The sequence below is a fragment of the Pseudonaja textilis genome, chromosome 1, assembly GCF_049901715.1.
Source record: "Pseudonaja textilis isolate UNSWEBS1 chromosome 1, rPseTex1.2, whole genome shotgun sequence".
Classification (NCBI taxonomy): Eukaryota; Metazoa; Chordata; class Lepidosauria; order Squamata; family Elapidae; genus Pseudonaja; species Pseudonaja textilis.
The window spans coordinates 139,021,330-139,093,418 of NC_141990.1; the positions used below are offsets into that span (position 1 = coordinate 139,021,330).

The 72,089-nt window shown below is 39.2% G+C and overlaps 1 protein-coding gene and 1 long non-coding RNA gene across 3 annotated transcripts; one reads left to right on the plus strand and one right to left on the minus strand.

Annotated features, from left to right (window-relative positions):
* Positions 1–12,239: 12,239 nt before the first annotated feature.
* LOC148127841 (uncharacterized) lies at positions 12,240–34,914 on the minus strand. The gene is made up of 3 exons (XR_015740356.1): positions 34,661–34,914; positions 15,758–15,810; positions 12,240–14,501 (listed from the first exon to the last, which is right to left on the minus strand). It is a non-coding gene; the product is annotated as an uncharacterized LOC148127841 (long non-coding RNA).
* Positions 21,009–55,317, plus strand: LOC113455301 (b(0,+)-type amino acid transporter 1-like). 2 transcript variants are annotated; one of them, XM_026726571.2, is made up of 6 exons: positions 21,009–21,787; positions 42,854–42,987; positions 47,776–47,905; positions 49,663–49,787; positions 51,768–51,855; positions 54,379–55,317. In XM_026726571.2, the coding sequence occupies exons 1-6, from the start codon at positions 21,032–21,034 to the stop codon at positions 54,610–54,612; spliced, it is 1,467 nt and encodes a 488-aa protein (XP_026582356.1). In that variant the 5' UTR covers positions 21,009–21,031; the 3' UTR covers positions 54,613–55,317. The 2 variants fall into 2 exon arrangements, 1 of the variants encoding a protein (XP_026582356.1); XR_015740354.1 differs by lacking the exons at positions 21,009–21,787; positions 42,854–42,987; positions 47,776–47,905; positions 49,663–49,787; positions 51,768–51,855 and adding an exon at positions 51,871–52,521 and having other exon boundaries at positions 54,379–54,516.
* Positions 55,318–72,089: the final 16,772 nt, after the last annotated feature.

Genomic DNA, 72,089 nt, shown 5'->3' on the forward strand with positions numbered 1-72,089 from the left:
TCAGCTATAGAGGAATTACTTTCAATTTAAGCAGAACCAAAGTTGTCAGGGCATTGCATGCCAGTATGAGTCCAGTGTTATGTTTAGTCTGTGCATTGTTATGCAATTTTACACTCTAAATATAACAGCTAATTTTTTCCAGTCTAAACAGGAATAATTATGTAGCAGAAGTGGCAAGATACTCAATACAAATAATATATTTTCCAGACCAACAGTCTTCCAATCTCATTAAGAAAAAGAATCGTTGCATCTTAAAACCTATTCTCTGTCAAGCTGGTTTTTGCAACTGTTATTTTGAGCATGTAATAAATATGTGTCTCTTTATATGTCTGTGCTGTAAGAGCTACTTTGAACAAGTTAAAGAAATGTCCATAATAAGCCTTTTTTTAAAAAAAAACATGCAATAACTACTTTAGCATCTTTTGGATGAGATTATTTTATTAACTACTGGTATCATAATTGGCTTTATTTCCCCATTATAGGTGTAAGACTCAGACCCCTACTTTATATGTCATTATTGGTGCAAAAGCATTCAGATTTTTCTTTAATTACAAATTATGCTCTTTACAGAAATTTCATTTCCTTAAATGTTACCATTTACTAGTTTGAACAATTGCAATTAGTAGCTATGGACTTGCTGACTGCAACAGGGATTTAACAAGTTATGTTATGAGAATAGCAATAGCACTTAGACTTATCTACCACTTCCCAGTGCTTTACAGCCCTCTCTAAGTGGTTTACAGAGTCAGCCCATTGCCCCCAGCAAACTGGCTCCTCATTTTACCCACTTTGGAAGGATGGAAGGCTGAGTCAATCTTGAGCCTAGTGAGATTTGAACTGCCGGCAGTCGGCAGAATTGACCTGCAATACTGCATTCTAGCCATCACACCACCAGGGGTCCAAATAGGATGAGTCAACCTTGAGCCCGGTGTGGTTTCAATTGCCAGATTGCAGGCAGCCGGCAGGCAGCGGAAATAGCCTGCAGTACTGCATTCTAACCACTAATAGTATGTCCTATTCCTGGCACCAAAAGGGCAGTGACAAATTGGAGCAAGTACAGAGGACTGCAACTGAGGAGGAACCTGGAAACCAAGCCTAACAAGGAACATACAAGATACGTTTGGTCTACTGAAAAGACAATTAAGTAGAAATATAATAGCAATATTTAAATATCTGGAAGAATATCATATAAGAGTAGTAGACATAGTCTCTATTGCCCTACATGGTTCGCCCAGATCAGTTAAAACTACAGAAGGAAGTTCAAGCTGCTTCCTGACTATGGAAGCTATCAGCGAAAGAGACTTCCATATAACAAAATGAGTTCTGTTGTACTAAAATTTTCAATCAGAGGCTGGATTCTTACAGTATCTGAAGTGACACTCTCATGAATCCTGCACCCCAGCCCAAAGAGTCAGGGCTGTCAAACTCCCAGCCAGTAGGCCCTATGTGTCATGTGCTGGCCATGGCCACGCCCAGTTTAGCAGAGTGGGGGAAAGTCCCAATACATCATGTGACGCTGCTGTGATGACGTGAGTTTGGCACCCCTGGACTAAATGATTTCCATGGGTGGTTCCAGCTCTCGGATTCTACTAGCCTGCTTTTATTTTTGTCTTGGATCTGTTGAAAGATTTACAACTGAGCAGTTGAAGCCCATGAAATCAACTGCTTTGCTTTTTCTTGCCCTAATTCTAAGGCTTATAGAGCACATTAATACTGTAAAAGAACTCTACTTTAGGAAATACGTGATTGTTGTAGCTGAAAGATCTTATTTATAAATATTTGTAATCACCATATGTGCACCAAGGAACATCTGCTTTTAATAAAATACTACCTAGGCAATCCAAGTTGCAAATTTCACAACTTTATTAATAATAATCCCATAAATAACTGACTCCTGGAGAAGCTTTATAGCAAAGTCAAAAGATGGATTCTGTGGTTCAGGCTGTAGTCATGAATTTTTCATCACTGATACCACATACTAGCTTGTCCCTTGCATCTCTGTCAGAGTTATGTTCTAATTATAGTTCCAAGAGGTCTGGCTCATACTTCTCTATGTCTTCCAAGGCCTTATTATTTGTAAATTCAGTTTGATATACTTCTGCTGTTTCTTTCTGGCATTAATACAGTGGGTTCCCCATTAAACTTTACCATATGTACAAACCTCTGTAATCCTAGAAATGCTTTAATGTAGAACTCTGCCCCACAAAACCTTTGGCAGTATAACCGTGACTAACCATTTCATAGGCTCCCTCCCAACAGGCTGGTATCAAGGGAACTGTGGAAGAATTCCACGTAGGGCTACCATTATTTAGGAGTGGCATTATTGAGCTTGATTACGCAAATGTAAGCTTTCCTTTCTTCCTGGTTTGCAAAGATTATGTGTAAGCAGAGAAGGAAAAAGTAAAAACTTTCAGAATAGAGATTTCTCTCACTGCTGTTTATACATGTCACTATGCTTTCTCTAAGTAGAAAAGTTATTGCAGATGTAGAAAAGCCTTCCTAACCTGACACCTCCAGGTTGTATGGTCCATAACCCCAACAACAACAACTGGTATGGGCATGCTGCACCGGTTGGTAAGGATAAATGCTCTAGTCTAGTGCATAATTTATAGAGAAAATCAATCTGTGGAGAATGGTAATTCAGATAAAGACAGAAAGTAAACATAAAATAAATGTTTAGGTATTAGGCATATGTATCAGCAAGTTTCATTTATGTGAAGTCTCCTGGAAAAATCATCTCTTAGTTTGGGATCAGATATTATCAGTATTTTGAGGGTACCCTCACATACCTCTCCAACACATGCCGAGCAGTGATGCAGGAGAAGCCTTGACCTGCTACTTGAAGGATTATCCTATGGAGAAACAAGATGAAGTTCAGTTAATAGATAATCAGTGTTGGAAGGGACCTTGTAGGTCATCTAGTCCAACCCCTTGCCCAAGCAGGATAGCCTACACCATTTCTAACAGATGGGAGTCCAATCTCTTCTTGAAAGTCTCAAGTGATGGCACTCCCACAACTTCCGAGGACCAGCTGTTCCATTGGTTTAGTTTAGTTTATTGTCATTGCACCTCGTACAACGAAATCAAACACCATTTTCAGTGCACATCATAACCATGAAAATAAACACAAACGCAATCCTTCACACTCCACACATTGAATTGAAAACCTCGACACCACACCAACACTGCACTATACAGTAGAATTCAACAGAGCTACTGCCCTGGGATAGAAGCTGTTTTTCAGCCTGTTTGTCCTTGTTTTTATTATTCTGTACCATCTGCCAGATGGTAATAGTTAAAAAAAAGGGGTGCCCAGGATGAGATAGATCTTTAAGAATGTTTTGAACTTTCTCTTCTGTTATCTCGAGCGCCTCCGCCAAGATTCCTACCATTATCGCAACCAAATCTTGTCCTTTTTCTTCTTCTATATTTTGGAATCTAAGATAAAATTCTGATCTATCCAACTCCCACTTCAACATCTCACTTTTTTCTTGTTCAATCGCTGTTAATCTATTGTCGATATTTCCAATTTTCTCCTCTCTTTGTTTGCCTCCCTCTTCAACATTTTGGAGTCTCTCTTCATATTTTTCCATCATCTGTTCCATCCTACCTGTTCTTTGTTCAATAGTATCCATTTTTACCTTAAGATCTTGAATTCCTTGCATAATCATCTGGAAGGATACTCTTTCTTGTTCTTTTTTCTTTCTCTTTATCTTGCTTTAACAATGTCTGAATTGAACGCTGTCCAGATGGTGGGGAGGCAGAAGCAGACATAGAGGCACCGAAGATATAAATTTCTTACTCATTTTAAGTGGTTCCAACTCTTCAAGTTTTTTCAAATTTTAATCCACAAAAAAAGAAAAAAATATGAAATTTTAATCCAAGGTAAAAAGGCCAACAATAAAAAAGCCAAAAGTGAGAGAAAAAAAGAAAAAAAAAAAAATTCTTCAAATTCTTCCTGACCTTAGTCCAATAAAAAAGAAAAAAACCATAAAAAAAGTAACAGTAAAAATAAAAACCCAATAATAATAATAAACAAGACAAAGCCAAAAAGGAAGAAGGGAAGAAGAAAAAGAGAAAAAACAAAAACAAGACAAAAACCAAGAAAAATAAGTTTCTTCAGATTCCACACCTTAGTCCAGCCAAAAAAAAAAAAAAAAAAAAAGAAAAACCTCAATTAAAAAAAGGAAAAAGAAATAGTCCGCTAATGTACATTAAAAAAAAAAAAAAAAAGGAAAAAGAGAAAACAGGATCCAAATAGGCAAAAAAAAAAATAAAATCAGTTAAATCAAAATAAAATATAAGTAGAGAAAAGAAATTCAGAGGCTTCCTTTGCAAATAAATCAAGCTTAAAAGTCAGGACCTTGATGTTAGTGAAGGGGTTGGCAGAACTCAAAAAAAACAACAACACTGCACTCTATTTAATTATCCAAGGCTCTAATTATAACTCCCTTCTCTTTCCCACAAGCTTCAAAGCTGAGCCATGTATATCCAGAAAGACACCTGTAATAATATTCCACAAAGTGCTTTCCTCTATCTTATCAGGGATGTCCTTGAGAAGAAGAGTCTATTTTTCTTTTTTAAAATATTTCCGAGCCTCTAGGTGGCAGTGTTACAAAGTATCATAGTTCTCACTTTCCCCCTCCTCTCTTAAGGAAAGCCGGCTTGCAATACACAAAACAAAAACCGAAAAATCAAACAAAATCAAGAGAAGCCTCTAGCCCAGAAAAATAAAAATAAAAAGTCCAGAAGAAGAATAAAACATATGAATATATAGAAAAAGAAAACAGTCCAGTTATCCAATAAGTAACAATAGAGTCCGGAAGCAAAGAAAAGAAAAAAAATGGATTCTCTCTTTGACGTTTCCCTAAAAACGCCGCTAAATCAATTTTGTCAAAAAACAAAACAAAAATCACACAGGTTTCTTCAGATAATTAGAGTAAACTTTCCAAATTCAAAAAATTAAATAAAAAAGAAGTTCTCACCCAACCGACAAACTCTTTCTCAAACTCTTTCCGTCCTGGAGTCGCCCGGCCTCAGCAGCATGGGGCTGCCTCTCCGCCGCTGGCAAGAAGAGCTTCACCCGGGCTCTCCAGGGATTTTGCGGTATCCCGGAATCCTCAGGATATGCTCTTCACGATGGCTGTCCCTACGGGACAGCGTAGGTCCGTTGGACCGGCCAGTGGCGGAGATATCGGCTGCAATCGAGGAGCTCGATTGCAGACCGTATCGCCACGGCGCAAGCTCCTCCCATCTCCCCTGATGGAATTGATGAGATATATCGAGTTTTTACAAGATATGCGATGAGAAATAACCTACCCAGAGAAGTTCATATTAGATTTATTAAAAAATCTTTGAAGACACAAATATTGCAAGTAGCAAGAGAGAAGCCACTGAAATACAAAAGTAAAGAAATTTTGGTTTTAAAACAAATACCTAGAAGAGTGAGAGAGATGAGAAGAGAATACCGATTCCTGACTAAAAGGTTATTGGAAAAAGAGGTGTCTTACAGGTGGTTGATTCCAGAAGGATTGATGTTTACGTGGCAGGAACAGAGACATAGAATTGATTCAATTGAGAAAGCAGAACTGTTTTGCGCAGAGGTTTTTGGAGGCAGAGAAGGAGGAGCAGGAAAGGAGGTCCCATCAATTGAATCTCAAGAGGAACAAATGGAGGTTGGAAAAGAAGAAGGTGCAGTAGGTGGACAAGTGGATATTAAAGATCAACGTGAGGCAAGACCCACGAGAGTGGTTAAATCTAAATATAAAACATAATTATGGAAGAAAAAAATTGATTACAATGAATATAAATGGACTGAACTCAGCTGCTAAGAGAAGGAAGATTTTCCATAAATTAATGAAATTAAGGTTCGACATAATTTGTTTACAAGAAGTTCATATTAAAAAGCAACATGAACAATTGTTATTACAACCAAAATTAGGAAATTGTTTACCTCTTTGACACAATCCAAGAAAAGAGAGGGTGGTTTTATATATTAAAGAGGCCATTCCAGCAAAAATGATTTATACAGATGATGATGGGAGAATATTAATGGTAGAAATAATGGACAATAATAGAAAGATACTTTTGATTGCAATTTATGCACCGAATGATAAACAGGAAGAATTCTATAGAAAATTACATACTAAGACTGCCGAACTTGACTATGCTAATGTAATTATGATGGGAGACTTTAATGGAATTGTGGATAATAGACTTGACTATATTGCAACAACAGTAAAGCATAACAGGAAAACTCTTCCTAAATCCTTTTTTTAAAATGATAGATGAATTAACTTTAAAAGACATATGGAGAGAAAGAAATGATAAATCTAAGCAATTTACGTTCTATTCAAATAGACATCTATCATGGTCCAGACTGGATATGATTTGGATCTCAACAGATTTAATGTCTAGTATTCAAGAAGTAAATATTGAAACAAGTACTTGGGCTGACCATAACCCATTGACAATTGAATGGAAGGGACAAAGGAAAAGATCGAGATGGACATTAAATAATTCTATTTTAAAGGATAAGGAATTTATACAATGGATGGAGAAAGAATTGGCCTTCTTCTTTAAAGAGAACAGAAAAGAAGACACCTCAATACAGAATGTTTGGGACACAATGAAGGCCTATGTTAGAGGCTTGATAATAGACTATACAAGAAAAAGAACAACAGGAAAAGGCGAACTCTTAAAGCCTTGGATGATGAATATAAGGGACTTGAAAAAGAATTACAGAAAATGCCACACAGAAAAGATGTTAAAATGAAACTGGATATAACTAAACATAAAATGGATTTAATAGAGAAAGAAGAACTGGCACAGAAAATTAGGAATGCTAAACAGAATTATTTTGAGGATGCAAATAAGCCAGGTAGATGGCTAGCATACAAATTGAGAAAGGAGAAAGAGTCGAGGAAAATACCGCAGTTAATAGACGACCAAGGTAAAATTTGTTATGGCAGCAAAGAAAAAAAAAGAGATTATTTATGATTTTTATAAGCATTTGTATAAGAAAGAAGACATTGATGAGGAGAAAGTTAAACAATACCTACAGAATGCAAATCTACCTAAGATACCTAAAGAGATTGAAGAAATGCTAGAAAGTAATATAACAATGATGGAGTTAAGTCAAGCACTTAAGAAACAAAATAATGGAAAGGCACCAGGTCCAGACGGGTTTCCTGTAGAATTTTATAAAATCTTTCAAGAATCACTGTGTATTCCACTGTTAGAAGTTATGAATGAAGTTATGTTAAAAAGATGATACCTAAAACATGGTCAGAGGCTTACATTACACTTATTCCAAAAGAGGAGGCGGACCTACTGCAAATCAAGAATTATAGACCGATTTCTTTACTAAATGCAGATTATAAAATTTTTGCTTCAATATTAGCAGAAAGACTTAAAAAGTACTTGAATAACTTTATCCACCCAGACCAAAATGGGTTTTTGCCAAAGCGACAAATCAGAGACAATATGAGAGTAATTCTGGACACCTGGAATACTATGAGGCACATCCTGAAAAGCAAATGGCTTTGATATTTTTAGATGCTCAAAAGGCATTTGATAACGTGAATTGGAGATTTATGTTACTTTTAATGGAACAGATGGGCTTTGCTAGAAGATTTATTCAGGCAATAGAAGCAATTTATAATGAACAAACAGCTAAGGTAATGATGGAGGGAGAATTTACAGATCCTATTAATATAAGAAAAGGCACAAGACAAGGTTGTCCTCTTTCTCCCTTGATATTTGTATTGACTTTGGAAGTGTTGAATAGAAATATCAGAGAAGATAAATCTATAAAAGGAATGAAAATTAAAAAGGAAGAATTTAAACTACAAGCCTTTGCAGATGACCTAGTCTTTATCTTGGAAGACCCTATAGAAACAGCCTCGAAACTGTTGGAAAAGATAGAGGTCTATGGGGAGGTGGCTGGTTTGAAAATAAATAGAGATAAAACAAAGATTTTGTCAAAGAATATGTTGTTGAAACAAAGGGAAGAGTTGGCAGAACTGTTAAAAATTCAAGTTACAAACAAGGTTAAGTATCTGGGGATATATTTGACATCAAGATGTAGTACATTGAAGGAGAATAATTATATTAAACTTAAACAACAGATAGCTCAAGACTTGAAAAAATGGGAGAACTTACAATTGTCATTAATAGGAAGGATTTCAACAATTAAGATGAACATTTTACCCAGAGTCTTATTTTTGTTTCAAACAATACCAATTAGGCTTGGAAAAGAATATTTTGAGGATTTAAATAAAATTGTTTTGAAGTATATATGGCAAGGTAAGAAAGCAAGAATAAAGTTAAAGCTTTTACAGGATGCTAGATTTAGAGGAGGGTTTGGACTGCCTAATTGGGAGTTGTACTACCAAGCTGCAAACTTGACGTGGGTTAAAGAATGGATAACATTAAGGAAAACCAGATTGTTGACATTAGAAGGTCATGATTTGTTGTTGGGCTGGCATGCTTTTTTATGGTACAAGGGAACTAAAACACAGGGGTATTTTAGAAGGCATTATATACGGGAGTCTCTGTGGTTGAATTGGGAGAAGATAAAAAAACAGTGTTATTTGAAAATTCCAGTTTGGTTATCGACGATAGAAGCGTTTTCTTATCCTATAATCTATAAAAAGGAACAAACAGTTAACTATGGGGAATTATTAGATGAAAAGGGTGAACTTAAATCGATGCAAAAATTGGAAGAACAAGGTATACGGATGAATTGGTTTTCATATTTGCAAATATATTCAAAGTATTATGAGGATTCCAAAGCAGAGGATTTTATGATAAGCAAACTGACTTGGATAAGATTTTGATGGGTACTGATGAAAAGGTGATTAAAAAATTGTATGGTTATTTATTGCAAATTAAGCTTGAGGAAGAACAAGTTAAAGAAACTATGATTGCGTGGGGGAGGAATTTTGGATATGGGATTGATTTAGAGAAATGGCAGAAATTATGGTCGCAAAATTATAAAATGACAATGTCTACAGCCTATAAAGAAAACTTGTATAAGATGTTTTACAGGTGGCATTTTCCCCGACAAGGATAGCAAGAATGTTTAAGAACAAATCCGAAAAATGCTGGAAATGTCATCAGAAACCTGGTTCATACTATCACATGTGGTGGACTTGTGAGGATGCTAGAAAATATTGGACTAAAATCCACATGTGGCTGGAAAAATGACAAAGAAGCATATAGACTTGAAACCGGAGTTTTTTCTATTGGGAATACTACCAGATACTTATAGTAAAGAGTTGAAATATTTGATTGTAAATGTATTGACTGCTGCTAGGATTGTATTTGCAAAAAATTGGAAAAATGAGAAAATTCCATTGCAAGAAGAAGTTGTAAAGAAAATTTTGGAATGTGCTGAGATGAGTAGATTGACTTTTGAAATTAGAGAGCAAGAAGATAAACAATTTTATTTAGTTTGGGATCTTTTCTATCAATGGTTGAATGATGAAATATTAAAATATAAAAGTTAGATAATAAGGAATAATAATGACTTTATTTTCCCTTTCCTTTTATTGGTTTTTGATACTATATTTATATAATAGTTTTCTTTGTTTCTTTTTTTTTTCATATTTGGGATAGAATTGGTATGATTATAAGATTTGTTTTAGAATAAAATATTTAAAATATAGTTATCTCATAAAGGCATGACCGAATAAAAGTTTAGTCAAATTTTTTTTTTTTTCTTTAATAGAGATACTAGGATTTATAAATTTGTATTGATAAGAGTATTATATAAAGTAACTGTAATTGTGACTATGAGGTGAATGCACAAAACCGATGGACCAACCGACTTACGGTGTGTACAAAAATATGGGGGAGCTGATACTTTTATGTTTTGTTGTTGTGTTTTTTATGTTAAAAAAATAATAAAAATTTATTTTTTAAAAAGAATGTTTTGAACTTTCTTAAGGCAGCAGGAGCTATAAAGCTCTTCCAAAGAGGGGAGAGGGCAACCAATGATCTTCTGAGCAATTACGTTAACCCTCTGGAGTGCTGTGCTATCTGCCATTGTGCAATTGGCAAACCATACAGAGGTGCAGTAAGTTAAGATACTCTGGTTGATTGTTCTCACTGTCAGAAAGTGTCTCCTTATTTCCAGGTTCAATCTCTCCTTGTTCAGTTTCCATTCATTATTCCTTGTCTGGCCTTTGGGTGCTTTAGAAAACAGTTTGACCCCTTCCTCTTTGTAGCAGCCTGAGTTTCTATTTTCCCAGAATCCAACCAGCTCTCTTTTGGCTCCAGTGATGACTTTGGATGGCCATACAAGAATGAAGTAAAAGTAAGTAAATTCATAAATGTAAATGAAATGAAATATAATAGGTCTTGTTGTGAACTAATGTGGAATGGCTAGAGCAGGGGCATCAAACTTGCATCATCACGGCAGCATCATGTGATGTATCATGACTTTTTCCCCCTTCGCTAAACTGGCCAGTATGTGACGCATCTGCCCATGGGCTGTGAGTTTGACAGCCCTGGGCTGGCATGAAAAGCAAAAGCTCATTAAAAGAGTTAAGGCTAAAATGGGGGGCTTGTCAAGTCTTCCTCACAATCTTGTGAAAATCAGAATAAAGAGCAATTATATAATGTGCTCTGTGATCTTTAGAGCAAGAGTGGAATTAAAGAACTATTTAAGATAAGCTTGAACCATATTTCTCTTTCATAGATACAAAATGGACCTGCAACAGCATGTTGTTGGAGTTCCCACTGGTCACCTCAGCCATTCAAAGTTATTTCGTTAAGTTTTCCATAATGACAGCATCTAACATCCCTGGATGATTTGAAAAATGTCAAACAGCATTTAATACTTGAATTAGAGACCACTGTGCTGAGCAGAGAAGAAGAAAAGACAAAACATCCTTGAAACAATCAAACCACTTCCAGAGGAATGCCAAGAAAACAACAGGGATGAGTCCATGGCATCACCAAGAATCAAGCTTGACTCAAGGAAGTTTCACTGCCCCTGTTTTTCCAGTGTTCCTCTCCTGAATCCATAACTGAAGTCTTCACTGAGCTGTTTTTTTTACTAGATCTTCCATCTTGGGTTGCTTAGTTTTGATTTGTTTCCTTAATTTTTTACTTCCGTAAAATGTGGGATTTCCACATGTCTTCTAACGATAGCTCTCATTGTGTAAAGATTTTATAATTTTGTGGGACAGTTCTTAATTGATACAATTCTCCTTTGAACAAGAAGCTTTCCATGACTGCCTTAATCAGCTATAAAAAAGTAGTTAACAATTTCTTGCCCTGCCCGATGATACAATACAATCCTTTGTGATTTATGCTCCTCTGTAAAGTACTAATCCTGAAGAACATATGGAAGCAGTCTCTGAATGCTATGTGCAACCTGCAGACATTTCATAAAATAAAGCACTTACTATTTAAAGACCAGTAGATGGCAATAGGGGTTCATTTCAAACAAGAAGTTAGATGTAGAAATCCAGTTCCAGAAACACTACAGAATGTACCCATCAGGTTTCCAGAATTAGCTGTACTAGAAGTGGGAGTTACTCTCCTGCCTGTGTTTCTGTTGTGCCTTTATTAAGAATCACTAAAGGTCAGATGCCACCCACTGTCTTCATTAAAAAGTTATGTCATGGGATATATCTATTCTCTTCTAAAGTACAGCTGCATAGCTCATCTTACTTCTACTCTATATAAAGATGATAGGCCCGCTCATAATTGTCCCTGAAAATGGCATTGATACGTGAAATCTCAATACCCCATTCAGATGTATAATAACATATTACAGTACAATCCATATCTTGTGTATTATACTCGGCTAAGCGTTACAGTCAGTGTTGGATGTATATTTTGTGTATATTCATAGATATTGTACTCTCAAATTGCAGATGGATACTCTATTTTCTTATCTTCATTTTTAAGTGCTTTGGTTTTATTGTATTGCAAACAGTTGCTGGGGTGCATCCACAGTTTTGTTGTACTTGTACAATGACAATAAAGTTCTTCTAATTCTAATTCTAATGTACCAGACTTTTCTAAAGCAAATTGTTCCTTGCTTAGATAATTTTATATTAAGGCTTCATGATCTTTTTGTTTGTTTACGTTATTTATTTTTCTTATTCCTAATTATTGGACTCTTGTGACTCTACAGAAAAAGGCTTTCATCCTAAGACTAAAGTGCCTTGTTTGGTTGATAAAACTTTAACCTTGCAATTTAGCTTATAATGCAAAGTCAACAATTGGGATTTATTGAATAAACTGTGGCTAAGCAAAACATGGCTTAGTATAATATGTGAACCCAGTTAATATATTGATTGATTGCCTTTTCTGTATCCAGTTGTTCCAGCTTTTAAGAAGGATAAAATTATACATTCATTTGTTCCAAATACAAAGCTATTTATTTCAGAATATACAGCAATCAGTGAAGAACAAAATAGAAAAGAGGGCAGGCACTGAATGCTATGACCTCTACCGTAACTTGGAGAATATTTCAAGTACCAATAAGAAACAAAAATAACACAGCGTGTTAATCCAACACTTTTCAGAAAATTCTTTTATCAAGAGTATGGTCTTGCTAGCTAATACATTATAGCTTGAAGTTGCCAATATAGTGATCTTGATAAAAACAACTTTCTGAAATAGGTAGGGTTTCTGTGCAGTAATGAACAAGAATGGCAAGTCTATATAAGCAGCTGGAGATTTGTTTCAATTTTATTTGTTTTAAAAAGGAATTCAACATATTCAGAAAGACAATTTGTATCCATGTAGATTAGCAATGACAAATGGGCACAGCTACAAAATGTTGCAAGTGCTTCTGAAAGGATTGATAAGTCAACAAATAAGAATATTTGTTGTTGAAATATGGGGTCTTTGATGCTCTCTGAGCTTGATTGTTTTCTTGCAGACATTTCATTACCCAAACTAGGTAACATCTTCAATGCTCACTTGTTGATAAACTTCAGCCAAACTGGCAAAAAAGTCTTGAAATCCAATTTGGGCTTAGAAATTAGACTAGGCAAAAAGAACACATATTTTCATAGCCAAATATAGAGAAATGCTTAAATGTGTAGAGTGCATGATGAAATAGCTGGGGCAAACCCAAAGCAGAGGAACATTATTTCAGCAGGGCTAATCCCTTCAAATTACACAAATCAGGACTTAGCCAGTCCTCAAACCATTTTTTTTTCTCAAGTAAAATGACAACTGAGGTTTTTCTGAGGTATAGTTCAGAATAAGAGGATCTGTATGAACTTTCCATATCCATAGTTTCTAATTAAGTTGGTTTTCTCTGATGAATCTTCCATTTTATTTTCAGGATTTCTGGAGCAGTAGAACAGCCCTGGGTATCAGGAGGATGCAGTTTTCATGGAAAAAGGAAATAAGCCCAGCAATCCCTTTTAGCTAACTGGCTAGCCTAGAGATATATTTTTTATCTTCCAGGCTTAGAAATGAGAACCATTGTTATATAGTTCAATGGCACTGCCCAGACTATTTACAGCCAAACAAGGTAAGAGCCATAAAGCAACACACATTTTGCATATCAGCTTAAAGGGAAAATATCAAAAACCCAGAACCTAAAAATCTGAAAGCCCAAGTAAGACTGCTTAGTTGCAGCAACCCTGGAAATCTAGCTGACTGCCAGGAGAAATGAAAACAAAATAGCCAAGAAAAAGAATATCTTAGAGGATGACATGGCTGATTGGCTGGAACACTGGATAACTTCACACCATATTGTAAACTTGCTTCGCTGGTCCCCGGAATGCAAAAAATGAGTTTAAATATTAATCCGCTTTATATTCCTGTAATATAGCCCGAGCAAATATGCTCACAATGTTGAAGAAATACTGGAAGAGAAACTTGGTCTTTCACAGAAGTTTCTCATTTGGCCATATTAAATATTTTATAATTCTTAGCCAATCATTGCAAAAGATAGCTCCGAAAGATAGCTTCATCTTGAAGTTCTGTATAGCAAGGCTATCTTTCTGTGGGACTCACTGTAATGTTATATTTCTACAAACTAATAAGATTAGGCTTGGTAAGGAAAATAAGATATAGATCAACCACCAATTTTGGATAGCTTGTTTGGAGTAGCTTTCCAGGATCTCTGATATAACTTCTTGTGGTACCTAATCCATTACCTGCAAATGCCAAAATAAAACTAGGTCTTTAGCTTTGCTGTGAAGCATTTCCTTTGACCCACATCATGGTGTCTTCCACCAACATGTGACAGGGTTACCTTTGTAAGCAAGGAAGCACAGCCAAAAAGTGGTTCATCTGATTTTGGCTTTATGTGGTATTTATATTTTCCTTGATCTTATTGTATAAGTCAAATGGCCCAATTAGCATTTAGTGGTTCTGGCAGGGATGTGTAAAAATAACCAGTTTGAATGCACTGGTTTGAAGGTTCCTGGATCCCTTGAACTCTTGCCGAAAGAAAATGCTGGCAAAATTTCATGACATCACCAATCTCTTTCTGCTAGCTAAGCAAGCAGCAGCAGCTATGAAAAGAGAAATAGAAGAGAGAGTATTAAGAAAAGCTCACCAAAAACAGTATTACAAGCACGGATTCAAAAGATGACTTAGAATCCTTATTCACTCACCTTGCCCCTTGGATGGCCCTCCCTTTCCAAGTTCATAATTCTTCTTATCCAACTTACCGTAAATCTCCATTAGCTGAACCAAAGGTATTCAATGGCATGTAAAGCCTTCCAAAATCTTCTCCCATTCTTAAAGTCATGCGCTCTTTGAGAAAAATTTAGCAAGTCATTTTTGTTTAGTTATCATTTCCCTTCCAAAAATGGGTTTGGGGGCTGCAAAACATAAAGAAATGTTAAGAAACAATTTTGCCTTATAATTGTTCCAAATTCTCAATATGGAATATCTAATAAAATGATTTTTAAAATCTACATCCACCGGAAAGATCTCAAATAGCGAGCAATTGATTTAGAGCTGCAAGTAGACTTTCCAGCCTACCCAGAAACACTTTCTTCAGCCACTCTGAACATCCTCTCCAACCAGTTGGACATCTCAATTGCATAACAACCCCAACATTCAGAAGGGCCTTCTCCTTAGTCAGATTCAATGCCCTCTCAACAGCTGTTACTGAAGGAAGATACCAAAAAATTCCCATTCAACAGAGACTGTGTCTATGTAGTGGAGGAATAATTGAATCACTTGAACATGCTATTCTCTATTGCCCTCTCCATGCAGATGTTTGCTAACAATTATTAATTCCACAATAATATTTGTTTCATTGTGGAAAGGGAATTTCACGAAGGCAGTAGTGTCACAAAAAATAGGAAAAGCCCAAGGGGAACATCAGGTCAGCCAGAAAACAAACTTACATAGGAAAAGGAATCAAATAAAAAGTATTAAAGAATTCCTATAGACAAAAGCCTAAGTAATTAAGAAAACTAGACAAATAGGAAAAGGAAACAAAAGATGATTTAGAAAACACAGAACATACCAAATAAGCAAAACAAACAGACAAAAGACACAAAATATAAATTACAAAAGGGACAGGCAGGAGATTGCCACAGAACAAATATGAAAAACTATCTAAAAGAGATTACAGAAAGCCGATAATACAATCTGGCCACCCCACGGAGTTTGCCTTCCGCACCCCGTGGAGTTTGCCCTCCGACAGAAATAAAGACAAACTCAAATAGGATTTGAAACATTAGGCACAAATACAAACACTCACACAAAATCAACTTACAAAGGGAGAAAAGGGTATAAAAAACCAGGGACTTACCATAAGAAGCTAGCTAGCCCAGGAACGCAGACTTCTCGCTGTTCTCCACCTTCCTGAAAAATAAAAAGATCCAGCTTTCAAGCAGTTGTCCATATCCTTGTGCCGGAGCTCTCCCAGCAGGAAAATCGAATCCTCGAAAGAAAGCCATTTTGACACCTTTCAAATATCCTGAGGAGTCCAATCTGTTTTATCTCAAGATGCTATTGTTGCATCAATCTGATTTTATTTCCTTGACTACAGACAAGTACTGTTCCATAATCTGCATAGCATTAACCCTAACCCTTTTTAGATATTTTAGAATAACTATTTTTCTTGTGTCTTAATTGGTTTTTGTATTTTATTTGCTGGTCTATGACTGAATAAAGATTTGATTGAGTCCTATTTTAAACCAACATCTTTGTATTCGAGTTATTTATCTTAAAACCTGCTGGCACAACAAAACATTTCAGTTTCTTCATCAAAGAATCAATCCCTTTCAGGGGATCCTATAAAATCAAAATCAAATCATCAGCAAAAGCTGCCAATTTAAAGGTCTTATTTTTTATTTTTACGCCCATTATCTTCTCATCTTGTCTAATAAATCTACTCAAAGCTTTACAAGCCAAAATGAACAACAAAGGGGACAGAGGACAACCTTGTCTTGTCCCTCTTCTGAATATCATATGGGTTAATCAATTTACCGTTAACTATCATTTGAGCCTTTGGGAATGCATATATTGTTGATTCCATGAAGAAATTCTCACTAAAGTCTGATGTGAATTTATGCGATAAGACCTTGTCCAACTGTCCCACCATCTGTTCCTCTTCCCAGTTCAATAACTCATCTAACACCTCAATAAATATTTTTCATATATTTTCAAAAGGGTTCTGTTTAGAATAACCTTAAACCTCAGAGTTTCTTCTCTCAGAGTTCCGCCAAAGCCAAATTTGCCCTGCCAAATTGTCCAGTCCTCTCTTCAGATCCTTAATTTCTGATTTTTTTTCCTCCAAAAGTTCCATCTTGTCATTAAATGGTTTAATTTCCACTGAAATCTTATCCAGTCTTTTTTAAAAAAGTTTTTCAAAGTCTTAAACTAAACTTCTAAAGATTGTGCTAATGTTGTACTGAAGAAGTCAAATAATCACCTAAGGGACAGTGGAAGCTGCTGCTCATTTTAAACCCTGATCTTCGTACCCCTATGTGGAGCCATATCTATATCAGGGGTGTCAAACTCGATTTCATTGAGGGCCGCATCAGGGTTGTGTTTGAATTTAGGGGGCCGGGGTGGGCGTGGCTAGCTTGATGTCACTTATGTCAGGGGCGCCTGTGTAGCCCAAGTGCTCTGCCAGTGAAAATAGGCTCCCAATCTCTGTTTTTGGCTGGGACGACCTCCTGCAACCCTCTGCCAGTGAAAAGGCCTACATGTGGCCCTCCCAAGCTCCATTTTCACTGGCAGAGGGTTGCAGAAGGCTGTCCCAGCCAAAAACAGAGATTGAGAGCCTGTTTTCACTGGCAAAGGCACCATGGGCCGATCCTTCACTCTTTCCAAGACAGCCCCAAGGGCCGGATCTAAGCACCCCACAGGCTGGATCTACCCCGCCCGAGCCTTGAGTTTGACACCCCTGGTCTATATCATACACTGCTGGCAAATGATTTATTAACAGCCTTTAATTCAAAGGAGGAAGTCCTTGTTTATGAATCCAACCCAATGATAGGAAGGTAGATAGAAAAAACAAGCAGAGCAATTTGATGCTCCAAGCTGAAGAATGTAGATTCATCAAAAAATAGCCTTCCAAAATAAAAATAAAAAATCAACTTAATTCTGTTTAGATGCTCCGAGTCTCTTTTGTTTCCAAGTTTTTGCAACTCAGGCAAATATTTTAAAAAAATTCTTAACACTTAACATTTATAACACTATAAATATAGCTCCGGAAATAAAGTCTCTAATAAAGTCTTCTAAACAGAAGTATTCATTTGCGCACGCATACACACACGCAAACACACACACACACACAGCCCCAACACTCATCTCAAAATTCTGTTTCTGCAATTTACTTGCAAGAACTGACAATCCAGGGATCACCCGAGTCAATTTCTGGTTTCCTCTTTAAATCCAAAGGAAGAAACGGGGCCTCCTTGCTGTGCAGAGAGCAAAAGAAGCTTTCCTATCATCGCCAAGAACATTGGAGGCATCTAAGCTGCCATTTTTCTCAACTGAAGTTGTTTGCTTAGGCTTTTTTTCCTGGACAACAGAACCAGCTAACACCCCATTCATTAACCAATGGGTGTGCCATAGGAAGACCTTTTCTAGCCATAGTATGAGTCGGAATCTCAAAAATAAGGTGCCACCACAAGAACTGGAATCCTCTGCATAAGACACCCTTGAAATACACATTGTTATCCACCGCAGCCTGAAGCACTATGCTATTATCTGCAATGTGGTGGCACAATGTGGTGCAACTCAGACACAGCCAGATTATATTGATGTCTTGCTGTTAAAACTAAAGTGGATATTTTGTAGATGATCTGGCTGAATATTGTGAGGAACCTTCCAAAAAACAACACTTTTCTACTCAGCAATTTCTCTCCATGGAAGTCACCAGTGGCTTTACCTTAGCTGGAATATTGATAGTCAAATGATCCCAAAGACTGCACAACCTGATTTTGCCAGGTTTTGTTCTATTGCACTGACACCAAAGTAGGATGGACTGCTTTGACACAGTTTGAGAATTGTGCAATGGCGCAGCTTCTTCTGTGTGCCTGTGTTGTGGGGTGGGTGGGAATAGGTATTTGTTTTCTTAAGGATGATTATATGATTAATAAACCCCACAAACACACTTTGGGGGGCTCCATAAGGTGGTGATGTCCATGGGAATAATGTGATGTTCCTAGAGGAACTTGGTAGCCACTGGTACTATTCATAACAATAGCATACAGGAGTTGGTTTGGTTCTTATGGGGGTCTGGTCATATCTCGGATTGAGTACTAGTGTTGATTTGCATTTGGGTGTATGGGGGAGCAAATTAGACTGTTTCAGGAACTTAGGCTCAGGGGTATCACTGGGGCTTTTCCCTTCCAATTGATTTTGTTGTAGACAGTGCTGAGGATATGTGGTTCTTTTTTTAAAAAAAATTTTTTTATTGGTTTTTAAAAACAAACATAAACAAACAAAACATAAAAACAACAAGCCATCTTCCATATATATATACATACAGTGTGCCGGTTGGTTTACAGATTGTTTTGTGCTTCCATTTCGTACTCTTCAATTATAATTACATTACATATAATCTCATATTATCAATCGAAAACTAAATACATTAGTATCATTATTAATCAATCATTTGACTATATTCTTATTCATTCATATTTTACAAGATAACCATAATTTACTTAATTTATTGCATAACAGTTCATATTATCATCCCAAATCTATCCTAAAATCATTTTGTAGTTATAATAAGAAAAAAAAGTACATCTTTATATATTTATTATTTTCTAGAAATCTATATATTTCATTACTGTACTTTGTTATCTAACCATTGATAGAAAAGATCCCAAATTTTATAAAATTGTTCATCATCTTGTTCTCTAATTTCAAATGTCAATCTACTCATTTCAGCACATTCCAATATTTTCTTAATGATTTCCTCCTGTGATGGTATCTTCTCATTTTTCCAATTTTTAGCAAATATAATCCTAGCCACTGTTAATACATTTACAATCAGGTATTTCAAGTCTTTGTTACATATTTCAGGTAAAATTCCCAATAAAAATATCTCTGGTTTCAAGTCTATATGTTTTTTCATCATTTTCTCCAACCACATGTGCATTTTAGTCCAGTATTTTTTGGCATCCGCACAAGTCCACCACGTATGGTAATATGAGCCAGGTGTCTGATGACATTTCCAACATTTTTCAGATTTATTCTTGAACATTCTTGCTATTCCTGTTGGGGGAAAAATGCCACCTGTAAAACATCTTATACAAATTTTCTTTATATGCTGTTGACATTGTCATTTTATAATTTTGAGACCACAATTGCCATTTCTCTAAATCAATCCCATATCCAAAATTCTTCCCCCAAGCAATAATAGTTTCTTTAACTTGTTCTTCTTCTAGTTTAATTTCTAATCAACAGCCATACAATTTTTTAATCACCTTTTCATCAGTACCTGTCAAAATCTTATCTAAGTCAGTCAATTTATCATAGAAACCTTCTGTTTTAGAATCTTTATCATACCTTGAATGTATTTGCGCATATGAAAACCAATTCATCTTCATACCTTGTTCCTCTAGTTTTTTTCCATAGATTTAAGTTCACCCTTTTCATTCAGTATTTCAGCATATCTAACTGTTTGTTCCTTTTTGTATATTATAGGATAAGAAAATGCTTCAATAGTCGATAGCCAGACTGGAATTTTCAAATAACATTGTCTTTTAACCTTCTCCCAGTTTAACCACAGAGACTCCCGTACATGATGTCTTCTAAAATACCCCTGTGTTTTAGTTCCTTTGTACCATAAAAAAGCATGCCACCCCACGAGGGTATGTGGTTCTGTTGCCTCTGAAAACTATGGAATATTAAAATGACATGTTCAGTTGCGGCCAGGACTCCAGCAATGAAACTGAAAATGTTCACCATACCTTCTTCTGTTCAGTAAAGTAGTAGTAGTAGCAGTAGTAGTAGTAGTAGAAGTAGTAGTAGTAGTAGTATTAGTAGTAGTAGTAGTAGTAGAAGACAGAGACAAACCAGGGCAGCTCAATGAGTTCCATGAGATGGCATATTAAGCAGAGTTTTAAGTTAGGCATATTCATGACTGGATCTCTTTGAGTCTGAAACCAACTCCATACGAATTAGTAGGCTGGTCAAGTAACTCCTCTTCAATGTTTTCCCAGCCCATTGACTTCTCTGTAAGAAGGTGGGTGTAAAATATTCCCAATTGCTTTTCTTTTATCTTCAGAAGGGACTAAGTACAACAACTACTTACCTTGATGCAAACTGATACAAAAAAGGCTCTCCAGTGCAGGAAGATTCTCTGCTCGTCTAGAAAATCAAGAGGATCAGTTACCAGAGCTCAAACAATTCACTATTGTGTTTCCTATCCTAAATTGCTTCTCACGAGTAAAAAATAACCTTAATGTTTCATACAAGGTAGGGCTTTGAGGACTTCACGTATATTAGCCAAATGCGGGAAGACACTTAGTGCCTGCAATCATTAACTTAACTCAAAGTGTGGATTCTAATTTATTCCTCGCAATGGACAGCCCTGCTCCAGTCTGCTGAAGAAACAGGCATGGCAAGTCCTATCATAGGGAAGAGCAGAAGCAACCTCCCAAACTCAGCTGCTCAGCCGAGTGAGATGTCAGAGAACTTGACCTTGAAGCGAGAAATTGGCTTAACCAGCGCTATCTCACTCGTAGCTGGAACTATGATTGGATCAGGTATTTTTATGTCACCAGAGTGGGTACTGCATAACATAGGGAGCCCTGGAGGTAGTCTCATTATTTGGGCAGCCTGTGGTTTGGTGGTCATCTTTGGAGCTCTGTCCTATGCTGAGTTGGGAATTTTAATCAAAGAATCTGGGGGTGACTACATTTACATCCTGAGGACTTTTGGGTCCCTTCCAGCTTTCCTTTTTGCATTCAGCTCAATCATTGTAGTAAGGCCTGCCGGTGTGGCAGCTGTCTCACTGAGCTTTGCAGAGTATGCTCTGGTGCCATTTTATTCTGGCTGTTCCCCTCCTCAGGTCATGATCAAATGCATTGCTATAAGCTGCATCCTCTTCTTGACATTGGTCAACTGCCTCAGTGTCAGGTTAGCAATGTCCATGATGAACATATTTACGGCTGCCAAGCTCTTGGCGCTGTTGGTCATCGCAGTGGGAGGACTAGTGCTGCTTGCTCAGGGGCAAACCCACAGTTTCCAAGATGCTTTCCAAAACACCAATATGGAGGCTGGAGCTATTGGAATTGCATTTTATCAAGGTCTCTGGTCTTTTGATGGATGGAACGTCTTGAACTCGGTGACTGAAGAAGTTAAAAGACCTGACGTGAGTGAAGATTGCTTTTATTTATTTTTTAATAGATTAATACATTATAATTTAACTTAGGGATAATACCTGAATTGTGATTTTATTTTGACATTTTACAGATAGTTGGTTAAGATCTGCAGATTTGACACTCAGGGTTATCATATGACCCAATTTTCTGGAAATTGTCTGTATGGGTCATTTCTGCCTGTTTGGCTTAGGTTCCCAGCCTTCATTAAAGAAACTAAAAAAAAAAATTAGAAGTAACTGACTAGTAGAACTAGTGGCATGGTGTTCTAATAAGGCTACAGACATGTATAGGAAGGAAAAGAAGAGACTTAACAATGTCACTATCTTAAATGAGAATTTCTAGGTTTCTTTCTGTTGGAGATTTGTGTCCAGCAGGAATGCTTGTTAAAAATATGCTCCTGAGCATATATAGAATGGTAAAAGATGCCAAGCAATTACATGGTATCAGGTTTCATTTATAAGCAAATTCTTATAATATAGTTGGTTATCTTCATAAATAACAATAGAATCTGCTACATTAATTCCTGTATCAATCAATAGTTGCTTATACAAAACTAAATCTGTACATAGTAAAGACAAACATGAGAATTCAGCCTCCATTGTTGACAAACTTAGATGTTTCTGTCTAATAGGCCTCCATCCAATTAATGCTTTTCCCAATAATACTACAGTGCCCGATGTAGATTTTCATGTATTTATGTCTGTAGCAAAACTTGCATCAGCATATGCAGTTAAACTCAGTTCATCTTTTGGCTCCAAATACGATGCATAATGCATTGTTTGTTTCAGATATCTTAACACATGTTTAGCAGCTTGGTAGTGCCTTTCAGTCAACTCAACGTTAAATCTTGCTAATTGATTAATACTGTAAGCAATATCTGGTCTTGACCAATTACTGAGATAAGATAACCTATCAATCAAGGACTGATAAATGTTCTTATCAAAAATAGGACTTTGAACATCACTATGGCTAAACTCCTGGCTCATTGATGTTTTAGCTGGCTTACAAAGTTCCATTTTAAAACTTTTTAGTAATTGGTTAATTTTATCTGCCTGTGAGATCTTGTATCCTCCCCTAGTTCTATCTTTAAATCAATATATTGTTTGATTTCTCCTAACTGTTTTATCTTAATTTTTTCTCTAACAGTGTGATTATTTCAGTAGCTTCTTGTTCAGTTTTAGTGATTAATGCTATGTCATCAGTAAATAATAACAATATTGAAATTACACCATTACTCTCCCCTTTGAACAAACATGGATCACCCATGCCAGCTACAAAACCTATCTTAGTTAATTCTTTAATTATACCTTGGTTCCACTCATATCCTGATTGCTTTAAACCATAAAGACTCTTTTTCAATCTCCAGCAATCATTATTATCAGTATTATCATTTTTGAGACCTAAAGGTTTCTTTAAATATATAGTGTGTTGCAACAGTGCATGCAGATATGCCGTCTCTACATCCAAATGATTTACAATGTATTTCTCCTTAGCTGCCCACACTAATGCTGCCCTTAATGTAGTAGCCTTCAGACTAGGTGCAAACACCTCATCATAGTCATTTGCTGTCTGATTGAACCCTTGTGCTACTAACCTGGCTTTATGGGTAACAGTCCCATCTACACCTGTCTTAAGCTTATATATCCATTTACATCCTATGGCATGTTTACCTGGTGGTAACTTAACATTTTCATATACCTCCAACTTTTTTAATGATTCCAGTTCCTTATCCATTGCTTTCTGCCAAGCAGCCTGATCCTTAGCAGGATACAGTTTTAGTTCACTATAGTCACTTGGAACTCTGTTCACTTGGCATACAACACTAGCCTGATATCTATCAGGCGGTTGTGTTACTCGGGTTGAACGTCTTGGTAATACAGGGCTTATTGGTGGACTTTCCTGTGCCACCTGCTCCTGTTCTTCTACCTCCTCCTGTGCCTGTTCTACTACTTCATCCTGTGCTTCCTCTTTAATGGCTATTTGTGGTTTACTGATTTTATCTTTAGGGACTATTTGGGTGTCAATAATAATATCATTGCTGGATTCCTGTTCCAGTTTATCCCACCCAACATGCTCAAGAAATTTTGCATTAGCACTACAATAAACATGAGCTGTGCCTTGATCCCAGAATCTAAACGATCTATGGTTGGCTTCATAACCTACAAAAAATAACTTCTTAGCTCTATGTTGCCCTTTCAGTCTTACTTGTGAGGGAATATGCACCCATGCTGGAGCTCCAAATGTGTGTAAATAACTTAAATTTGGCTTTCTGCCATGCCAACGAGTGAATGGCAATTCTCCAGTTGTTGTGTTAACTACATTGTTTAAAACATGGTTACTACACATTATGGCCTCACTCCACAGTGTTTCAGGCAAACCTGAATCAGATAACATAGTGCGAGCCATGGCTTGTAATGTTTGCCCTGTTCGTTCTACAAATGAGTTATGTTGTGGTCTGTAAGGTGCAGAATGTTTATGCTCAACATCAGCCAATTTCAACATAGTTTGGAATCTTTTCTTAACAAACTCATTCCCATTATCAGTAACTAAAGTAATTACTTTACTCCTCATTTTTCTCTCAGCAAACCTTAGCCAGTTAAAGAAATGTTGGAATGTTTCTGTTTTGTTTTTCATAAGATAGCAGAAACCATATCGTGAGTAATGGTCCATAATACTCAAAATATAGCAGGTACCTCCTAAACTTGGTTTCTTAGGATCAATTATGTCAGCAAACACAACCTCTAAAGGTTCTTTGGTCTTAAACCCATTAAGTCTGTTTGCAGGAGTAACCTTACTTTTCTCCTGGCTACAAGCATTACAGTTTAAATACTTGCTACAGGGTTTCAATTTTACTCCCTCTGACAAGTTGACAGTTTGTTTGAGCATTTTGAAATTAATGTGCCCCAAATGTTTATGTAGTAAATGTATACATTCATCATGTGGCCTAACATTGTTATAAACTGAGATAGCCGTCTGCAAGTGGTCATCATGCATCACATATAAATCATTCTCTAAATTAGCAGTAACACTTTTACCCTCTTTCTCTATTGTACGGTTATCTCCCCTAAAGGTTACTACATAACCCATATTAACTAAAGCCCTTACTGATAATAAATTAAATTTCAGTTTAGGTACATATAACATAGTTAAATGTTCGTTTATAAAAGAACAATATGCAGTACCTTCACCTGATGCGTTCATCTTCCATCCATTTGCCAATGATACATGTTGCTTACTCGTGGACATCTTTACAAACCTGTTTCTATCTTTAGTAATGCATTGCGATGCTCCACTATCAACAACCCACAAATCATGGTTTACAGTTGAATTGCTAGACATAGCTAAACTAACATTCTTCTTGGCCTTCTGGTCATTACCAGTATTCTGTTGTTTTCCCTTCTTACAGAATCTAGCTATATGTCCCCTAGCCCCACAAGAAAAACATTTCCTAACAGCATAGGCAGTTGAAGACAAATTCTCTTCTTGTGGCTGTTCCTTCCTCAGTTGGTCCCTATCCAGCTGTCTCCTTGCTTCTTCTAACAACCTTCCAGTTATGTCAGTCAATGTCAGTTTGTCTCTGGGCAGGACTTCCAGTGAAGATACATAATCATCATAACTTGTATCCAGTGAGGAAAGAATGATATAAACTTGATGCAGCTCTGAAAATATCAGTTCCTTTTCATGTAGCTCTTGAAAAGTTCTTTTCATGAAGTTCAAATGAGCTAACATAGCTCCACCTTTCAGAAGACATGCTCTAAACAGTTTACGTTTAAGATGTATGTGTGCACCTACACTGTCATGAACATAAATCCTCTTCAAATTTTCCCAACACCTAGCAGCAGACTCTTCTCCACGAATATGGACTAGCTGCTGGTCAATCAGTGTTAGTCCAATTATACAAAGAGCTTGTTCGTTGTTCTGTTTAAAGTCAGCAAGCTTCTTGGCATCATCCTCCTTAGCTGGATCCCAAGCATTTACATCCAGTGGGTCTTGAACTACATTCCATAAATCTTCTCTACGCAGAAGTAGACTGCCCTTCATAGACCAGGAAACATGGTTTGTTCCATCCAACCAGGTTATTAGTGATAGACTTGTTGAAGTGACTTGTGCCATCTTTTCCAGGATAGTAACCCACAATTAAACAGTAAACAGCTGTCTGTATACAGTATTGTGTATTCACACTAATTCTCAGTTATCTGAGCTTGGTATGGCCTGGGCCCATGACCAGTGTTGAGGTAATTCCCTGTTAGGAGAATGAGCGCATACAGGGAGACATATTGAAAGTAGTGTTTGAATAATACATAAACAGCACACATATACACTGTACAGTAAATGTAGGTTTTTACTTCCAGAAACGTTTAAGCAAAGTTCAAAATAGGCAGTCCAAAGTCATTCACAGGTTAAACCAGTCAGTTTTCAGTCCAGGGATAATCCAATAACAAAGTCCAGTGTCAAAAACAGTTCAGTATCAGACTTACATCAAATCCAAGAATATCAGTCAATTAGGATGAACGGCAGAACTCTCCAACAGAAGGAAACAGACTCACTGAGACTTCTTCTGAGACTAAAACTAAAACAACCCAAGTTTCTGGCTCCATCTTATGGCCATTTGCAAAACCACACCCAACTGCAGTTTTTGCAATCTCTTAAAGACATAGTACTAAAATGTCTATCCTGGTTTATATATTGCTGACCCAAATACCTGTTAGGTGACTTACATTCCTAACAATAGTCCTCTTGGATGCAAAGAATAGTCTTCATCTAGATATTGGTGTAGGTCTATAAACTAGCATTCAAAATCAGTGGAGGTTCAATGGGCAACCCTGCTCTCTGCATCCAATAAATGTTTCCATGATGAATTGATCAAAGTACCATATTTGCATCATATTAGAACACATGGAATACAATGCATGTAAGATTAGGTCACCCAGCCTTATGGAACTGGCACATGGCAATCCTGTTTCCTCTTCTACATTAGCACAATTTAATGCTGAAGAATGCTGCGATTTCCAAAGAGGCTTTTTTTTTTGTCTATTAACTAGAATTGGAAAAAAAATGTATCTCTGTATTTAGGGCAGAGCAAAAATTCAAGCATGGCATTCTTTCAAAAGCGCATCCATTTTTAGGCTTGCATGAGACTTAAAAAAAGACAGAACTGCTTTAATGAATCAAATGCAACTTGTTAAAGCTGAAGCCATCAAATGGCCAATAGCTTAAACATTGTGAATCATATTATCAGGTACTGTACATAGAAAAATGGCTAGTTATGTTGCACACAGTTGCCTTTTAATCTTCTTTTACATTAATATAAATTTAATTAGTGTAAAGTCCTGTTCAGATCAATAAGCTATCCAGCAGCATCCATAGGGAGGTTAAAAAAAAACCCTTCAAGATGGCAGTTATGGCATGTCATTGTAGAAGAAGAGCAAGTGGAACTGGGGACAGAGTTAAACATGTCATAAGTTTAGAGTCCTTATGTTGCCACAAGTGATCCAAGTCCAAGTTGCCTTGAATTCCTTCGACCCTTATATCATGCCAATTTAATGCTGGCCATTAGCTGATTAGATTCTTGTGTATAAGCTTGAAGGCATTTTCTGTGCTGCAGCTTAACATATTCTTCTGAACCTTTGTACCTGACAGCAATTGAAGCCTGTATGTATATATGTGATGTTGCTGTAACTTTTTTGCAGCCTTAAGACCTGAAAGATGTTGACTCTACAATTTGGCATATGCAATTGTCAATTATATGATTTCACTTGTAAAAAAGGAGTGATGCCAGCCCTTCTGGCTAAACAAAACCTAGAAACGCACTCTAATGAAGTATAATGAACTATACTTCATTAAGGATGAAATCTTGCAAGCCTGATTATAAGTTATTTTCTTATCTCTTATATCCCATGAATCAGGGAGGAGCCTCTCTAAGTTATAGCCCTTGCAGTGCCCCTGCAGTTACATGATTATAATTTGAGCACTTGGCAACCTTCCCACATTTATGTCTGAAGGGTTGATTTAATCCTCCCCACCTACCTCCCACCTCCTCTCAATCTCTGCCCTCTTGGCTGCCCTGCACTCCACTGTACCTACTGCCCAGCTCTTTGCTGCCCTTCTCCCCACCTCTCTTCTATGTACCACTCCTGCTGCACCCAACCTGTCACCCCCTCAGGAGGAAGAAGTGGGCAAAAATCACCAGGGGCAGCAGGGTATAGCAGGTTGGCAAAGTACGGGGATGCAAGGCAGACTGAGGGCAACAACGATGGAAGGCACAGGGGCAATTGAATGCAGGACAGCCAAAATGGCAGAGATAGGAGAGATAGGTAGGTGGGGTGAGTTGAAGCATAGGTGAGCACAGCTGGGCAAAAGAAGTGTGAAGTCCTCACCTAATAACAGTTTGGTTCTGGCATAACAATGGCAGCCAAGACTACCAAAATGGCTGTCACTAAGCAGTGGGATCACATGCTCTTTTGCCTAACAACTACACTGCTTAGCAAAGAAAATTGCAGTCCTAATGAAGGCTGCTAATTGAGGACTTTCTAGGACATAACAAATGTTGTCTATATCCTGGCTCTTGCCTTTTTCTTTCAAGGCCATCTCCCTGTGATATACACCACCTTTTCCATTAGCCTCAATCTTCCTTTTGTGTGTGCAGAAAAATCTAAGGCCAGAATCATGGGAACAAACCGTTAATTTACTTCTCTCTTCTGCCCTTTGCTCAAATTACTAGGCAATTCCTATAATATAGTGGATTTTTTTTTTAAAAAAGGCTTTTTCCTCAATCCTTTAGGTTTTAGCAAATGAAATTAATCACATCAGAAAAGGGACTAGGAAAATGGTGAGGTTGCATCTGAAGTCTCTATAGCAGAGGTGTCAAACTCACGGCATCACGGCATCTTCACATGACGTATCGGGACTTTTTTTCCCCTTCGCTGAACTGGGTGGGGGCGGGGCCAGCGCATGATGCACCTGGCCCACAGACTGCGAGTTTGACACTTCTGCTCTACACTATGAAGTTCTGTCTTGGCAGGCCAAAACAACAAGAGAAAGCAAGATTCCCCAGAGTTTCTTTTAATAGAATTCATTGAAGGGGAATGGAACGTTTTATAACTTGGTTTTAGTTTGGTTTATCTCAGAGACTGCTAAGATGCAGACAGTCCTTGGGTTATGATGATTCATTAAATGACTGTTCAGAATTAAGATGGCACTGAATAACTTAGGACTGGCCTGTGAAGTTGCAGCCATTGCAGTGTTCCCATGGTCATGTTATCATGACTCAGGCACTTGGGCACCAGCTTACAATTATGATGGCTCCATTGTTCTGTGGTCCCATAGTTGCTATCTGTGACTTGCTCTGATTTCTTCCCACAAGAAACATCCATGGGAAAGTTGGCAGGAAGATGCAAGCCACTCCTGCTGCTTTATTGCCAGTCCATCTCATCCTCTGTGTCTGGCCCTAGCAACCGCCATAGTGCCCATCACAATGCCCATCTATGACACCTATCCATAGTTCTGCCTATTTGCCTGGGACTCCACCTCATCCCAAATTACTCCTCATACATGAGGGCCTTGCTTAACAACCCACGTGGTCCTGGGGTTACAATGACAACTGGGACTGCTATTGCTAAGCAATGCTTTCATGTGACATCATGGTTTATGACAACATTGTTAGCAATAGACATTCTTGTCCCAATTGCCATTGTAATGTGAAGAAGCCTGTAGAGAATTTTTTTTTAAAAAAATATATGAACTGATGAGTAGGCTGCTTTCTTAAACTTGCTGTGAGAAATATCTATATGTGTGCTCTGTTTAGAAATATGAAAATAATGCTGGTGCTTTTTTAATGAATAGAATTACATAACCTTTAGTAATTACTAAAAATAGGTGATGCATTTGGTCAAAGATTGGAGCATTTTTGTTGAGGCATTTTTGAAATTTCTATAACCCTATTATGAACGTAGATAAGATAATGAAATAAAGTGAAATAGTAAGCAACAATTCTGTTCCAAGACATATATGCTTGAATTACATCTAAAAATAAATACTAAGGACTCTAGGACTAGATAATAATTATACTAAATCAAAATCCTATGAAACAAACATGTAGTAATATTTTAAATACTCAAGAAAGAACAACTAACTGAATGGAATTAAAATGTGGTTGTTATTTTGTGAGAGAACCGTGGATAATATATAATTGGATTAAAAATTATTTAGTCTCTGGAAGGAAGTTGATAATTTGGGAAGCAAAGATTTTGCCCTGCCAACTTTGGAGAAACATAAGATATTCTGAAGCATTGTATCCCACAGGTTGCCCACCCCTGTTCAGGTAGTCCTCAACTTACAACAGTTCCTTTGGTAACAGTTCAAAGTTACAACATCACTAAAAAAAATGACTTGGGACCATTTTTCACATTTGCAACCATTGTAGCATACCCATGGTCACGTGAGTTACATTTGGATGCTTGACAACTGACTCATATTTATGACAGTTACGGTGTTCAGGAGTCACGTGATCACCTTTTGCAACCTTCTGATAAGCAATTAATGGGGAAACCAGATTTACTTAACAACCCATATTATTAAGTTAACAACTGTAGTGATTCACTTAACAAGAAAAATCTTAAAATGGGGCAAAACTCACTTAACAGATTTCTCACTTAACAACCTTTGGGCACAGTTGTGGTCTGAGTAGCTGAGTAACTGTGATCTAAGTTGAGGACTATCTGTAGTAACCTAGTAAGGAGAAATGGCTTTAGCATGGAACATCCAAAAGATTCCAAATACCTCCAAGTTATTATTTTGTGGGTTCAAAATGCTAATCAACAAATAACTTCCTGTGTTTTCCTGAATATAGGTCTTATATTATTTTTTGCTCCAAAAGACATATTAGGGTTTATTTTCTGGTTAGGTCTTATTTTCGGGGAAATATGGCACTAAATGTGTTTGTCTGGCTGACACTTAACTGGGGCTTATTTTCAGAGTAAGGCTTATATTACTGGTTTCCTGAAAAATCGTGTTAGAGCTTATTTTCTGGTTGGGTCTTATTTTGGGGAAAACATGGCATACATATTCAAGATTAAGAAAAATGTTTTTGAAAGCAAGTTAATAATATATTTAAATATGATTATTATGATGTAATAATATATTTAAATACAAAAATAGCAAAAAGGTCTGAGAATTGAATAATGTGCCACATGGATGCAAAAATGAGTGGTTTGTTATTTTTTTGATTGTTTTCCCCTGGGATTATTTGAGTTATAGATAAATTATTTTTCTTTGCTGTACTGCTATCAGATAACTAAATAATTAAGGGTTCTTGGTACTGTCTGAACTTGGTTGTTTTCTTCCAGACATTTTATTACTTAAACTAGGTAATATCATCAATTCTAGTCCTAGGTAATTGGGTAATGAAACATCTACAAGAAAATAACCAAGCTCAGAGAGAACCAAGAACCCCTCATTTCAACCCTGAGCTGTTTATAGTCCCCTTCATTAGTACTAAAGAATTCCACATAGAAACAAATTTGAAAAGAGCAAATCAATCTGAGCTGAAAGATTTGATCAAATGCATAGTAGATCAATGTTCCAAGTTTTAATTTGGTAATTTTCCTTAATGTGGAGCCATTTTGATGGTACATTTAAAAAGTAACTCTATATTGATATTCTAAAAAATAAAAATAAAATTAAAATATTTGTGGCTCACATAATGTTCCATATATTGAGATTATGATATTCTAATGCCACTAATTACTACTATATAACTCAAATATGGAAAAAATAATGATCTCTAAGAAGTAATATGTGAAATCTTGGATTTCTAAATCCATTCGTTTGTTAAGAATAAGCAAATATTTTTAAAGAAATAAACAGGTTCCCATATCTAATGAATTATTCCATTTACAATTGTTTGAACACTTCAGAACCTCTTGACTTAATTCTAAGATTGATGTTTGTTATTCAGTGGACTTTCTCCCTATTTTTCCTCATTCTTTAGCTAATGTTTCATTAGATATTAACAAATCCTTGCATAATTGACTGTTTAGAAAAAGCAAGAGTAGGTACATGCCAAAAACAGAAGTATGCCTGCTGCAGGTCATGGAAGCAGAATGTATAATAGAGTTCACACATTGATCTGCTTTATATATAATTGTCATAAACGTTACTGTCAATTCTGGCACTGGTTTACTTGTGGTTAATTCTCAGAGCAATCATCCATTTTATATCGGCCAATCTAACAGCAAAGCATTTATTACAAAGTCATTGGCTATGAACATTATTTTTAAACTACGGAGTTAGCAAAAACATAATGTAGAGATTTTATAGGGGAGCTATTGAACGTGTCATTGCTGATCTGCACTAGAGCATTGTACAGTCTTCAGGCACTCATTTATAATATATTAATGATTTATTCTTCCTTCCTTCCTTCCTTCCTTCCTTCCTTCCTTCCTTCCTTCCTTCCTTCCTTCCTTTCTTACTTGGTTGAATTACAAAGATCTCTGGAGAGATGGAGGGAGTGGCGGGGGAAACTGCTCCCCTGCCTCCTCTTCTTGCTCTCCAGAGCAGGGGTCTCCAACCTTGGCAACTTTAAGACTTGTGGACTTCAACTCCCAGAATTCCTCAGCCTGCTCCAGAGAACTGTCAAGGCAGAAGTTTGACTCCACACCTTCAGGCACAGCAGCATTGCCCTCCGCCTCCTGCTTTCCCCGGCCAGCCTCCCCACTCCCCATGCAACTCCATTGCCAGCCCGCCCTTCTTTCCAGAGATATGTCAAGGCAGATGTTGGACTCAGAGGAAGCTGCAACCTTTTCCCTCCATGCTTCCATGCACAGGAGTGTTGCTCTCCAACTCCTGCTTTGCTTGAGGGGGCGGGGGGAGGTCGGCACCGGATAGTGAAATGCCAATGCTCTGATGTCTGGGATTGGGAGAACTATCTCTTTTGACGTTTACACACATACACCAAGCCATTCCAAGTTTGGAGACTTTTATTCACATCTGGGTTGGCAAGCTTCCACTCATGCCTGGCTTGTGGAGAAGGACCTCTCCTCCTCTGTGGATAAAAGTCCCCAAGCTTGAAATGGTGTGTGTGTGTGTGTGTTTGTGTGTACGCATGCACTTGACTGCCGGCAGTTTGGGGAGGCGAGAAGCTTGAGGGGCACCAAGTTGCCCCATGTTGAATTAGCCAGTGTAACTTGTTCTGCGCCGACCCAGCTGTGTTGAGCCAATGGGGCCAAGCCAGCTGCAGGCACCCAGTTATGGCCACCTGGCCATGCTGAGTCAGCCGTGCAGAGTGAGCCATGCTAAGCTGACTGCGCAGACCCAGCCATGCCTACCTAGCCCCGCCCACCTAGCCCTGATCCATCTGTGTCCACTCAGCCACGCCCAGCTGGCCACCGTGAGTCATCATAGACCCCTCTGAAGCCATGTTGAGAAATCAACCTTATTTGCTGAACTACTGGAAAAGGGCCAATCAAATTTGAGACCAACTTGCAGCAAGGTTAGGCAGAAGGCAGCATTTTTGTCGAAAGCCACATCAAATCCTCTTCAGCAATTTTGGCTCCCTCTTGTCTGTGGGTGCCTACAGCTTGTATGCGGGTTTTGCCAGATCTAGTTGTTCCTGTAAAAAATAATGGGCAGCTTGCCGCTCTTGCAGGATGTTCGAGTCCGCAGATGCAAGAGCTCTGGAGGGCAACGTAACAGTCATAGAAGCCATAATTTGCATGAAAAGGAGACATGCTGATGTAGGAATATATTGAGTTTTGTGGGCAAATTCTACAAGTGATGCAAGCTAAATTTAATTGTGTTGCTGCTAAGAGACATAGCATCTCCCTCTTACACACTCTTATAATATTTGGTTCAATCACTCAGCTTCTGCACATGATTCCAGATGGTGAGAAGATGACAAATGACTGTTAATGTCTCATAACGGAGAGAGGTCGTTCTAAAACTTGGAGGTAAACTGAGACCTGCAATTTGAGATTACATGTTTGTGTAGGCCTGCATACCTGAAAACGTGGTCTAAAAAAGCTGTGCTATTTCCTGAGCTGAGGCCCTTGCAGCCAATGAAATGGATCATCTTTGTAAACAAATTGTAAACAAATCCATCAGTGCAAGAATTCATTTATTTCCTTAAATGTATATAGCCACCCATTTTACTTGCAAGATTTTTGAGTGGCTTTCAAAGTTAAAACAAAAAAAAAAATCTTGTATAAATAAAGATACAACAATTAAAACACTACAATAAAAACATGCTGGCATACCTCTATACCAAGTGGAGATCAGTAGTGAAATCTATTAATAATGTGTCCCAAAGTCACAAAGGCAAATTTGGTTTGCTGCAAGCAGCTGGCTTTTTACGGACTGATTTTACCTATCATCCCATGACCGGATGAAACATTATCCCCAATATCTGCCCTTATTCTTAGGCATCCAAAGTCTCTAAGGACTTAATGCTGAATTTTAAGCAGTTTCCCATAACCAGCCGTTTATTGCCCTGATACAGTCATAACAATAATTCCCTTTAAGGAAGGGGAAAATATAAACAACCATTGTGAAGCAGCTATCCTTCTTCAGACATGAAAGATGATAACTCATCCTATGGGGCTTCCTGTAGGTCATGCACATGAGTCCCAGAATAAACAATTTGTTGTTGCTGCTCTTTAATTTGAGCAAGCAAAATTAACAGTTTGTCTCCCTGCCCCCAGCCTTTCTAACTGGCCTAACCTTGATGGAGAGATGAACTGTTGCTTAATTGCAGAATTGTGACATTGAGAGCACTATAAAGAAGGCATAGGGCGTCTGGAAACTTGTTCTGGGAGCTTGATATATAGGAGATATATAAAAATTAAAATGGGTGAAAAAAATGTGCTCACCGGACCCGCCAAGGCAAGAGAGTCTGTGCTTTCTTCAGAGTTTCTGTGAGCAGTTTGATCCTGGAACAGCTGGGATGTCCCTCCTAAATGGTGCCTCCATCGTTGCAAAGCCAACTTTACAATAAATAACTCTTTATGAAAATGCCATGATTTCCTTTGGCTGGATGAAGCAACCTAGAATAAAATACATATGGAGAGAAATCTAATGTTTCCCCATTGACTGTCTGGAGGCAAAATGATCCAACCGCCACATTGGATGCATTGGCTGCAGAGGTGGTATTCAGCAGGTTCTGACCAGTTCTGGAGAACCGGTAGCGGAAATTTTGAGTAGTTCGGGGAACCGAGAAATGCCACCTCTGACTGGAGATTTTACAGTATCCTTCCCCTGCCACGCCCACCAAGCCTCGCCCACAGAACCGGTAGTAAAAATTTTTGAATTCCACCACTGATTGGTTGGTACCACAAATTGGTGGGCAGGTCTGGGGTGCTTGAGAAATGCCTGTGAAGAGAAACAATGCTTAAACTCCTGAAATGCTGCTTGCTCCTGAGTAGAACATGTGAATTTTCATCCTTTCTTTAAAAGTTCAGTGGGTGGCTATATGTGGTCTTCCAAATTAGGGATGAACTTCTGATAGAAATTAGTAAATTCCCAGAAAGCTCTTGTACTCTGGTCTCATCTGTGAAATTGTTTGTCATCCCTAAGTCTGCAAGAGTAGAGAGTTGTTGTTATGTCCCTGGAACTTGCCAAAGTCCCCACCCAGGTCCGTTCATGCTGCGGGGGCGTTTGCTGCCCCTCATTGGCTGGCCTCCCTCGACAGCCGGCTATAAAAGCCAGCTGCAGGGTTCGGCCAGCCGCTGTTCGCTGTGGGCCTGCTCCAGGCAGGGCTAACACGTTCAGTCCTTTATTACTTTAATAAAGTCTTGTTGCATCCATGCCCTGGTCTAGCCTCTCATTGCTCAATCTACAACACTGGCGACGAGGATGGGATGGCTACCAGAGGCAATCCGCAACAGCTGAAATCACTCAATTGCTGAGCCGCAGCCGCGCCGCCGGAGAGCTCGGTCAGCAAAAGCGAAAGGAAGAGCGTCTGTAGCCGCTCAGTTAGCAAGCTACAGGGAAAGTGAAGCGCTGCGAGCCGCAGCCGCTCAGCTCAAAAAGAGCGCGGAATTCAAATGGCTGTCGTTTGAATTCGAGTCGGAATACAGCGCGGTGCTGCCATTCCGGGAGTCTCTGACGCCAGCACAGGGCGCGAGATTCAAATCACTGTCAGCTGCGGTCAGCCACTACCGCCTACGCTCTCCAGGAGCGTGAAATTCAAATAACGCTGCCAACGACCGTTGCAGCCTGAGCCATAGTGTAACCCAGAGAGAACAGAGAGATTCTGTGTAACCTCTCAAGAGCTGAAGTCACTAGCCTGACAAGAGCACGAAGGGCCATTTGTCGTCCCAGAGAGATCTCACAGCAGTGTAACCTGCAGAAGTTCTCAACATGAACTCCAACCCAGCCTTCCCACCGTTCAAGCCTGATGAAGAAAAGTGGGAATCATACAAAAATCGTTTTAACCACTACATCAATGCCATTAGTCTGGCTGATGCTGGGGAGCACAGAAAGAAGTCATTCTTCCTCAGTTATTGCGGAGCCATCGTTTTTGATACCACCACAGCACTCGTTGCTCCACGTGAGTTAAAGAATGTCCCCTGGGCAGAATTGCTGGAGATCCTCACCAATCATTACTCCCCCAGGCCCTCACAGATCGCAAGGCGTTTCACCTTCCGGATGAGGAAACAAGCGGAAAAGGAAACCGTCAACCAGTATATGGCCGCCTTGAGGACTGCAGCTCTCCACTGCGGGTTCGGGAACTATTTAGATGACATGCTCCTCGACCAGCTCGTCTGCAGGGTCAAAGACCTTCACCTCCAAAGGCGACTACTTGCCAGGAAGGATCTCAACCTCTCCCAGGCCGTCGAGGAAGCCTTGGCTGCAGAACTGGCAACCCAGTCAGCCACCGAAATTCAAGGTCCCGTTCCCAAACAAAGCTGCGCCACCATTCACTCAGAAGAGATGGTCAACGAAGATGATCCCAACGATCAAACAGACATCCACCGCCTCGCTCATGCCAAACAACCACAGGCAGGAACCAGGCAAGAAAGCAACAGTGCACCCAAACACATCATCCTGTGCCTATCCTGTGGCGGACCTCACTCGAGAGCTTCATGCAAATTCAAAGGTGCCATCTGCAACAATTGCCACAAAAAAAGGCCACATCGCCAGAGTCTGCCAGGCCGCGCACAACTCAGCACAAAAGGTTCCTTCCTTTTCCCATTCTGGACCCCAAAGGCAAGTACTAAATTGTCACACTTGCTACCATGCTAACCACACCTGTCATTCTATTAGTAAAATCACACTCTCCATTTTATTAGAAGGTAAACCTTGTCGTATGGAGGTTGACACGGGTCAGCGCTCTCAATCATCTCTTGGAGCACTCTCAAGAAAATCCAGCCCAGACTATCCAGAAACCAGCTCCAGAAGTGCCAGATCACCTTGAGGGACTATCAGGAAAGGACATTCCAGTACTCGGCAAAGGCAAGTTCCTTGTTAATTTTAAAGCTTTCAAAGGCCACCTGCCTCTAGTGGTAGTTAACGGCAACCTCCCTAGTCTCTTGGGGCTTGATTGGTTCCCCTACTCGGCCTAGGGTTAACAGGAGTCCATGCTGTCTCAGCTTCTGACACTGACTCCTTATTCACTGACTACTCAGACGTATTCAGCGATGAGTTGGGGTGTTATAATGGTACCCCATCTCATTTGCAGTTGACCCCAAGCGGTTCCAGTCCGGCTGAAACCTCGTAGAGTCCCATTCGCCATTCGGCCTAAACTGGACGCAGAGCTGGATAAATTATTAAAGCAAGGGGTCATTGAGCCGACAGACTTCGCCAAATGGGAGACGCCAATTGTCACACCCTTAAAAAGGATGGCAGTCTGAGAATTTGTTCAGATTACAAAACAACAATTAACCGCTTTCTACAAGTTAGCGCTTACCCAGTCCCGGTCATTCAACATTTATTGCATACCTTTGAGCCTGGCAACATTTTTGCCAAATTGGACATGTCACAAGCGTATCAACAGTTCCCTGTTGACAACCAAACAGCCGAACTGCAAACTATTGTGACCCACAGGGGTGCCTTCCAGTGCAGGCGTCTCCAGTTTGGCGTAAGTGTTGCCCCGGCATCTTCCAATCCCTCATGGAGCGTATACTTCAGGGCCTCCCAGGCGTAGTGCCCTACTTCGACGACATATTGGTCTCGGCCAGGGACAGGCCCCAACTCTTCCAGAGAGTCAGAGCAGTGTTAGACAGGTTCAGACAGCATGGCCTCAAATTAAAAAGGGAGAAATGTGCCATTGCCACTAGACAGGTGGACTTTCTGGGCTATAGAATTGACGCCTCAGGCATTCACCCCTAGAATCCAAGGTCAAGGCAATCCATGAGGCACCCACGCCAACCACTAAAGCCGAGCTACAAGCCTTTTTGGGATTATTGAACTTTATGCGTCATTCCTACCTCACAAAGCATCAGTAGCAGAGCCTTTACACAGGCTCTTAGATAAAAATCACCTTGGCACTGGGGACACAAGGAAGACACCGCTTTGCGCAGTCAAATCACTGCTCACATCAGACGCGGTCCTTATTCAATTTGACCCACATCTCCCATTGGTACTAGCAGCGGATGCATCCCCTTTTGGGATTGGAGCCGTATTAAGCCATAGACTACCCAACGGCCCGAGGCACCAATCGCTTTCTTTCCAGAACGCTCTCAGCAACAGAGCGTAACTATAATCAAATCGACAAGGAGGCTTTAGCCGCAGTGGCAGCGGTAAAGAAATTTCATGAATTCCTTTTTGGCCACAACTTCGAACTAATCACGGATCACAAGCCTCTCCTGGGTCTTCTATCTGGAGACAAGCAGACTCCCCAAGTGTTGTCTCCCAGAATGATGAGGCGGACCTTGTTCCTGGCGGCTTACTCGTACAAGCTCATCCACCGCCCAGGAAAAACGTTAAGCCACGCAGACGCCCTCAGCCGCTGCCCCCTGCCAGCTCCAACTGAGGACCCGGACCCGGTCCCGGTCCATGCCATCTTCGATGTCACCGAGCTCAACCTTCCTGTCACCGCCCTCGACATCGCCACCAAATCCAAGACGGACAAAACAATCGCCCAGGTACTGGACTGGGTGAGGAGGGGGTGGCCGGGCTCTAACCTCGCAGCCGAATTCACACCTTTTAAGACCCGTCAACAGGAACTATCTAGCTTACAGGGCTGCCTGTTGTGGGGCACCCGAGTTGTCATTCCGGCCTCGCCGCACACCAGTCTTAGAGGCACTACACGAGGGCCACCCGGCATCGTCCGGATGAAGGCGTTGGCTCGGAGTTACGCCTGGTGGCCTGGCTTGGACGACGACATCGTCAAGTGGGTAAGCTCTTGCCAACCCTGTCAGGAATCCAGACCATCCCCTCCAGTCACCACCCCCACAAAGTGGGAGAGCCAACGCGCCTTGGTCAAGGCTACACATTGACTTAGCGGGACCAATACACGGCAAAACCTTCTTGGTGGTCGTAGATTCATACTCTAAATGGATCGATGTGGCCCAACTATCCACGACCACCACGCAAGCAGTTACCAAGGCCCTGACCCGCCTATTCGTAACACACGGGCTACCAGATACTATAGTTTCGGATAATGGCCCCCAGTTTGCCTCAACAGAATTTAGCCGCTTTGCCACCAATCTTGGCATCCGACACATCTTCACGGCCCCTTTCATCCTGCCAGCAACGGACTGGCAGAGAGAGCCGTTAGATCCACAAAAGAAGCGTTAGCCAGATTCAGCAAAGAAGATTGGCATCACAGACTCTCCCGCTTCTTGCTAAGCCAACACTCAACCCCTTGCATGGTCACCAACAAATCCCCAGCTGAACTTCTGATGGGTAGACGCCAAGAACTGTGTTGGATAGGCTCCACCCTCACTATTGCCCTGACACCCCTCTCGCTTCAATGACGGGGTCAGAGATTTTGTCTTGCAGGAACATGTCTTTGCAAGGAACTATGCCGGAGACCCACTTTGGATTCCAGGAGTGATAGTAGCCATCACCGGCCCCAGGTCGTCATCGAGTCCAGCTGGAAGACGGCCGCATCTGGAGAAGGCACCTGGACCAGCTAAGGAAGCGACAGGGTACCTTCGCCAGTGCCGGATCGTGGGCTCAGGTCGGCCCCCAGGTGCCTCACCAAACTCTCATCGAAGACCATGCCAGAGGCTCTTCGCCACCATCACCCGAGCCAAGGGAGCAGGCAGTAGACCGGGACTGCCCGATGGGTCCTCCACCTGAACCAGATGGGGCCACGACATCGCCGGCCAGAAGCACTGCACCGGTACCATCGCAGACCTCAGAGCGAGGCTGCACCCCATCACCAACCCTACCGGTTTCCTCGAACTCTGAGACACTTGGTAACTCACCGGAGTTACGACGCTCGGGCGCCAGCACAGACCGCCCGCTTATTTAAATGACTATGCGTGTTCGCATCTGGGGGAAGGGGTGTTATGTCCCTGGAACTTGCCAAAGTCCCCACCCAGGTCCGTTCATGCTGCGGGGGCATTTGCTGCCCCTCATTGGCTGGCCTCCCTCGACAGCCGGCTATAAAAGCCAGCTGCAGGGTTCGGCCAGCCGCTGTTCGCTGTGAGCCTGCTCCAGGCAGGGCTAACATGTTCAGTCCTTTATTACTTTAATAAAGTCTTGTTGCATCCATGACCTGGTCTAGCCTCTCATTGCTCAATCTACAACAGTTGTATTTTCTGGCCTGAGTCAAAATAAAGGGTAATAGGAATCATCAGTAAAATGTCCTTGCCTGCCTTTGGAAATCTGAATGTTCCTTAATGATCTGAGGGCCTCTTTTTGGAGCTCTTGTAAAAAGGGCCTGCAAAGTTTCACAAGACCTTGGAGCAGTTCAGGCAGGTGTTTATTATATGGTCAAGTTTATTTTCAAAATATTATTTTAATTTTGTTTTATAGCCCTCTACTATTGCTTCTATATGTAACAGCAATTCATTTAACCTTCATCGGAAAGGTTGAATGAACCTTTAAAAACCTTTAAAAACCAAACCCATTGGATTATGATCAGAAAAGGGTTTTGGTAGTCAAATTAGTAGTCAGGTTCTTTGAAATACAAATCATGTGTATTTTCAAAAATCAGAAAAATAAGTATATAAGTTTATAAAATTGTCATTTTATATCTCCATGCATCAACAAGCTGTAACTTGTTCCTCAAATTAAAAGAAAAAACTTTTAGTAATTTATCTGGTGTACTATTTTTTCAGTATTTGTCTCGATAGCGAGATCATTCCATTTCTATCTCCAATTAGGCACTAATTTTCACAAGGAAAGCTCATTGGTCTGTCCATAAGTTCCTTATAGAGCATTGCTTTATCTTCATTTGGAGCATAAATCCACAATTTTGGAGTCTTAAATCCACGCAAATTAACTTCCATCCCAACATAGCTACCATGCTCATTAATCAATATGAGTTATGGTTGTAGCTTTATATGCAGTATATAAAGCAACTTTTTCTTTTTATTTGTTCCTGTTGTGATAAATTCTTCACCTTGTAAGTAAATTATATCTTTCTTTTCCAAATAATGATTTACTTTTCTTTTTCTGAAGTACATCTGCTCCATTTATATTCCACTAACACAATTATAATTCATACTCGGCCCAAATATTTATAAAAGTCAATATCTGCAAATACCTAATTATTATTGCTGTGGCTTTCCTGTTAAATCTGTAAAGACTTTTGGGTAGGCTCTATCTGCCTGCCTGCCTGCCTGTCTGTCTGTCTACCCATCCATCCATCCATCCATCCATCCATCCATCCATCCATTTAATCTATTTGTATTGTGTCCAGTTCTTTGATTTTTTTCTAGAAATTTTCTCAGTTTCAGCACAGAACACAGTCAAAACCTCTACTATTTGAAAATAAAAAGCACCCCTTCTATGTTTAAGTCATTCAGAAAGTACACTCTTCTCTTATACAATATTCCGACTGGAATTACTTTGAGCACCATTACATTTAATTATGAATTTTGAATTTTGTATTAAAATGCTGAAGAACTTGGTCTCCTGTTTTCTTCCTGACAAAGTTTCCCAGGATTTATTTATTTATTCAATTTTTATGTGATCCATCTGCCTATAAGGCAATTCTGGGCAGCTTATAGATGTCCTTAGAACTTTTGCAACTTTTGTATTTATTTTATAAACTTCGTCAATTTCTGTACCTGTATGTTCTTCATCCTATCCTTAAAAAATTGATAAAACTTTATTTTTCTCTAATGTCTTCACTAGAATCCCCTGAATCTCAGAGGATTTGCTCTAAATCTCAAACAAAATTCATTTTCTCTCAAGATTATGTTATCAGGCATCTCACCTGACAGCATATTACCACTAGTAGTAGTATGTCCTGAGGTCTTCAATGAGTTCCATATATTTAGGATTGCAGCCATCATAAAAAACATAAATGTTGTTTTATATCATATTATATTATGGTTAAGGTATTGGAATTCACCCAGAGGAAACCACTTTCAAATTTTGATTTACAAAGCAAATGTGTTGATTTAGAGCCATTCGTTTCCTCTCATCTTGATTACCTCACAGAGTAACTGGGGAGGAGAGGGTGTTTCCTTATGCATGCCTCTAATAGAAGATAGTATTTAAATGTAGCAGTACATCTCAGAAATGTTCAGATATGTGGACTTCCTGTGTGCAAGTTGGCTGGGGAATTTGGGGCATTGAAATTCACAATCTGAAAGTTTGCTGAGGTGAGAAACACTGACTTAAAGATTAAAATACAAAACTATAACTTTTCAGCAGATGAAGGAACATGAGAAATATTATATACTAAGTTCCTTTTATTCTTATTTTGTTTTCATAGCTGTACATTTGTTGTTTGGTGTTGTGTTTCCATATTGAATTACTGTTGTTTCTGTTTTATTAAATCTTTGTATTTTCTCTCCTCCACCTTTGCCTTTTGACAATGTGAGAAATATCTGAAATTGTGTTTACATATTTAGAACTCAGTATGAAAAAGTTATGCAGTTCCACACCTATATGTCTTTCATAGCTCATCACTGCATTTTATTTTCTTCTCTCTCCAGGTGACTCTGCCAAGGGCATTGATGATTGCTATTCCTCTGGTGGCCTGCTTTTTTTTGCTAGTAAACGTCAGCTATTTTGCAGCCATGACTTCTGTTGAGTTTCTGACTTCGGGTGCTATTGCCATTACCTGGGGGTGAGCAATGCTAAACACTAAGGCCTTACCAGCCAGTTCAACATAGGTGGCTACATTTTCTCTAGCATTCATGCACCTGCAGTCAAAAACACTTTCCATCTCCAACATGTGTCATAGCTTCAGCCTTGCAAAATATTTAAAACAAACCCATTTGTGAGAGGAAAAGAAAGGGAAATGAATTATTGAAGTATTGAAGTAACAATGGTTACTTCGGTCATATTGTCTGAATGAGACATGGAGCTTGAGAAAAATCTTTGGTATTATCATTTCATCCTTTCCCTTTATGATACAATCTCATTCTAAGTGGCACTGTTTTGTAAGCTACATTAGTTTCCTGGCCTGGTTTACTGATTGATATATCTTATGATCCTCTGTGAATGTCTTTCACTAATACAGAGTGGGGAACTATGGCCCCTTTAGGACGCACGGACTTCAACTCCCAGAATTACTGAGCCATCATAGCTGGCTCAGGAATTCTGGGAGTTGAAGTCCACAGGCCATAAAAGGGCCATAGTTCCCCATCCCTGCACTAATGCATTAATTGCTTATTACTTTACTTCCGTTGTCAGCAATCAACTCCCTGTGTTCAGAAAAGCACATCATTATTCCTTATGAATAGTCGGCTCTGTTTACACAACACTGTGCCCACCTATCTTTCTGAAATTGGGCATGATTATATTGAAATTTAAACGATCAACAACCAGTGTTTACATTTGAATATAACCTTGCCAGATTTTCAGAAATTTCTGCTCCAATAATATTTGAACGCTTCATTAATAAGAAATATTTCTTCTGTAAAATACATTGAGGAAAAAAACCTGGCATTTTTTAAATGAAATTAATTGAAGCTTCACAAACTCTAAAGGCATATATTTGTAGTGGTATGATACTTTGCTATATCTAAGAAAAACTTAGAGGACTCAGCTTAATGTAAAAGGTAAATCCTGTTCTATTATAGCCTTAGGCTGGAAACCCAACTGACAGCTATGGTAAGTCTGGGAAAATCTTACTTTGAACAAGTACAGTATATGAAGCAGAATATTGGGAATTTGGAGAGACAGCTAAAAAGCTAACTGCCAGTCAGATGAAATAACAAAAAGAACTGAATGTTTTCTCTTAAATTAAGGCCAGAGATAATTATTTAGTACAGTTAGTCCTTGACTTACAGCAGCTCATTTAGTGGCTGTTCAAAGTTACGGCACTGAAAAAAGGGATTTATGACCGTTTTCACATTTATGAGTGCAGCAGCCCCATGGTCACATGATCAAACAAGTGGATACTTGTTAATTGGTTCATGTGTATGATGGCTGCCACACACTGGGGTCAAATGATCCCCTTTTGTGAACTTCTGACCAACAAAATCAATGGAGAAGCCAGATTGACTTAACAACCATGTGACCAGCTTAACAACTGCAGCGATTCACTTAAGAGCTGTGGCAAGAAAGGTCGTAAAATGGGGCAAAACTCGCTTAACATATGTCTCAGTTAGCAGCACAAATTCTGGGCTCAATTCTGTTTGTAAGTAGAGGAGTATATTAATATGTAATATGGAGTATATTAGCTATAGGGGTTTTTATTTGTACTAGTATGGTCAGTGATACTGTACTGTACTGTAAATTAGAAGATTTTACAACCAATCAACAACAAATTAATTTGGCTACTGAAATGGAAGGGCTTTCCCCAAAACACAAAACTAATTTGATGCCATCGCTGATGCTACAAAAAATCATACAGTTAAATCTATGGCAGTGTTCTCTACGGAGACAGCCTTAGGTGCAGGTGGATTTTCAGTTGAATAGTAATAGAATTTTCATAGCTCAACGGGCACTTTTAATTTATTTATCAGATTTATACCTTGGCACAAAAGACTCTCAGCAATTCCTAATAGTAACAGAGCACAATAATATTAAAACACAGTTATCTTAAAATACATTTAAAAAAAAATCACCACACTATACATGATTGCAGATCCCCAAAGCTCCCACCTGTTCAACTTTTTCTAGAAGGTCAAACAGGTGAATATAAACAACTCTCCATTTCAGAGGGCCAATCCCATCATTGGGCTAATCTGACTACAACAAAGAATACATGACAATATCGCCCACATCCAGATAGCACAACTGCTAGGAGTGCACCAATTTAATGGGTGCTGTAATTTTATTCCTCCCAACCCAACTCTTAACCCTAACCTGATCAAAATCTGACCTACACAGGGTCCAGTATCCCATCCCTTCTCCTTCCCACATCCTTCCTCACTCCACTCAGCCATACTACAAGGATCAGCAGTCTGCCCAAGACCATACACAACAACCCTGCCAGGTAAAGGTGGAGAGAAACTTCCTCCACCATCTACAAATCGGAACCCACAAAACCCAAAGCAGACAATGCAACCAATAAAAATCACAGCAGAATATACAGTACAATCCATACATATACAATGATCAGAGATAATCCCTCTATCTTGAACATTGCAACCTCTTCTTGGCCAGTACTCTCCCTGTTGTCTTCCCCAATCTTTCACCTGTCCCAAATCATAAACCAAATCAATTAACTCTTCCCCGCTCCAACCCCAATAAAGCCTCCAAGAAGAATGAGACAAAAGATAGAAGTGTCCCACAATTCCACATCGGACACTAATGTTGCAGAAGTCCTCTCCAGGGGAAAAATATGATTAGCCAGAGCTCTGGTTAATATTATTAGAGAACTCTACAGAGTTCAATCTCACTACATTCCACTCTTCATTTTATGATACTTATTACCATATTATTAAAACCAGGGAAAGACCCTGCCAGATGTGTAAGTAATGAGCCAGTATCATTGCCTAACTTAGATGCAAAGATATTAACTATGACATTGGAAAAGAGACTATTGTACAAACATAGTGTCATCTCTAATTTATCCAACTCACTTTATCCTATTCAATCAGGATTAATAAAAACAAACAGACAGACTGTCATCTATAATATTCATTAGTGATGTACATTTTGGAAACAGCCACAGACAACTGGACTCATCTGTTTTAATTTTGCTTGATATTGAGAAGGCTTTTGGTATGATTCATATTAAATTTCTGGGTTATGAATTTTAAAAAGGTTTAGATTTGGTTTTTTAATGATGGGGTAATAGGAGATTAAGAACTCATCTGGACGTACAATAATATTACAAATATGATTCTTCCTTATATAAGGACAAACCCAGCAGACTTTTTAAAGTCTTTTTTTTTCCTTTTTCAAAGAAGAACTTAATTTTACACGTAAGGCGAGAAGCTGTTTGACAATCAGATCTTTTGTTGCTGGGTCTCAGTTTTGATGGTTTGACACACAGACCATTTGGCAATAGCACTTGCACACTGTCTACTCCTGAAGAGTGAAAAAAAATTAACCAATTATAGATTCAGCTGAGAGCTGGAACATATGTAGGTTGTCCTTGACTTACAACAATTCATTCAGTGATCACTCGAAGTTACAGTGGCACTGAAAAAAAGTGATTTATAGTCATTTTTCACACTTAAGACCACTGCCACATCCCCATGGTCACATGATTTACATACAGACATTTGCCAACTGGTTCATATTTATGACGGTTGCAGTGTCCTTTTACAACCTTATGACAAGTAAAGTCAACAGGGAAGCCAGAATTCATTTAATAACTGTGTTACTAATTTAACACCTGCAGTGATTCACTTAATAAAGGTGGGAAGAAAAGCGCTGAAATGGGGCAAAAGTCACTTAACAAATCTCTCACAACATAAATTCTGGGCTCAATTGTCATCATAAGTTGACCATAGTATATAAGTACCTCTATATACTATGTTTAATGAATTAATATAGAGCTTTCCAATCTGAGCTGCAAAAATCCCAGCGATTTACTAAACGTCATCAAAGACAGCAAGATAATTCTCTTGGCTACTAATGGTCGTTTGTGTTTATGCAATCGAGATTTGATAGTCCTTGCTAATGGAACCATATAAATCCTCTTATTCTGAGGCAAGGATATCCTTTTTGAAATCTTCCCTTCCAAATCTTCTTGATTGGATTGATGGGAGTTATACTTCAAACTAATCTAGAGGGCGTGTATTTCTCTCTTGCACTTCAAGCAGTGTTTTAATTATGCTCTGAAGCTTCTAAACCAGGGGTGTCAAATTCAAGGCCTGGCGGCCGGATTTGGCCTGTAGGGTGCTTATATCTGGCCTGCGGGGCCACCCTGGAAACAACGAAGGACTGGCCCAAGATGTCTCTGCCAGGGATAATGGCACTCAGGAGCCTGTTTTTTCTGGCAGGGCGCTTGAACCACCACAGGCGCCCCAGACATGAGTGTCGTTGAGCTGGCCACGTCCACCCTGGCCATGCCCACCCCAGCCTCCCAAGGTCAAACACAACCCTGATGCGGCTCTCAATGAAATTGAGTTTGACACCCCTGTTCTATGCTGTTAAATATATTCCTCCCAAAAGTGCCGTAACCACCAATTCTGGTTAACTGTAAAATCAATGCTTTACCATACTTTAAAATTTTCAGTTAGTGTTTAATGAAAGTGACAGCTACTATTGATTTGGAACATGAAGACTTACAGTATGGAAAAGCCATACAATTTGACTAAAAATGGATGAAGAACAGAATTATCTGGTATACAGATTTCTTTCAACTAATATATTATGAAAATCAAGTCAAAATGTAAACTTACAAGGTGAAATCTGAACTTGAGTTGAGTTCTTCTTGGTCCTTAACCAACACTCTAGCCAATCCATTATGGCTACTTTTTGATAATATTTTGTTTATTTCCCTCTAAAGAAATAAAGTCCTGGGCAACTGGGTATGGCTGATGTCTCTGGCAGTTGCCCTTTCTTGCTTTGGATCTGTTAATGGAACATTCTTCTGCGGAAGCCGGGTGTGCTACATTGCAGCAAGAGAAGGCCATATGGTAAGGAGTGTGAACATACTGTTTTTTCCATTATATTTATGGATAGATTATTTAATCAATCATTTTCATGTTAGAATATTTTCCTGTGATCTCATTCCCCCTTGACTCCTTTGTAGTTTGTAAAGCTGTCTTCTAGGCAGCGATTGCATATCGTTAAGGATGTGTAACCCATATGACAATATATAAGTAAAATAAAATTCACTGGCAGGTTGGGAGAATGAAAGACACAGTGCTTCACATGCCATAAATTGCTTATATAACTTAGGTTCTCTATTAAGGTCTGACACTTTTAATTACTTGTAACTCACTTGAGCCAATTTGACAATTTAAATTCTGTAATTTGAACCAACTAAACCTAATGGTCCTGAACTCATTTAAAACTAAGACTGTTTACTTAGCTGTCAGCTATACTGGGCTGTTGGATTTTTAGAAATACATAAAATTGAATCCAGTTTTAGAATGTAATCCTATACTTATGTACCCAGAAGTAAATCCAATTAAACTATTTTGGACCAGACATGGGCATTAACTGTATGTAAAACGTATTGGAATTAATAGGGCAAGATAGTTACTGCAATAGTTATCTTTTATCTTAATGGGAATTGAGAACAGTATATTTATTTTGGCTTTAATGCCTTGAGTTTTAATCTATTTGTATATAGATAACACTAAAGAATCAATGAAAAACAAGTGAGGCTTCTGGGAATTTGTTGTAACTTTCTGATCACAATCTTTTTTAAAAAATAAATTTTATTAAGTTTCCAAATTTTAAAAAAATACAAAACAAAACTTTATACATTGTTATCAACACCAAGACATCTTTTGCATTTCCTCACATTTTTCAGTATATGTATTTACTTATTCCTTTACCATTGCATCTTACTCTTACTATAAATCAATATCTTTTATCCTTACATCTCAATCTTCTCCATGGTATATTTAATATTTACATATTCCCTCATTCTTTTCCTGCTGATGCTTTCGAACTGCTAGGTTGGCAGATGCTGGGACAAGTAACACGAGCTCACTCTGTTACGCGAAGCTAGGGATTCGAATCGCCAAACTGCCGACCTTTGTGATCAACAAGCTCAGCATCTTAGCCACTATGCCACTGCGTCCCTAATGTTATAGTACTAAGCTATAAATCAATTATTTTGTGATTGATACCCATGTTTTATCAATCTGCCAATTATTCTTCTCCTCCCTTCTCTAGAGTAGCTTATAAAATTCTAGCTCTGGAGTTGGCTGGGAACACCGAAAAGAGCTATAGTACGGAGGTGTCTAATTAGGCCTGATTGGTTTTTATTCTGCCAGAAGAACTGAATTTTGAACTTCCTAACACTACAGGAACTGAGTGTGCAAGTACTCAGCAAGAGGAAAGCAGAAGGCTAGTCTGCCCTGAATACAACTATAGAGAAGCATCCTACCATGATGTCCCCCTGAAAAACAATAGGCTCGAATTCAAACGGGTTTAGTTCAAAGATACAATGTTCTAGAGAAATTAATATGCAGGAGATAAGTTTGGTGGGCTGTCGACATAGAGACTATTACAGCTATGAAATTCCAAATGATATGAGTGCCGTACAACAGAACTTAACTGTGGCACATGAGTTTTGAAATTATTTCTCACAGCATAACCTTCTGTTCATTCATTTACTCATTAAAACTTTGGAGAGCTGGACAGAGGGTGAAGGAGCAAAGAAAACCTCTCCGTAGAATAATTATGTTTTTTTTTGTTTCCATGTCTTCCTTTTCAGCCCGACTTTCTATCTATGGTTCATATACGTTATTTTACACCTTTTCCTGCTCTCATATTTACTTCTGTGGTGTCGATAATAATGGTAATACCTGCAAGTTTCAACAAGATAGTGAACATTTTCAGGTGGGTATTTCTAACTACTCACAATTACTCAATGAAATTGATCTCTCAGCCTCTTTTTGATTATTTTTATGTATTAAAGTGATATTGCCTAGACTTCGGAGACAGGAAGGGGGCATGGCATTTTTTTGGTTCTTTGTGTTACCCAATTATTTCTTTTATCCAAACTTTTTCATCCTGCTTGCCATGCAACACATCTCTAGGCTGGGCACAGAATTTAAATAAAGACAATACAACAGTGGAGGTGTACAAAAGATTTCAAATGACCATTATAAAAAACACCACTGTTTTATTTGTATAACAGTATAAAAATTGAAGTAAAATTAATTTTCAGCATCTTCATGGCTGGTCAAACATAGTTGTGTTTGTAGCATTTACCTAAATTCCAGCACACTTTATTTGAAGGGGAGGTCCTTTTAGAAAATCCATTTAAAACCATAAAACCTCTCTTCTTAGGTGTCCTCCCTTCTTAAGTCACTTCTAAGGTGACCTTAAATAGTGATCTTCAGTATGTGCTACCGTCAGGATCATAGTCAATGAAGAAAACTCTGTGGAAGAAGGTGCTTGTTCATTATTCTAGTCTGCTTTGAGTTGTATAAGTAAATACCAAAATATTAACCTTGGTCCCATAAGTAAATCAATAAGCAATGCAATTGCTATAACTGTATATATTGCACTGGCCAGGTTCACTGTATACCGACTGCCTACATAATTTATCATCCAAACCAGGATGTATGGTCAGCCAAGAGAAAGGGGGCAGGAAGAAAGGAAAAAGCTGGTTGCTGGACTGCCATGGAGAAGAAGTCAATCAGGGCCTATGAATCTCAAAAGGGAGGCGTGGCACACACCGACAGAGCTCAGTCAGATGAGACCCTGGAACAATAGGCATAAACCAGGATGAATGGCCAACCTAATTATATAGCATTTATGTTTTGAACTGTAGCTTCCAGTCCATGCAGAAGGGCAGTTCTATTTAGAGTGCCTTTTAATACTCAAACTGCATTTCTCAGTTTATGTGTCACACTCTCTACGTTTTTCCCCCAACTAAGAATAGCTGTTTCCTTGGAATTTCTTTGCAGCTCTTGTATTATTAAAATATGTCCTTTATTGCTGCAGTCACTTGTGCCTTGTGACCATAATATTTTTTAAAAAAATATCCCAGGCTAAGTAGCTGCCACTCCCATGCAATTCTCTCCAGCATAACCAAGTTACCAATTTCCCAGAAAGGAACACATGTACCTACTGGATCTTCATTTTAACATGCTTCAGAGTCTTACATCTAGGGATTACTTTTCCCAATTCAGGTAAAAAAGAGAAGCAGAGCTGGGTACCATCCAAGTATGGATACCAAGTCTCCTGACTTAGGCAAGGAAATCCCAGACCTCCAGACAATTCATGGCTTAGCTCCGTACCTCAGCTTGGCTGAAAATTCTCAGATGTGGCTCAGTTAAATTAGCATCTCCATTGGTAGCAAGAATGAAGACCTGGACAACAGCTGATTGCTCATTGTAGAACAAAGAAAGAAGAGACCTACTGACCAGGATTAAGCAATGGCATTCCAAATAAGTGCAAAAATACCATGCATACGTGATGTCACTGTTCATATTGCAAGTGTGACAAATTTATTTATTCCATTTGTGTATCTGCCCATCTCGGTCAATGACTCTGGGCACCTTAAAATTATGTTATCTGTGTCATTTGCATGACCCTATTTGCCCCTTCTCTATGGATGCCCATAAATTAGGCTCTAGATGAAAACAGGGATAATAATGTATTTCAACATCTGTGGTTAATTGGAGATGTATTGTTAAACTCTGGAAAGTGAATGAGATCTTTAGTACTATATTATATATATATATATTCTTCTGATATTTAAGTAGTATGTATCTATGTGGGGGAAGGTATCTGGGTGTGCGTTTTTTTAATAGCAGAAATTGTATGATCACACATGGAATGGCTACTACTAAATGTTACTTTATATAGCTTTACAGTTTGGATTTTCCACGGGGTAAGTGTTGCAAGTCTCCTGTATTTAAAGATTAAGAAACCAGAACTCCCAAGATCTTACAAGGTTAGTATTGTATAAAAACATTAAACTCCTTTCTCTTCTCTTCTTTTTCTTTTCTTTAGTTGTGCAGGACAATGGCCATAACCTGATTTTGCTTCCCCCATCCTCAAGCTGGCATCCACTAAATATGTCGGATTACAAATGTTCTATTAAGTTTCTACAAACATGTAGGAGATGTAGTTCTACATATCTGAATGCCAAAACTGGGGGAGACTACTATATTTTCTGGCTGTCCATAGTTTCCTGGCTACCTCTTGTCCTGTTCTTTATTCAGGGTCGACTCTTAGGAACCACAGAGTTAAGAGATACCTCTTTCAGTCTTCCTTGTCTGGTCACACGAACCAGTTGTTCCAAATGCTTTAGTCTGAGAATGTTGGCAAACTATTGGAAGAGCAATTAGCCTCCCATCTGTTTGCTTGATCTTTGTCCCATGGCATTCTAGCCGAAGAGACTGGCCACCTGACCTGATAGCCATGATGTATTAACCATTAGATGTGATTAGGTGGGTCTTGTGAACAGAAAGGCCTTCACTGGGAGAGGATGGTGGTTAAGGAAATTTAGATCAGGACCAAAGCAGGGGGAAAAAGGAATTTAACCCCTTTCTCATACTGTACTCTGGATTAAACTGTTGAATAAAAGTGAACTATCTCACGGGGTGAAATACACACTGTAAGTATTATATGGATTAATGATAGTGAGATTCATTACTTTGAATATATATAGGTAGTCGTCATTTAGTGCCCATATTTGGGAGTAGCAGCTTAGCTTTTAAGCATAGGAGTCCCTAAGTGAAACTATGACAGTGTTTATGATATTACTTCAGCTTTCGGTTGCTTTACTAACCTGCAACGGTTTTAAATTGGTGAGAATTGGTCATGACGTTAGGTTTTTTTTTTATCATTGTTGTAACTGTGAATGATTGCTAAACAAGGCAGTCACTAAACAAGGTCTATCTTGCTAATTCTATAAAATCATCATTAATTGTTAGTTGCTTTGCATTCATGTGACCCAGTGCTGTATTCTTATTCAACATTTATCTGAAGGCTCTTCCTGTTCCATATCCTCAAACTACTGCTCTAATTGGGCTAATTGGGATAATAGGAGGACACTTTTTAAGAACCTATGGTGCTTTTTCTATTATGGGATGCTAGGGAGGCAGAAGATGGTCTTGTACTAATGAGAACCTCCCCTCCATGGGTGATCAAAAGATCAAAGCTCGTTTCAACAGTGAAGACTAACAGTGAGGACAATCAACCACTAGAACAGCTTGTCTCCAGAAGTTGAAGATGCTTCATCACTGGAGGTTTTTAAGAAGAGACTGGATAGTCACTTGTCTGCGATGGTATAGGCTCTGCTTGAGGCAGGAGGCTGGACTAGAAGACCTCTAAGGTCCCTTCCAATTCTATTCTGATTGAAGCTAGGGATACCATGCAGCCTATAAGACAAATTCCAGGAAATGTGATGCTTGTTATTTTTGTTCATCTTAGCATTCCAGTAGATCTGAAAAAGTTGCTAAAAATGCTTATCTAACTTATTTCCACACCATTCAATTGTCTGGGGGATCATTGAAAAATAAAACAGATAATACATGCTGTTCTATACTACATAAATCCAAAGATCCCATAAAATACAAGAAATTTAAATATAAGAAATGTCAGCTTTGTAATAAGGTATACCGAGCTACATACATAACAACTGGGAGTATAAAAATGGCCACTTATAATAGACAAGCTGGTGCCATCCAATGTTTTGATTTCTTCTCAGCTTCAGCCACTGGTGGAAAACTATAGGATTTGCAGACTGGAGTGTTTTTTTTTTTAAAAAAAACCCTCTTGGTTTAAAACTTTACTTCACAAAAACTGTGCGATCATGCTTTTTTTTATTTTATTTCTATCCCCATTGTTGAATATCATGTAGCAGAAATAGCATCATTCATATCCAAGAGCAGCAGAGGTGGTATTCAGCAGGTTGTGACCAGTTCTGGAGAACTAGTAGTAGAAATTTTGAGTAGTTCGGAGAACCGGCAAATGCCACCTCTAACTGGAGATTTTACAGTGTCCTTCCCCTGCCATGCCCACCAAGCCATGTCCACAGAACCGGTAGTAAAAAAAAATTGAATCCCACCATTGATTAGCAGGCTTGGGGACATGCCAAAGTTCAGAGGAGTGCCACAAAATTTAAAAGAGAAGAATAAAAATGGTGGAAGGGGCAGAACATCCAATATTAGTTCCAAGGAGACTGGGTTTTTTCGATGCACATGCCATGTAGGCTGATTATTGGAGAACATTTGGAAAACTGAAGGAGCATCCTTGAAAATATCATGGCTAGTTGGTTGATGAGATATCTGGATGACTTTTGATGTGAGATTACTTCTTATTTCATCTGAACAATGAAGCTGTGCTTCTTTTCTCACTGGGTATGAGATGCCAATGGTGACATCTTTTGTCAGATGCCACCATGGTCTTCCTAGAAAACTTTCCCAAACAACTTATACAGTGACCATAAACATGTATCTTCTTATTCCAGGTACCAATCATCATACCGATCATTTTTCTGATGATATCGATCTACCTGGTACTGACACCCATCATTGACCAGCCACAGCTTGAGTTCTTCTATGTTATACTCTTTATCTTCAGTGGTATCATATTTTACTTCCCCTTGGTTCATTACAAATATTGCCCGGCATGCCTACGGAAATTAACTATTTATATGCAGCTGTTAATGGAAGTTGCAGCAACTGAAAAGGACATGAACTGAGTTAATATTCATTAAGTTGCTTTGGCAAATGTTCTAGTTATCGGTACAGATCTGATCTGTACAGAAATGAGGGTCGTATTCCTGATTGTATTTCGGAAACCTTTTGAAATTGGATCACAATTCTTCCTACCCCTATCTAGGTAGTAATTGGGGGTAGGGAGAGAAAGAAAAGAAACTGCCAGAATGCCCTTTTTATATTTATTGTCTGTTTTGCTTTTTAGATTTCTCCTCAAATCCTTTTATATGTACACATTTTTTTTTCTTTTTGCTTTTGATGTTTGAATATTTAATCAATAAAAAAGAAGAGAGGTTTAAAAAAAACAAGAGATTTTTAAATTGCTTCCTTTTCTACGAGAAATAATAATGCATTTGTGTTGTTGGGGATGCAGTGAAACTATCCCTTCATTGAAACATTCCATCTTGTTCCATTTTGCTAAGAACCGATTACATATATTAATTCAGCTTGAGATTTATCTCAATCACACGGGAATTGACTTTGGACAGACAAAATGAATACAAAAGCAAATGACATATTGTTCAGCTTTGGAACCTAAGTATGAGTCCAACTATCCAGCAATTTGCTCTTTGCAATATTAATTAATATAGCTAGAGCATGGGTGATTGTAATGAATCATGGTTTCAATTTATTAATATATGTATGTCCACAAATATGTGTTTTGTGTGTTTTTGCTTCCTTGTGTGTTTTTGCTTCCCCTCAAGAGTCTGAGAAAATGCAATGTCATTGCCAAGTATGGGTTATAGCTAATGGTGTGCTACAGCTGGCTTGTACTGGCTTGCAAAAGCTAATTGTTAAATGTTTGGAAATTTTGTGAGCTGATTGAGAGTAGAAGTGAGCTCCGACATCTAGTGGTGTGGTAGTGCCAATGGAGCCAGCAGAACCAGCTGTGAAACATTTACCAGCACACTACTGGTTGTAGCTTATTAATAACGCATTAAAGTGGCTTGAGCTGTGAACTACAGATGGCAACCAGTGGAATTCTATTTTCCACTTCTGTTGTGTGTCTTTTAAGAAGTCTTGCTTGGGAATTGTTCTGGCTCTGTTGATTTGTCTATTGATTTTGATAGATGAGCAGTCCAATCTCCTCAATACCTGGTTTAATCCTATCAATTGAGTTTCTCAGTCAAGTAGATCAGAACAAATGTGGTTCTGATGAAGTCCTTGCTTAGTGATCACTCATTCAGCAACTGTTGAAATTTACAATGCCACTGACTGAACAAGCGGTATTTATCACCGGTTCTCAAAGTTCTAGCTGTCCCAGCAGCCCCTGTGGTCACATGATCACAATCGGGCAACTGGCTCACACTTACGATGGTTGCAGAATCCCATGGCCATGGGATCACCATTTGTGACCTTCTCTGCTGGCTTTCCACAAGCAAGTCACTGGGAAAAGCCAGCAAAAAAGGTTACAGATTACTCAGGTAGATCACTGGCACTCTCCCCCACCTGATAGCTAGCAGTCCCAGCACTGCTGTACTTGTGCCATGCTGTATGGGTCACCCTTGCACCTTCCCCATACAGCAATAGCCATTGCCATTGGTCCTGCTGGTGTGCCTGACCACAGTGTGAAGCGTGGATGGCATTTCTCAGTGCCAGCAGTAGCATTGGGCCCGAAGTAGAGGCCTGGGGACATGTCAGCTGGGTGAGAGTGCTGAAGGCCCTGGGCCTCTATTTCATTCCCAGTCCTGAATGCCACCCAGAAAGCTGCAGCCATTCCACCCATCCAGCAGCATTCATGACTGTAGGGATGCCGCAGTTCTCCTTTCTGTCTCCCCCTGATTTGACCATTGAATGTTGTCATGCAGGGTGGTCCAAAAGGGATGGATTAGGGGGAGGTAGTAGGTAGTGGTGGGGGAGTTGAGGCAGCTCTGCAGTTCTAAATACTGTTGGGGTGGATATAATGGATGGTGCTTTCTGGGTCACTGCAGTTTTGTGCCTTGCTCCTGGACAGGACTGGAGCAACTGAGGATTCCAGAGGAGGCTGTGGCTTTATACTATACTGCAACACCTCCCCAGTATGCATATGGCTAGTGTTGGGACTCCCAGGGCTTCACCGATCTCACTCCCACACACACTTCTTACCCGGAAGTCCCCGTGCTTAACAACCTGTGATTCTCAGTTAAAAACAGAAGCTGGGAGTGCCAGGATTGTGGTTGCTAAAATGATGCAGTCACGTGATGTTTCACTTTATAACTGCCTTATTTAGCTTCTGATCCCAGTTGTATTTGTAAGTCAACACTCCAAGCTATAGGTTAAGGGAAAATTGATATAAAATGTTTTACAACTCTAGCAAGCATTACCAAGATAGACAAATCATGTAACCATGAATATTGGAAATCCCACAATAAAGAAGGAGCATTTTACTCTAGGTGGAGGTCAGAGGTGGTATTCAGAAGGTTCTGGCCAGTTCTGGAGAACTAGTAGTAGAAATTTTGAGTAGTTTGGAGAACCAGCAAATACCACCTCTGACTGCAGATTTTACAGTATCCTTTCCCTGCCATGCCCACCAAGCCACGCCCACAGAACCAGCAGTAAAAAAATTGAAATCCCATCACTGGTGGAGGTTATATAAAAACAACCCTCAAACATATTGCCAATACTGTAAATATATCCAAATACTCAGAAACTCCTAAAAATAAAAATAAAAATGGGATCTTTCCGATTAATTTCAGAATCTCCCTTTAAATCAGTACCTGATTTAACCGTGTGGTTTACAAACCACAAAGATTCTTATTAGGTATAATTCCAGAAAACATAAATGAAAAATACCACAGTTTTGTGCAGAGCTGCAAGAACTTTGGCCCAACACCAAACTAGAGAAGCTTTGCCAATGATATCAGATGCCCAGGTTTCTCTAGAGCAAAACTATAAAGAAAATGCAGCAATGGTGGGGAAGAAGGTGGAGCCTCCTTGCTGACGGACCGTAGATAGCAACTCTCTGCAGCTATGGTCCATGCTCTTTCGTTGGAGAGCCCCGATCATTACAATTAGGGGCTGAAGCTGCCTTGGAGGGGCGGCGGAGTAAGTGGAAGCCACAAGCCAGGTTGAGAGGAGCCGCATCTCCCCCCCCCCCGGGCTTGGTCTTTCCCCCCCCGAAGACGACTGCAGCGGTGGTTTAAAATGGCCACCCCAAAGAGGAGGACTCAGCTGGATTAAGATTTGTGCAGGAGGGGAGAAAGAGGTGGATAACATCTGAACCGGGACAACTGGGCAATACAACTAAACAAAAGTACCCCAGGATTAAAGTAACATGGAATTTTTAAGAAAAGAAAAGTGAGCGGCGAAATTACAAAGGGACAGGGGGAAAAAAAGAAAATATTTTTGACAGCTAAGCGGGTCTTCAAACTGGGAAAGGAAGCAGCTGGAATTAAAGATTTAACTAAATTGGACTAAAATATTTTGGGAATAAACAGGCATAAAATAAAGCTGGACTTAAGATTGTCAAAAAATAATAATAATAAAGTTTACAAATTGGAAACTGGACTGTGCTGGAATATTCAGGTTCGAAAAACGCTAAATAAAAAAATAGGGGGAAAAGGTGAAGACTTTGTATAATGGAGAGTGCCACCTTTTGACAAAAACTCGAGCTCAAACAAAACGGAAAGCATCCTGTTTCTGAATGAACTTGTGTGGATATAAAATTAAAGAAATATTGAAACAAAGTAAGAATCTTAGAAAGTGAAAGCAGAACCAGAATAAAGAAAAAAGCAAGGAAAGACTGACTGTGGGATTGATTGATGTTTTTGGTAAAGACCCTGGGCTGGAATAACTGAGAACTTTAGAAAATTGAAAAAAGAAAGAAGAAAAGTAAAAGTGTTTTTTTTTTGTGTGGACTTTAACGATCATAAAATATAAGAGTATGTAATGATGATACCTCTTCGGGAATTAAAAATGGAACTTAAAAATATGAGAGAATTACTACAGGAAAGAGGTGAATCACTTTGCTCTGTGTTAGAAAAAATGGAAATGCCGATTGAAGAACAAGAAGAAAGAGCTTCAGAGGAAGAGGAGTTGATTCAAGGAGAAGACATTTTAAATAGACAATTAACACAAAGAACACTACAAAGAGGTGGGGAAAGAAGGAAGGTTAAAAAGTTGAAATTTAAGAAGGCAATCAAAAGGGGGAATACCTGTGAAGTTGGGAAAGGCAGAAAGACCCAGCAGAAAAGGGGAAAGGAAGCTATTAAGAAAGAGAGGGATATAAACTGGAATGAGAAAAGATATGGAGAAAAGAGGGGGAGGAGAAGCAGTAAGAAACAGGTGCATGAAATAAAGAAATACCGAAATAGTAAAATGTTGAAAAGAAATTGTTTTTTCAGAGATAATGGTTGATGAATTAAAAAGGGGATTCTGCAGGGTGACAAGGGGTAATAAGAATATTTCTGCAATTAAAATATTTAGAAAATAGGGTAATATTATCAGTTACCCTAGAAAATAGGGTAACTGATAACTCCTATTAAAAATCAAGGGGGGGAAATATGCTGTGGAATCCAAATGAAAAGATGTAATGATTATTATTGTAACTTCTTAAAAATAATGGTTTATTGGGAATCAAGATGAGGGAATAAAGGTATATTTTAATCATTGAGGTGTCACACTCAAAACAGTAAAAGGGGGGAAACCTATACTTGTTTTTTTTTTAGTGTTAAAATTTGTATTAATCTAGAATTTATAAAAAGAATGTGTAATGGAAAGGGAATATGACAGACTAAAGAACCAACTAAATTAATAAGTTAACAGACTATTAAAAGCAAGGAGAGACATTGGTAGCTTTATTATCATCATCATCATCATCATTATTATTATTATTATTATTATTATTAGGCAAACACATATTGTTTATCTTTATTTTAAAAATATTAAAGGATTATATTTGAAATAATTGAAATGAAACAAAAAGATGTTTCGACTGAGATTAATGAAAGAGGCTAGAATTAATGTGTTTGTTTCTCTCCTTACTGAAAAATTGGAATGGAAAAGGTAATAATAGAATTAAGTATGCATATATGAATATATAATTTCTGTCATATTTTTATGTAAAGGTGATGACCTGTGTAGCATTCAACAGACTAACCCGCAGTCTTCACTCCGATCCGTGCTTCAAGCGGGAACGCAGACAGTTCCTATTGGTTGATGCTGTTTGACAGCCGGCTATAAAAGGAGCTGTCAAATGGCATCAGCTGTTGCCGCCAGCTGACTGCCCGGTCAGCACGGCAGCCGCAGCAACCCTTTATTCTTGTAATAAAGTTACAGGTGATGTTCGCTCCAAGTCTGCCTCAGTGATTACCGCTGCTCCACAACACTGGGGACGAGAGCGGGATGCAAATAAGAGGCAGGCGGACAATGAATCGCTGAGCTCAGTCACTATAAAAAGAGCTGAAGTCACTAAGAGCTGACTGTCATAGCTGTTGACACTATTTGCGAGCACGAAATTCAATTTCCCTACGGAAGAGACGGCACCGCCGAAGCAAGATGACTTCGAACCCTGTGTTCCCGCCTTTCAGACCGACGGCTGAGACATGGGAGTCCTACAGAAGCCGATTTGACTGCTTTCTAGATGCTATAGACCTTGCTGATGCTACAGCCCATAGGAAAAAGTCCTACTTTTTAAGTTTTTGCGGAGCCACGGTATTTGACACTGCCATGGCATTGGTAGCTCCACATTCTGTCAGGGCTGTTCCTTGAGAAGAATTGCAGGAAATTCTTTCCAATCACTATTCCCCTAAGCCATCACAAATTGCCAGAAGACATGCTTTCAGGAGACGAATTCAAGTTGAGGGAGAAACCATTAGTGAATACATGGCTGCCCTACGGACAGTCGCTTTGCATTGTGGGTTTAGAGACTATCTAGAAGACATGCTATTAGACCAAATAATCTGTGGAGTCAGGGATTTAAGGCTACAAAGGCATCTATTGGCTAAACGAGACTTAACCCTGGCAGTAGCTATAGAAGAGTCCCAAGCTGCTGAACTATCTGCACTTTCAGCAGCAGAAATTCAGGGGAATCCAATTAGCCAGAGTAGCTCAGACATCCATTATGATGAGGCATCTTTAGAAGAAGGCTCTGTTGGGGCTAACGATGTAAATCGCCTCAGGCAGCAGAAACCCATTCAAGAGGAAATCAGGCCAAACCCCATTCTACCTCCCCGGCATCAGCCCATTTGCCTAAACTGTGGGGGAAACCACCTCAGGACATCCTGCAAGTTCAGGAATGCCATTTGTCTGAAATGTCATTTAGCCAGGGTCTGTCAAGCAGGAAAGACTTTTGCCCAAAAGCCTCAGACAACCCCAATTTTTCAAAGGCAAGTTGAAGACTGTTATACCTGTTATCACGCCAACCAGACAAACAAAGGCTCTAACAAAATTAGTGTTTTTGTCTCCATAGAAGGTAAACCCTGCAGGATGGAAGTTGACACAGGCTCTGCACTATCCACCATCTCCTGGGGCACCCTAAAAAAGCTACTTCCCAGACTGACAAAGAAGAAACTTCTCGATTGCCAATTGACCCTATGTGACTACCAATGCAGAACCATCCCAGTCCTCGGAAAAGGCAAGTTTTTTATACAATTCAAAAATTTTAAAGGTTACTTGCCTTTAGTTGTAGTGGATGGTGCCCTCCCTAGCCTATTGGGATTAGACAAGTGCACTATTGCCACTAAACAAGTAGAATTTGGGGGTTATAGGATTGACGCCTCTGGTATACACCCAATTGAGTCCAAAGTCAGGGCTATCCACGAGGCACCCACACCTACTAACAAGACTGAGCTCCAGGCCTTCTTAGGACTTCTTAACTGTTATGCTGCATTCTTGCCTCACAAAGCTTCCATTGCAGAGCCTCTACACAGACTTTTGGACAAACAATCCCCCTGGCACTGGGGACCTAGGGAAGCCCATGCCTTCCATGCTGTCAAATCATTACTTACTTCCAATGCAGTATTAATACAATTCAATCAACAGCTGCCTTTAGTTCTAGCTGCAGACGCTTCTCCTTTTGGCATAGGGGCTGTTTTAAGTCATAGACTGCCCCTGTTAGCACGGCAGCTGCGGCAACCCTTTATTCTTGTAATAAAGTTACAATTGATGTTCGCTCTGAGTCTGCCTCAGTGATTACCGCCGCTCCAGAACAACCCGGAAATATGTTGTCCACTAAAAAGAGATTTTTGTTTTTAATGTGAAAAACTGAATAAAATTTGTTAAAAAAAGAAAAGGAAATGCAGCAATGGCAAAATTGACAATATATATAACCAAAAATAGCAATTTAACCAAATTTAAGTAAAAATGGCTCTCAAAATATACTACACATTACACAGAATGATACATTTAGACATTTGGACATGGTATTTAGGAAGAAAGTTTTGAGACCAATCAATTATAACAGAGGAAAGAATTTAAATAGATACTAGCAATAGTCTTTAATCTTTAATGTAAATTATAAATATCCCAGTTGTGGCCAGAAGTTGTTGAAATAAACAGAAATGGAGAATGTGTTATTAGAAAGCATTCCTATAACACTTTTATACATGTTTTATTTTTGTCTAATGGTTGTTCCTTTTTGGGGTATTCAACTGCTAGCATCCAATAGTTTTTATTTGAATTTCACTGTTGTGACCATAATAATATCTTCGGCATGATTTTTTTTTAAAAAGGCGGAGGAGCAGGGCAGGGACAAGAAAGAGGGAAAGCGCCCTTCCCCCTCCCTCGCGCTGGCCGCTCCATCGCCTGCTGCTCTATTGCAGCGCAGCACTGCTCCCAGGATCCACTTTGATAGCGGGGGAGGGGGTGGATAATTTAACAACTGGCTCGCCTGAAGCAGTGTGAACTGGCTGAATCTCACCACTGCTCAGAGAGTAGAGACGAGTAGAACTCCAGTCTAATTTTTTTAAAATATTCATCACCATATATCCTATTTGTACATTTCTGTTGGTTCAAGATCACAGTTCTACATAGCACATATCTTTGAACTACATTTCAGAATCTGTCCACTATTGTCAGTTTTCTGAACTTCACTACTCATCCGGCTCCTTGTCTTATCTCTTGTAGGCTTCAATGAATCCATTTTCACGACTAAGCCCTTCTTACAAAATCAGCAAACTGTGAAAGTAACTGTGATGACCCGGGGCTGGGCACGGAAGCAACACAGCCAAAATGAAGGCTTATCTCCCCTTTATTGCTCTGAGCAGAACGGTGTCACTGCAAACTCGCACATTGCTAGGCCGGGCCACGAAAGCAAGGCAAGCAAAGTATCCAGATGTTTGGTAACAGCACGTGAGACTGGAAAAGGGCAACGCTTGTTCCCGACAAGTGCCCCTCCCAACAGCGTCTCTTTAAATCTCATTCTCCAGGTGAGCCTTGTGAAGAGGGGTAGGATGCCCTTCTCCTGAATTGTCAGGTCGTCCTACGCTGATCCCGCCTCCTCTCCATTCGCCATGCTCTGGGATGGAAGGGGAGGTAATTGCTTATCACCGCAACTCCGTTGCTCCTCTGCTCCGTTGCCTGCCCTCTCTCTCCCCTTGCTTAGTCATCCTGAGTACTCTCACCTTTGCTGGCCACCCTTCCCAGGCCTGGGGGACCTGGGACTGCTTTGTCATGCTCCTCTGGTCATTCCTCAGTCGGCCCTTACTCTGTCTCATCCTCCTCCTCGGACCCAGACTCCATGACAGTAACCAGCAAACAGAGAGCTGAATATTAGTACGTGGTAAGAGAACAGTCGGGCTGAGGGGGTCCTTTGGTTTTGCCTACCTAAATGTCAGCTTTCTGGGAGATGGTTCTGAGGTAACCAAAGAGATATTGGCAGCTGACTACTGATATGATTAAGAGAGGGGCTGAGGCAGCGAGCAGACTCATGGCCATGTATGTAAGAGATTGCTGTGGATCCCTTGGTGGATCATATTTTGCCAATTACAACATCTGGCCATGGATGTAGTATGTTTTAAAAAGCTTAAAGATGCTATCTGTCTGGATGGGCTAGTTAGCCTCTCTAGTTCTTAATAATTACTTCCAGGTGCTGTAATATGCAAGCAAGTGAGCATCCTCTTAATTTTCTTCTTTCTTCCTCAGCATAATATTACTTAGCTGCAACCTTGCTCAGTTCTAGAACTGCATTTCTTATAACACGTCATGCCAGTGAAGTTGGGACGGTCCCACTTAGACAGGGGAAGCCCACTGGCAGCAGGGTGCCTAGGATTCTCTTAGCCGGATCTGTAAATACGGAGCATCCTGGAGAAGCAGGGGGCTTCATTTCTCCTACTCCTAATAGGTAACTGTGGCCTTTTGTTCTCTTAGGAAATGTGGTTCCAATTCCTAAAACACTGGAGCACTAAGGCTGAACACCCTGTAGGAGCCCGGGGAAGTGGGATGAAGGGGAAGCATTCCAACTAAGCTGAGACTGCAGCTGTTCAAAGTCCTACCCTGAACAGAAGTTAGACTGGCCTTTCTAAATGACTTCTTCCAACAGTAGGATTTTATGATAAAGGGAAATCAGAAAACCATGTACATTAAACATCAGTAAACATCATCAGTTCCTTTTCCTACTTGGAGGCTAATTATTTCTGTTATACTGCCATATAATAACTTTATTTTTTAAAAAAAGCGTGGCGGCACTTCAAAGGATGATACATAATTTGGCTTCAGCCACTGCTTATTCACAAGCACCTGTTATTAAAAATCATAATCTGAATTTTCTTCAGTAAACTACCATGACATGAACATATGTGAGACGCTCAGGCTTATACATGTGTGGCAATAGAAGGCTTTATTTTCTAGGCGAAACATATGGTCCTCTTAAACCATGAGAAAGAAAGGAGAGAAGAGAAAGGAGATAAGTATGTAGGTCGGCAAAGTTGGAGTGTGTTTTGAAAACATTCTAGGACTTTTGACCTACCATGAATGACAAGCAAACAAGGGGCTGAGAATCAAACGATGGAGAATGTGGGCTACTGCCAAAGAAAGTACCATAGCATAGGATTAATTTCTGCAACATATTTTGAAATATCAAACAGATAGAGAAATACCTGGAAACAAAGAGGAGATGGCTAAAGAAGCTACTCTTATTACACACAGATAAATTTATGGCATATGGCAGGGGTGTCAAACTTGATTTCTTTGAGGGCCGCATCAGAGTTGTGTTTGACCTCGGGGAACCTGGTGGGCTTGGCTAGGATAGGCGTGGCCAGCTCGACCTCACTTGTGTCAGGGGCACCTATGGTGGTCTGAGTGATCTGCCAGTGAAAACAGAGCTCAGGAAGGCTGTGTGCGGCCCTCCCGGGCTTCATTTTCACTGGCAGAGGGTTGCAGGAGGTTGTCGCAGCCAAAAATGGAGCTCAGGAGGCAAGCTCCATTTTTGCTGGCAGATGCACCATGGGTCAGTCCTTTGCTGTTTCCATGGCGGCCCTGAGGGCCAGATCTAAGCACCTCATAGGCTGGATTCATCTTTCTGGGCAAGCCTTCGCAGAAGCAAGAAACAGACTCCTCGCAAAGAAAATCCCCTGTTTATTTACCTCTTGTGAATTAATTGCAGTCCAGGCTTACAAGAAGTTAACTGCAGCAATAGACTTTATCAGTTCATTATGATAATTGCAAGACTGTGAGCTCCCAGCCAAAAGGCTGCAAATTAAGTTCTGGCAAGGCAGTCTTTCTTTAATGGAACACAATGAACAAAATCTCTAGAAATGTGAACTGTTGTGATGACCCAGGGCATGGCACAAAGGCAATACAGTCAAATAATAAGTAGGAGTCCCTTTATTTTCTCCAACTTTTCCCCCAATGTCCTGGTTACCTACTGGGCTGGAGAAAAACTCTCCCAGGAACTGTTTGGCTGCAGAGAATCAAGTCCAAAATGCTGTCAACAAAAACTGTAATTATAAGTCCAATCAAGGCAAGATGAGGTAATTAGTTCGGCAGAGCAAGAGAAGGAATTCCATACATGAAGGAACAACAGTAATTCAACCCAGTTGGGAGGATGCCAGGAACACAGATAACCAAAGTCAACACAAGATAAACTCACATTTGTTCCCAGAAGACACTGCACTCGGCTTGCATCTCTTTTTAATTCTCTTCCCAGGTGTATCTAATCAGGGCCCTTTCCTCCCCTTTAGCCATGCAACCCACATTGCTCTCTTTTCTGTTCCTCTCTGCGTGCCCCAGGATGAAGAGGGGGTGGGCCTGGGTCTTCCTCTGAACTCCCTCTCCCTTGTTCTACCTCTTCCCTGCTCTGCCCAGCCAGACTTTGCCCTTTCTCAGTTTCCTCCACAGCCAATGGAGCCACACTCCCACTCCCTGTCAGCTGTTCATCTTCCTCCTCGGATTCAAACTCCAACAGGGGCATGACAACTGTTGTCTCCTACAACCACCACTCCCATTTCCTTCTATTTATTCCCCAGCCAGGGAGGGGCCATTCAATGTCTATGTTTGATTTGCTTCCTGAGTTGACTCTTTGTCTCTGTTGTTCATCTCTCCTATCTGCTCTGTGCATACGTGCATTTGGAACAAGCCCCAGCTGCTCTTCCTCCTCACTCATCTCTGACTCCAAAGGCAGCTGCCTCTCTGGTAGCTGGGAAATGCTGGACGGCTTTGGCTCTATCTCTTTGCCCAATGCTGAGCATCTAACAGAGCCTTTCCCAGGCTCCAGAACTGGTCCAAGTTCTTCCCCAACCTCCTCCTCATCCGAGTCACAACATTTGGCCCATGGGACTTGAGTTTGACACCCCTGGCATGTGGAATTTGACAGGCACAACTTGAATCCCTCAAGTCAATTAAATCCCACTAATATTTAGAAAAAGACTTACTAATAATAGCAGCAGGTTAATAGATATCCTGGTAAGAGGACAACTATTGCAACAGGTACAGTATATTTTACCTCAGGATACTGTCCAGTCCATAATTAATTTTCAGCTGTGAATTATTTAAAATCTGCACAAAATATCAATGTTATTATATATTCATGTATAAATGTATTTTAGGTATTTATTCTAAATATGCATTCCTAAATTACATCAAAATATGTACATTCTGGAGTATCTAATTTGGGGCGGGGGTAGTCCTAAACTGCTCTGGAATGAGAAGGTATTCCAATGCAATTGATTATCATGTCTAACTTCGTGTATTGGAATGTGCAGATGACCTTGGAGAAGGAGAAGGAGAAGAAGAAATGCTGCCTAGGAAACAATGAGAAGAGAAGCAGGAAGATTGTTTCCTAGACAGGCTCTCTACCACTCATTCCCCAAGGTCATCCACACATTGCATTACAGATAAGCACATTTGTGGTTTGGTGCATCCCAGAATTTGTACATCTGTGTCTACTTCAACCTGTGTAGGAATTATTTTTCTATTGGAATTTGCTTATGTTGATGTATGACTGTAATAAACCATACTTTCATAAATATACTTCATATATATATACATACAATTTCAGAAGAGCGTTCCACATTTATCTTGATATTTTTATAACCCATATGTTTTATTGTTAAAATATTAAAATGCAAAGAAAATAAAAGCAAGATAAAACCGACATTACTATATTTCTTTAAAAATCATAGCTAAGAAAAGAAAAAAAAATGCTTTTAGTGATACATTTTCCTCTTCCCTTCCATTTGACTCAATTATTAGTCACAATTTAAATATTTAAATTTTGCATCTAACATTACAGTTGTTAATTTCTATTTAAGTCCTAAAAAAACCACTCTCCAGATTATTTAAATTTGCCTTGCTGTATGATATATTGTATACAAGGGAGTCATTCTTGCTTCAATTTGGTTAAACTTCTATGTGGATATATACTGTCATCAATTTTTCCACTACAACATAGTCTCCAACCTTAGTTTCCCAGATTGTCATAAAAGGCAAGCTACCTCTTTTCTAATGTGCTAAATTGAAAGCAAAACCACACTCATCTCGATTTTATAGGTGCAACAATTTATCATGCTACACTTCCTCTTTAAAATACACATTTCAAGAGTTTAGATTTATTTCGCAATAAGAAGTCTGTGGAGAATGGAGAGTTTTTCCCTTTTGTTGATAGAAGTATTTGCTAAGTCTAACAAAATAAAGAAGCCACTAAAATTCAGGATGCATGGATTCAATATTCTCCTTTAGAAAATGTTCCCAGCTACTTTAGCAAATATTATTGGATGGATGAACAAAGCATGGCTAACAATCAAGAGCTAAAGGCTGTAGATTCTTCATTTGCTTACAGAATACTCTAAAACCAAGAATATTTTTCCTCCATTTTTCCACTGTTACCTTTGTGTGTTTTTTTCTCCCAATGATTTTAAAAGGCGGAAATGTGTAGCTTTCATATAGAACGTTACATTTCATAAATTCTATTTTCTGATCCTGATGCTGTCAGATAGCAAGAAAGGCAGGCTTATATCCTGATCTGTACTTATGGATTTTGCCAGATTGTCATACCATATTGGTTAGAGTGCAGTACTGCAGGCTACTTCTGTTGACTGCTGGCTGGCTGCAATTTGGCAGTTCAAATCCCACCAGGCTCAAGGTTGACTCAGTCTTCCATCCTTCCGAGGTTGGTAAAATGAGGACCCAGATTGTTGGGGGCAATAGGCTGACTCTGTAAACCGCTTAGAGAGGGCTGTAAAGCACTGTGAAATGGTACATAAGCCTAAGTATTATTGCTATTGCTATTATAATCCCACGTACATATTTGGGAGTAAACTTCCTGGAATTCAGTGGGGCTTACTTTGGAGTAAACATGGACAACTTGGTTATAGGGACAATTTATGATGTAGATCTTCTGGGTTAGGGTCAGTAGTAGGATAAAGGAAGGTAAAGTATCCCTGAAAGAAATGTGGAAGTTTGAACATGTTCACACAAAGCTAGAATAGCATTGCCCCTGATTTGCTGAGAATGTAATAAAAGAGGTGTATAAGTGTTTGTGTGGAGGATGTGGTCCAATTTTCCTTTAGGATTAGTGAGTGGGATCGTCTTAAATGAAGATACTTACATTTTTTTTTTGATAAATAGAGTAAAAGCCAATAACCAAGATGCTGAAACTTATTCTTCAGCGTAATTATTAGAATTTCAAAAATATTATATTTCTTTGCAGTTGGGTGCAAACCCGGGTGCCAACTTAGATGTATAAATTTCAGCTCCCCAAATTCCTGGGCCAGCATGATATACCAAATTCTGAAAACTGAAAGTCCACACATCTGGAGGAGACTCACTTTGGGCAAAGCTGGGAGGCATCAATAAATAATACATGCAATTTACATCAAATGGTGATCTGAAATTATGGAAGCCTTCTCCAATAAGCGAATCGCTGTGATTTAGCAGAACTTTCGGATTTTTGTAATGCAAGAGAAATCAAGATCGAAGACTCCCATTATATATGGAGCAAGGGCTAATTATATGGCTTCCCAGTTGTATGTGTGTGGCAAGCTTGGAATTCTGATATACCATCTGATATATCAAAGTACACAAGTCTTAATTTGAAGCTTAGTTGTTACCTTTATTACCATATTCAAGAAGTTAAAGAGTAGCATATTACTGTACATCAAACCATGTCTGGTTTTAGCCATATTGCACTAATCATAATGTCTTAGCTGTGGTTTGTTGAATAAGACACACTGGCTGGGTTTATATTAAAGGCCTAAATCATAGCTTAAACACAATCATGCCTCGGTTAATAAATCACACTAAATCACAGCTAAACAAAGTACCTAGAAACTTAGCAGTGTGTGTGAACCTTGCCTCATCCCGCTAAACTTTCCCTGTTGAGGCTAAAATATACTGCATTTGGATGAGTGGTAGCTGAATGAAGGGTACATTTGATCATGGACAGTACACAAATGCCAGCTTCCTTAAAATATTGTAACACTTACCATACAACTCAGGGTTAGATCAGATATGCTTTATTGCAGCCAAATGCCAGTGGTACAATCCAGGATAAATCCTTTCTTCTCAGCAGACTGTCAGATATTAACACAAGGCACAGATGCTTACAAATAATAGATTGAAAGAGGGTCCTATTTTAAAGATATCCCAAGAAAAATACTCTTGGTTACTCCAAATCTTTCTCTCTGATGTGCTAGCTTGCCATACAGCACAAATTCTTTCAGAACCATGGTAGTCTGACCTGAAGACAACTACCGCCTGAATATCACCATCCAGAAGCTTTCATCATACACTCTGAATTATGTGTAGGCAAAGTTGAGGTTTTCATTTTTTAAAAAATATATCTTACATTTCAAGAAATGACCCAGCTGGAGGGAAGACAGAGAAGAAAGATCAATACAAATCTTCACATTCTTATCTGCCAAATGAATGCATTCCATGGATATGAAGCCAGAGGCTCACAAAGCTGTAGAACAAGTTGGAGAGTTGGAGGAAAAACGAAGTCATTAGACCTCACCAGACAAAAGGCTTACCCTCTAGAAGTGGGTGGGGGGTGGGGGGGGTGGGGAAGAGGGAGAAACCTGGGCTTAACTAGATTGTTTTAGCTGGGAGAAAAGAATGTGACAAAGAAGACTTAATCAGATTTTATGGTGGAAGATGGCACGCACATTTGGAGTTAACAAAGAACCTCACCGCAGTTATAATCTTCTGCAGAAAGGCTGAGGGCTGGAAGCACAACATCTGGAATGCCATGAGATGTTTATCCTGCTCTACCTCCTCTGAAACATGTGTTTCCCTCCCACCAATCTCACACAAAGGAACGAGTTGACTAGTCATGTCTTTATTTGTATAGCTTTGGGTCTTAGGGGAAAGAATCCTCTTTAAGGCTGGCTTGGAAACAGGGAGGCTAGAAAAGATGTACTGTATTAATCTGATTTATATCCATCCTTTCTTCCTGGATTTAAGATCATTTTTCCCACATTAATAATTTGGTAAGGTAGTTTGAGTTAAGACAGAGATTCTCAATCTCTCTGTGTGTGCGCGTGTGTGCGTGCACTCATGGCCTCCTTCTAAGTTGGCAAAGTACTTTTTCTTCCAACTAACAGTAACTATGAGGGATGTCACAGAAGTATCTTATCATTTGTTCTTCTTTATTAACCTAAGCTGTATCTTATAATTGTCCTTATATTTTAAAAACAAAGTATTGTATATATGTGGCCTGTATGGAAAGCCGTTGAGTTAAGAGATGGTGAAAGATCTAAAGTCTTTAGATCTAAAGAGAATATGTGTAGTTCAGGGTTGAAATGAGAGATCCTTGGGTGTTTTATAAGCTTGGTTGTTTTCTTGCAGACGTTTCATTACCCAGATTAGGTAACATCTTCAGTGCTGGTCCTGGTGTACTAGCATTGATGATGTTACCTAGTTTGGGTAATGAAATGTCTGCAAGAAAACGACCAAGCTCAGAGAGCACCAAGGACCCCTCAGATCTAAAGTCATCTAATGGTTTCCAACGATGAGGTTAGACTTGACTCTGTGTCTCTTTAATCTGAGTTCAGTAGTCTGTGTGTGGTACACTGAATTAGCTACAATAGAAAGTGCAAAGAGAGAGGAAGGCCACAGAGACCATTGTCAAACTGAGCCACAACATTTCAAAAGTTGTTTCTCTGACATGGGGGCGAAAAAGAGTTTAACACAGTTGTTGCTAGGCAACACTTTCTGCTTTTGTGGCATTAGTATAGGAAGTGTAGCTAACTGGCATGCTACTGTAGGCGTTACTAGATTAACTTTTGGTATATATAACCCAGGGGAATGATTAAAACATTAGTTCAGTGCCAGCCTAAACATAAAATCAAGGTGAAAATAAAATGTTGGTTAAAAGACATGATTAGTTGAAGGATAATTTGTAGGGATAGATAGATATTCTACTGGTGAGGCTGAAATGACCGCGCCCTGTCATGGGCCTTTTGCACATACAAGGAGAATACCATGATCATACCTTCACGAATGTTCAAGAAAAGATCCATTATTAAGCTAATATTGTCTGAGATTTGCTCCCCTTTTATGAAATAAGGTTGTGCAGGATGGACAATCAAGTGAATATTATTTGTAAGTCTCCATGTCTAGATTGCTATCAAAAAGTTGACATCAACATTTAATGTGAAAGTGCAAACTTTGTCCATTCAGAAGAATCTTTATTTCAAAATTATATAAGCTTTATTACAATAAATAGGAAAAACTATTGTAAAAACCATCATTCTAAACCTCCAATAATTGAAAGAGAAAACAATCAGTATACGTCTTATGTTACTCAGAGTAGTCATCCAAGCCAAGAGTTATATCTTCAAAGACTTAATGAAATCTAATATTTCTTGAAAAGATAAAAGATGCAGCAAAATAAACAGTTCAGTTAACCAATCTTCAGAAAAGCTATATTATTATTATTGTATAAGTTGGTTATGCTGTTAACTAAGTGCTTTGGCATTTGGATTTGGCATTTTTATTCACCTACTGCAGGGGTGTCAAACTCCCAGCTCGTGGGCTGGATGTGTCACATGCTGGCCACGCCCAGTTTAGTAAAGGGGAGAAAAGTCGCAATATGTCATGTGACATC

Excerpts from the sequence above, each read along its gene's own strand:
- LOC113455301 (XM_026726571.2), top strand. The coding sequence starts at position 21,032 with ATGGCAAGTCCTATCATAGGGAAGAGCAGAAGCAACCTCCCAAACTCA. Across the intron at positions 21,788-42,853 it reads AAGAAGTTAAAAGACCTGAC|GTGACTCTGCCAAGGGCATT; the intron begins GTGAGTGAAGAT and ends TTCTCTCTCCAG. Across the intron at positions 51,856-54,378 it reads AACTCCCAAGATCTTACAAG|GTACCAATCATCATACCGAT; the intron begins GTTAGTATTGTA and ends TTCTTATTCCAG.